At 48.2% G+C, this 72,089-nt stretch overlaps 2 pseudogenes; both read left to right on the top strand.

Annotated features, from left to right (window-relative positions):
• The first annotated feature begins 14,484 nt into the window (after positions 1 to 14,484).
• LOC115313947 lies at positions 14,485 to 17,170 on the top strand (annotated as a pseudogene).
• Positions 17,171 to 53,932: 36,762 nt separating this feature from the next.
• Positions 53,933 to 63,662, top strand: LOC121046152 (annotated as a pseudogene).
• Positions 63,663 to 72,089: the final 8,427 nt, after the last annotated feature.

The raw sequence follows: 72,089 nt of genomic DNA, 5'->3' as shown, positions 1-72,089 counted from the left end.
GGTTTGCCTGCAGGCTTCGGTCGATCGGGTGTTTGAGAGGGCGTTTGCCGCCCTCGGCCCGATCCACAGGGAGGAGTGGAGGAGAAGCTGGGCAAATTGTCCTGCTCCATCGGTTCCACTCCATTAGAGCCAGGGGCGGTGCGAGAGTCGCGCCGCTCCCTAGAAGAAAAGCACCTCCCAAGCGAGTTGGAGCGAGGGCTTCGCTCCTTCTCCCTCAGGGAGGGTCCGGGAGGGACAGTGGGCACGGCTGCCGCCGTCCCACTCTGTGAGAGGGCAGCTTGCGTGCTCCCTCGAGGTGTCTGAGGGGGCAGCTGCCTGCGTTCAGGAGTTGGGGCCTTGAGGGCCACTGCCAGCATCTCTGGCGAGACCTGGGTGGCCCTCGACTCCGAGCGTGGTGCAGGGCCCCTGCGCACCACCTCGGCATTGCCTCGCTTTGAGAGGAACGACAACCTTTTCTTAGCCTCTGGGTATGTGATATTTTCCTTGGCTTTTAGTGAAAGAATTTCTTTTTCTTGTTTCCACAGAGGACAGGTGCGGGAGTAGGCTGGGTGTGGTCCACTGCAGTTACTGCAGCGGGCCACTGCGTCGCAGATGTCAGCGACGTGGTCCTGCCCTTCGCACAAGTCTCTTTTCCTCTGCAACTCCGTGAACTGTGGCCAAATCGTTGGCAGCGGAAACATCGTTGCGGGTTGGGGATGTAGGGACGAATGCGGCAGTTCAGGTAGTTTGCTTTGATTGTTGCGGGAAGAGCATGTTCCTTGAAGGTCAGGATGACGTGTCTTGATGGGGTTTCTCTGCCATCTTTTCGGAACATTATTCGTTTTACAGCGATAACACCGGCGCCTTTAAGTCATTCAAGGAGTTCTTCTTCACTTGTTTCCAGAAGGTCGTCCTCGGAAAGAACTCCACGGATGGTGTTGAGTGTGCGGTGAGGACTCACCGACACTTTCACATCTACAATGTTAGTGAGCTTACATAATGCTTCGCTATGAAGTTTTGTATCCACCTCAACAAGGAGGTCTCCAGAGTGCAGTTTCTTGGCCTTATACAAGAACCCGATAAGGTGTTCCAGAACCTTCGACACAATAAAAGGAGATATCTTTGCAACGGGTTTTTGTTCATCTAAAAAAATGAACAACAAAGAACTTCGTAAAGTTTTCCACAGGAGGGTCTTTTTCGATGGTTTTGTGCTCAAGGCAGCGCCTTTTCCAGGGCTGTCGTGAGCTGGGTTTAGGAGGAAGGGCAGCCATAAGAGGCGGAAAGTGTTCAGAACCTGTGGTGTGCCGCCCACCACGGAGCCCAACAAGGGAATAGTTAACGGACCATAACAAAAAGGGTTTTGCTGGAGCCGTTACACTATTAGCACTGCCCAGGTACTAAACCAAGTGTGGTTTTGGACAAGGGGTCTGTCGCCACCCAAGATTAGCCCTTGCCGCCAAAGGGGTTGAAAAAGGAAAGAAGAGAAATGAGGAGAGTGAAAAGTATGAGAAGGGCGAAAGAAAGGAGGGGATAGTAGAAGTGGCGACTGACTGAATCATCCTGGTCGGGCCAAGCCAGGACTCCCGTCTACGGGAAGCGGGGGCCGAAGTGGTGTACTGCCTCGCCCGGGGGGCCCCAAAAGGTCCGAATCTACCCCAAACTCGGCTCAACCACCAGGATGCCCTTTTCCCCGGACACGGGAAAGCCACGCACAGCCAGACGTGGGCGGGCGAACCCGCACGGCTCGGGGTCCATGGAAACGCCACTCTCCAAACACCTGCTTTCACAGGTGCCCCCTGCGGGGGCTATTTGGGAATGCTCCAAAAATGATTCAAATTGTCTTTAATATCTAGTTAATGCTTCTATGTATATACCCGACACGAGGTGTCAGCCGTACAAACAGCCTGGCATGATGCCTTTTTTTGCCTATCACTGTGAGCAAAGCCTAATGTGGCATTGCATGACTACTGGAAATAGTATATATTTGAAAGGTCTATAGGAAATAGTATGTATTTGTCAGTGGTTCTCAGCCATTGATGTTTCGCGGACCCCTTGTGGATTGGCAGAGATGATGGAGGACCCCATTCGTGGTGAAGGAAAGAGAGGTTACTTATGATAGTGATTTAATGAATGGATATAACTAAGTGCTAGTGTGAAATAGACTTCTCTTATTGACATACACGAGAAAACTCACCCAAAAATTGGAACCTTTCTTCAACATCTAAGAAAAAACAACTTTTATTGCCGGGTTTGACTGATGAGGCCGTTGGCTTCACGGACCCCTAAAATGAATTTGCGGACTCCAAAAGGTCCGCGGACCCCCGTTGAGAACCACTGGTCTATGTGATCGTGCCAAATTGAGGTCATTTGTTTTGATTATAGCCCTGCACATAGCTATAACACTAGATTATCTCTTTCTGTATAATGAAATTTATTAACTTGTGATGAATTTGCTTTTTCAAGTTACAATATACTTAGACATTTAGCTCAATATACTTATTAATGCTGTGTTTTCATGTTTCACACGAAGTTTATGGTACATCGGCTTCGTCAATGCACCAGCAAGGGCCCCTGAAGGTGCTTGAGAGACATGGCAATGGGCCTGGGTTCCTCCACACTCCCAATCAGGCCTCACTCACATCGACCTTGTGTGGGGGTTTAACGGTCGACTACATGCATGCTGTGCTGCTAGGCGTTGCTCGGCAGATAACAGAACGACTCCTTTTGTCCTCAAACTCGCAAGAGAGATACTACATCTATCAGAAGCGACGTGGACCCTTTGCCGGTTGGCTCGAGAGCCAACCGGCAAAGGGTCCACGTCGCTTCTGATAGACCCCCCTACTCCGTGCGCACGAACCGTCAGTACATGCCACCGAAGACCCCAGCGCCCGGTTCCCGGCTCTCGGACAACGACGACGACGACTTACCAGCATTGATTAACGATGCAATCGCTGGCCACACCCGTAGCCTCCGCGAAGCTATGCAGAGCGATCGTTCTGCAATGCTTGAAGCTCTGCGCCAGGACCGGGCCGCCATGCAAGAGTCCCTTATTGTATCGCTACAGCAGCTGTTTCCCAGAACAGCCACGTCCATCTCCACCCACCCGGACACCACCCAGGCGATCCACCACTCCAGCCAGAGTGGAACGCAGTCCCACCAGCCGAACCCCTCCACAAGTACCTACCCCGGAACGACTCAGCCGAGCAGCGGCTACACGCTTCAGTCCTCCCTTGGAGGTTACGAGGCGAACCCCGCAGCCCAGGCGGCGGCTTTCGGCCAGCCCGCCCCCCACCAGACGTTCCAGCCCCCCCTTGGGCCCCCGCATCCCTTTCCTCCAGCCACGCCCGTCGAGCTCCCAGTCTACGGCGGACAACCAACCCCCAAGCAACGTGTATTCACCGTGCACGATCTTCCGACCAGAAGAGACCTCGGGGAGGCCTTCATCCACGTTCAAAACGCAAACAGAAGCACTCAACTTCTGTCAAAAAGGGACATTATCGAGCTGCAGCTCCTGGAATCGTTCCTCGAAGTGTGGGACTCCTACCCACCCCTCGCCCCCCAAAGCCGACTCCGCGTCTTCGACCGAGTACGCTTATTGTACCACGTCGCCACAAGTGGCTGGAATACAGCGCTCGACGGGTATGCTGACCCCAGTGCAAGCTACCTCTTGGGCCCCCCAGCCAGAAGAACAGAGCAGCCTCAGCGAGGATCGAGCCCGACCAGGACCCGCAGAAACCCAGGCCGCCAGAGCCGCAAAGATAATCCAAGAAAGAACCCCCAGAAGGAGGACAAGTGAGTTGACCCAACTCTTCTCCTCCCCGCGCCGTGTTCAGGGACCCGGCCCCCCCGAAGACCTCTTCAGCAGGCTTCCCCTCGACTTACGAGAAACGTACAGAGCTCTCCCTGAGAGCCCCCTGGGTTCTGTAGCGCCCCCAGAGCGCCAACAAGTAACTCTGCCAGCCCTGGCAACGACTGGCGATTTACGAGGCTCCCTGAGCCCCCCCCCGCCCTCGCAAGGGCCACCTTTTCCGGTGCCCCAGCCGCCCCTCAGACTGTCTCCAGTGGCAGCCCTTTTGCCCCCTTCACTGACACCGCCGGACAGCGGTGTACAACAACTAAGAGACTATCTCCACGCATCAGACGGCATCCCCCTTCACCTTAATCTGGTGCTCTCCGACCCCAGACCGCAGTGGGTTGTCATCGACAACCACCCAACTTTGGTGATTGTGCAGGATGTTGTGGCACAAAACGACATTTTGGCTCAGGCACTTAATGCCGCTGGCATTATCCCGCAGCTCGAGCTCCAGCCCCAACCCCAGCAGCTCCAGCCGGACGCAGAGGACGAGGTCGACACCCATCAAATTGGGGCCGACCGTATCTTACAGTACCTCGAGAGCCACCAGCCCCCCGTCCCCCCTCAAGCGGGCCAGCCTGGAGCCGCCGATGACAACCAGCAAGAAAACGAGGACATCTCCGAGGAAGACTCCCGGAGACAACCAGCCAGGCAGGCAGGACCCCCCCACCCTCCGGTCCGCCCATCCAAGCCCCCACCCCAAGTCAACTGGCCAAGGGTGAGCGAAGTTTTTGGGTACTACCCACCTTGCGACCCTGCCGCGCTCCAATTTAAGTGCTCCAGAAGCACCGTTGTGAACAGCCGTCCCCCTCCAGCTACCCAAGTCCCCGTTTTAAGGCAGGCAGTACACTCCATGTTGCAATCAGGCGTCCTCAAAAAGACCGTTCGCGGCAGATACCTCAGTCCGATCCAGCTCGCACCGAAAAGCGCGACGGAAAGCCGCTTCATCCTTAACGCTGCCGCCCTGACGCCTCACATGCAAGCACCGAAATTTCATTTAAAACCCTTGCCTGTGGCAATCTTGGAGAATCCCCTGCCCAAGAAACCGTTTTTTACCAAGGTCGACCTCTCCGAGGCTTACTACCATTTTTCTTTGAGTGAACAAACACAAAAGCTCACCACGTTTAGACTCGATAACGAGTACTACTGCTTTACCCGCCTCCCCTTTGGGTTGAGGCCGGGTCCTTTTGTTATGCAACAACTCGCAACGGCGTTGACCCGCCATTTACGCGCGGTCGGGGTGTGGGCCTGGAGCCACTTGGACAATTTTTTGTTGGCCCACCCCGACCCCGCTTTCCTCGCCCGTGTAACCCGCAACTTTCTTCGTGACCTACAAGCCTGCGGGATCTCCGTGAACCCTAAGGACACAAAGGATCAGCCCGTCCGCAACATTACTTTTCTTGGCTTCCTCCTCGAAGGAGACGATGAGATGATTGGGCACACCGACCCCCGGAAGCAGGACCTGGCAAAGATCCTCAGACAGCTCCAGAATCCGCTGCCCTTAAAAACCGTGGAACGCTATGTGGGCCACCTTGTTTTTTACTTTTCGGTCTACAGGGGCCACTACCATATGTTAGGCCCACTTTTTCGTCTTTTGAACTCTCCAAGAGACCTCCCAGAAGGATACATCGAGACCCTTCACCAAGTGTGGTTAACTCTGCCCCACCGTACCCCCTGGAAGATCCGTTCTCCGACTACCGCAATCGCAGCGGATGCCAGCCCCACAGGGCTGGGACTGGCAACTACCCAAGGCAACGTGGCTATCATAACAAGACCACCCGCCGACATCTACCTGCGAGAGGCAAAGGCCCTGGCCCTGGCGGCCCTCGTCTGCCCCAACCACTCAATCATCCTCTGCGATAATCAAGCGGTGGTCCACGCCATCACAAGAGGCCACGGGAGGTCTTTGCCGTGGCAGTTAGCCACGGCAATTTCTGTATTATTTGTCAATAAAAGCCTATGGGCTCGATGGGTCCCGACTCTCGCTAACCCTGCCGACGCCCCCTCACGACTCACACGCACATGGTCCCAAAACCGACCAATGAGGGGGCGCCGCCAGGGGGCACTCCCAGCGTGCCTATAAAAGCACTGGGAGTTTGAGAGCGGGGATCAGTCGAGAGCCAACCGGCAAAGGGTATTTTGATACCCTTTGCCGGTTGGCTCTCGACTGATCCCCGCTCTCAAACTCCCAGTGCTTTTATAGGCACGCTGGGAGTGCCCCCTGGCGGCGCCCCCTCATTGGTCGGTTTTGGGACCATGTGCGTGTGAGTCGTGAGGGGGCGTCGGCAGGGTTAGCGAGAGTCGGGACCCATCGAGCCCATAGGCTTTTATTGACAAATAATACAGAAATTGCCGTGGCTAACTGCCACGGCAAAGACCTCCCGTGGCCTCTTGTGATGGCGTGGACCACCGCTTGATTATCGCAGAGGATGATTGAGTGGTTGGGGCAGACGAGGGCCGCCAGGGCCAGGGCCTTTGCCTCTCGCAGGTAGATGTCGGCGGGTGGTCTTGTTATGATAGCCACGTTGCCTTGGGTAGTTGCCAGTCCCAGCCCTGTGGGGCTGGCATCCGCTGCGATTGCGGTAGTCGGAGAACGGATCTTCCAGGGGGTACGGTGGGGCAGAGTTAACCACACTTGGTGAAGGGTCTCGATGTATCCTTCTGGGAGGTCTCTTGGAGAGTTCAAAAGACGAAAAAGTGGGCCTAACATATGGTAGTGGCCCCTGTAGACCGAAAAGTAAAAAACAAGGTGGCCCACATAGCGTTCCACGGTTTTTAAGGGCAGCGGATTCTGGAGCTGTCTGAGGATCTTTGCCAGGTCCTGCTTCCGGGGGTCGGTGTGCCCAATCATCTCATCGTCTCCTTCGAGGAGGAAGCCAAGAAAAGTAATGTTGCGGACGGGCTGATCCTTTGTGTCCTTAGGGTTCACGGAGATCCCGCAGGCTTGTAGGTCACGAAGAAAGTTGCGGGTTACACGGGCGAGGAAAGCGGGGTCGGGGTGGGCCAACAAAAAATTGTCCAAGTGGCTCCAGGCCCACACCCCGACCGCGCGTAAATGGCGGGTCAACGCCGTTGCGAGTTGTTGCATAACAAAAGGACCCGGCCTCAACCCAAAGGGGAGGCGGGTAAAGCAGTAGTACTCGTTATCGAGTCTAAACGTGGTGAGCTTTTGTGTTTGTTCACTCAAAGAAAAATGGTAGTAAGCCTCGGAGAGGTCGACCTTGGTAAAAAACGGTTTCTTGGGCAGGGGATTCTCCAAGATTGCCACAGGCAAGGGTTTTAAATGAAATTTCGGTGCTTGCATGTGAGGCGTCAGGGCGGCAGCGTTAAGGATGAAGCGGCTTTCTGTCGCGCTTTTCGGTGCGAGCTGGATCGGACTGAGGTATCTGCTGCGAACGGTCTTCTTGAGGACGCCTGATTGCAACATGGAGTGTACTGCCTGCCTTAAAACAAGGACTTGGGTAGCTGGAGGGGGACGGCTGTTCACAACGGTGCTTCTGGAGCACTTAAATTGGAGCGCGGCAGGGTCGCAAGGTGGGTAGTACCCAAAAACTTCGCTCACCCTTGGCCAGTTGACTTGGGGTGGGGGCTTGGATGGGCGGACCGGAGGGTGGGGGGGTCCTGCCTGCCTGGCTGGTTGTCTCCGGGAGTCTTCCTCGGAGATGTCCTCGTTTTCTTGCTGGTTGTCATCGGCGGCTCCAGGCTGGCCCGCTTGAGGGGGGACGGGGGGCTGGTGGCTCTCGAGGTACTGTAAGATACGGTCGGCCCCAATTTGATGGGTGTTGATGGGTGCCTGCCCTATTTAAAATGCTTGAAAATATTAATGCATCAAGGTACTCTAAACAATTTTTTATGGTACTGTAACATATAAAGCTTAACTATTTGCTTCAGCGTAATTTACTGTCTCGTTAAATTGCGAACAGCATAGGAAATTAAACAATTGCTTTCATCTGTTCTTCGACATTCAGGCGAGGTGTTATTCCAAACTGGCCCAAAATAAACTGGCCGTTTTTGAGAACGATTACTTCTTATGATACATACCAAGGAAATTATCTGGCTTAGATGAATGGGCAAAGAAATTGACAAGATGAACAAAGTGAATCTGTAAACCTTCTTTTAATAAACATTAAAAATGATTGACCAGTGAATGGACCATTTGCTGGATTTCTAAGTGCTAAGGAGCATGCTGGATGTGTAGTTTCATGCACTGTGCTTGTGCTGGCATTTATACCAGTCAATATTTAAAGCAAAAGTCTCAAGAAATAGTTTTTTACATGTGCATTCTTCATTCCCATATTTGAGATAATCGGAATCTTTCCAACAGAGAGGCGAGTGTGCTAAAGATTTCACATATGGTCTATTAAATATTGCACAGATTACTTTGGCACCTGGGTAGGCTATGTTGATTTTCACAAGTGTGTTTTTTTTTAGTTGTTCTCGCAGCAAGTGTCAAGCAGCGCTGATGCTGGCATGAATTGAGTTTCGTTGACTGAGAAAACCTCACATTTCCAAGAGTGTCTCTATTAGGACACTGTGGAGATCTGGCTGACCTACCCCGCGCCAACCCTTCGGGCCCCAAATCCCAGCAGAAGCTTAACGCGCCATGCCTCCGAGATGCATCATACCTCGGGGAAGCGGCGATGGCTTCGTGTACCACAAGGTCCGGGTACGGCGCTCCCCTAGGCCAACTGACATCACACGACTGGCTCTTCGGAACGAAGGACCCTAGGCTCGATAAGGGAATACAGGACAAAGAGGGCTCTCTCTCGGACGGCGGGACATGGTGACAAGGAGACGAGGACGCTGGCGCGGGATTTGGCGGGAGACGGACGATGGCGCGGGATTCGGCGGGAGACGGACGATGGCGCGGGGAAAGTGCGGGCAAGACGTTGAGTGGCGAACTCGACGAACGACCGGACGGCGACCCTGGACTACGACGTCCCCATGAAGCGGTGTGGACGACTACCGCTGAGACTTGGAGCAGCTGCAGTCGCAGCAGACTTTGCTCCGGCCACGCTGATGACCGTTTCCCGATCCCGAAACCCCCCAGGCAATAAGCGATTGAATAAACCCTTTTGCCGAGAGCGAAGTTTTGTTGTGTCATATTCATCCGGGAACAGGATCTGAGGGAATCGAAGCTAGAAGCCCGCAACACAAATTCCTGTTGTTTCTCTTTATGAGGCGAGTCATGACAGTGGAGCCTTTTTAGATAGACGTTTGCTGTGGCTTGGGTTGTATAAACAGAGCTGTGCAACATATGAGTCGCGCGTAGTAATGTTACAAACAACAGCGTTAATAGAAGTCACATATTGTAAACATGCAATAATTGAAAATGCCTTATCACAATTTTTCCAGAAATTTGTTGCAATGCTAATGCAATCTTACCCAACCTTCAAGCAGGTTCGTCATCTATAACAGGTTGGGCTCACTTCACACATCAAGCACAATAAAAAAATATGCCGTGCAGCTCTGAAAAAAGAAAAGGAAATCCGCTAAGTGAAGACCATGACAAAAAATCTGAAAAATCTTAGTGTAAAAATGACAGAGCTTAAATCCCAGCTCCGAGAATTGAAGCAGGTGGGCCTCCACGATTTCCTAGACATCAAGGAAGCTGCAGCTGAGAACGATACATCGGCAGTCATTATTCTGGACCAGGTTGCAAACTTTGTTAAGCAGAGGCCATCCTGGAAGGAAGCAACTATACGGCAATATATTATGGCCCGAAACATGTCGCCAGGCACCTATGAATAGTTGCGCTCTTCCAGGACCTTGAAGCTATCATGTAAAAAGACCCTTCAAAACTACACTGGGCCATGTGGGGGACAAATTGGGTTTTCAGATCTAGTAAAAACACGACTCAAGGTCGAAAAAGAAAACCTACCCTCACCGCAATCGAGAATGTGTTTTCTTGTCATCGACGGGGTGAAAATTCAACAGCAGTTCCACTACAACCAACAATGTGACAATTCCGTTGGTCAAGTCAAGTTGGCAAAGCACATCCTTAAAACAGACGAGTGGAAGTAAATCGAACAGAGCCACTGGCAAACTCTCTGCTTTGTTTCTTGCTTAACAAGCTGTCTGCAACTTACAAGATTCCTGTAGCATATTTCATTGTCAAGAATTGATCTGCAGAAGATCAGCTGAAGACCATACTTTGCACCATCAGAAAAGCGGAAAGCCAGGGTTTCAAACTGATTCGTCTAGTTAGATAACCACATCTGTCAAACCTGTCCGGAACCTGACCGAAAAGCACCTATATCCAAATAACTTGGAGAAAATTATTTGGGGCAGGGCTGTCCAAATGTTTGCACCACCTGCAGTGGAGTGCTTTGAAAAGGCCGGGTTCTTGTGTGACCAGATTTTTGGGCTTCTACATCCAACAGTAACTTTCGTGAAGCATATTTATGCATGCTTCCTAATGAGCGACAAGCCACTGCAAGCAGCACATCCATCAGCACCAGCCAGACTGCTAACACTTTGACAGCGTCGCCAACGGCCGTTTGAAATGGTTAACAGATGTGTTTCTTCCTTGCATGGTGTCACTCCAGAATGCATCAACGAAAAAACACTCACAGCAGAAACCTTTAGGCCCTGAACCTCAAAACACTCAATATGGTAGAATATGTGATGTACCTCCTTCACAGTTGTGAATTCAAGTTTGTTCTAACCAGAAAATTCGCAAGCGATGTAATCGAATCCTTGTATGGATTCATTCGAAAACTTGCGGGGAAGAATGACCAACTTGACGTGAAATCAACAATTTGTGGACTGGAGGAGATTCTTAAAAAAGATATAATAAGGAGTTCCAAAGGCTGCCACATCAACAGTGATGAGTCCTCCATGACAAGAAGGCCAATCTTTGAAGCATCTGCTGCTGAGGGGAGAAATAAGTTAAGCAAGGTACCCTGCTAGGTAACTCTTCTCGCTTCCAAAAATCAGCAACCAGTGGTACCTTCGGACCTTGCTGTCGCAGCGCTTGTTACGGGTTACCTTGTGCAAACTGTGCAAGAAGGAATGGACCGCTATGCCTGCCTTGCACAAATCAGGAAGCGGGGGTGACTGACAACACAGATAGGCCGATTGTGCACCAGGTCAGAGGTGGCCTCATTTACCCCTCCCCCTGCTCTTGAAAGCCGTACAAAACATGCATGTCTCTTTTGATGTGGTCCCTGTTAAAAAATGAACCATCCTCCTAAAGCTCTGGGAGATGCAGCAGCACCAACACTGGCATTGACGGAGCCATTTAGATGCCCCAATGGTCTGCTACTGGCAACAATTGTCACAAATAAGTTTTTCAAACCACTGCCATTGATGTTACGAACCTGTTAAAGTACAGGGCTTACAAGCCCCTAAAGTGTAAGCTGTTGAAGATGTAATATATGTGTAGCTCTGAAATGTAGAGCTTACGGGTAAAACAGCGCGAACAAGGACACAGGACAGAGAAGATGTACACAGACGGAGCGCTGCTTCTCTGTCCTGTGTCCTTGTTCGCGCTGTTTTACCCGTAGACATGCTTCACCAACTAGCCCACATTTCAACAATGTAGAGCTTGTTTTGTACAGACTGTAAATAAAAAAAACTATTATTACAATGAATAGGTAACAGCACTATGAAGCTTGTGTACATTTTCGTTTTTAAAAGCGGGAAAATGAAACAAGAAAAAAGAATGTGCACCACTACAAGGACATTGCCAATAGGGACACCCTGCTTTATGGGAGAAGTGAAACAATGTCACAGTACATTTGGAATAGAGTTCAGTGTTTTCGGTGTTTATTTTTGGTGAAATTCGGCAAAAGATTTTGTGGTATTGACCAAAAATATAAAACTAATTATGGGCAAACCAAAATATTCGCTAACCTTCACATTATTTTAACTGTATGAGTCACAAAAACACACTTTCCTAGAGGTTTCAACTTATGGTTAGAGCGGGTTGATAAAGTCATTTTCATAAAAGGACAAGATCGGTTTGTCTATGCTGGGGAAAGCGATGGAGAAACTCCATCGTGACGTCGGCGGTGGGAGGAGCCTAATCTCAATCGCCGCCGAGTCAACTGGCAGGGAACTCTATCGCGGCTCGCTGATGACATCGACGAAGAGTGGCGATTGAGTTGAAACTTCATCGGGATTTGTACCCGAAAAATGTCCCTAGGGGGAAATGCGAAGCACCAGAGCGGAGGGTCTTATAAAAGCAACATTTTTAAGTTACCAAAATGTAAAATTCAGTACAATGTACATAAAATAACCGGTGTGAAGGTTAAGTTGCGTCAATGATGTAGTTTTACACAGGTAACACAATTTAAGTGATCACAACGCGTGAACTGCATAACCTGCATCGCGATCGCGATGAATTGTTATGGCCGGCGTTGTCGACTGAGTGAAGAATCAACAATCAACCTCGTGGAGCCAAGTGTAGCGTTTCATGTAGTGATGGCCGGACAAACAAAAAAGAGACGTACCCTCAGCCCTCAGCTCGTCAATTCGAGATCTTGTGGGACTATCTGTCGGCAAACCCAGCCCTTGTAAGGGCTGCCACAGATAGTCCCCTGACTCAGGACGAAAGAAAAGTTCTTTGGGACGTCGTAGTGAGCGACTTGAACGCCCAAGGCCCGGCCGTCAAAACCCGGGCCGAGTGGAAGGACTATTGGAACTCCAGAGTTTATGCGGCAAGGGGAAAGGACCGCTACGCTACGACTTCCGGGCGACAGACCTGTGGGGGTGCCAGCCAAGTGCCGCCGCTCAGCGCCGAAGAAGAAAAAATCCTGACCCTCGTGGGAACAGATTCCTCACGAAGGTGCGGTGGAAGGCGCGTGGGTTGCAACGTACCCGCACCTCGTTCCGCGCCCACCGCGCCTTCGGATATCTCGGCTGCAGCAGCGGTGAGTACCCGCGCACGCAATGTTAGCTCATCCAGCATGCGGCATTTAGCTCATTGTGCAAAAAGGTATGAAACGGAACTAGTGCGATTGCGCTGCTGTATGCTTTAAACGTGCCCCTTATCATAGTGCAGCTGTTGTAGATCACACATAAACCACTGCTGATACCTGAATTGTAAAGAAACCAAGAGATGTATTAGGTACTTAAACTGCCATATTGCAGCAGCCTCGGCTGCAGCAATAAGTCATTATCCAGAAAGGTGGCTGTGCTTCTGTATGTGTGAACTCTGCTTTCGTTGACTTGTACAGGCCCCCTCACCGGCTGTGCCAGATGCCGGCCCAGATTCACCACCAGCGGCCGCACGGGTGGCTTTTCCGCCACCACCATCTGGTAAGTGTGGGACAAATAAAAGAATTTCAATAACAGAGCAAGGCTCAGTATGCTGGCATCAGGTATATCATTAACGATGTGCTTCATGGTGTTATCAGGTACTCTGCCACCCCGGAATGTTAAGCCCCGATCCGGCACAGGGGGCACAGCCCGGGACCTCCTGGCAGCACAGCAGGAGCAGCTGGCAGTCCAGAAAGAACTGCTGGCCACGCAGCAGGGTCTGCTGAGGACCCAGGAGCAGCAGCTGGCCATCCAGCAACGTCTGCTGGCGTCTCACGACGAGATGCTGGTGCTGCAGAGAGGCGCTGCCGAAGCACTACGTGGGCTAACATCAGCATGTATTGCGTTTTGAAAGCTGTGAAAACAAAAGTGTTGTATTATCTGGTATTAACTAATGCTCTTAAGCCAAGGTTGTTCATCCTTGCTTGTTCTTAGGTAATGAGATTTGACAACTTTATACGGCAAAACAAAAATTACGTGCCATATTCTGTCAACAGATGCCTGAATCAAGATTCGAAAAAGTCCAGTTCTATGTCATAGTATTGTGGTTTCGTTCATGTTTTAACTAACTTACTCGAGCGCTTGCATTCCTTCAGGTGAAAAACAAAACTGTGAGCAGGATCTGCTATCTCTAAAAATAGGTCTAGGTTTTAAGCATGCATGCAAGCCCACGAAGCACTTCGGAAACACACAACTTGGTACGAAAAGCTCTTGCCTATTTACTGCAAAGTGATATGATGTAGCTAGATGCCGAAAGTCAGTCATGTCTCATGGGTTGTGTGCAGTATTTGAAAATCCATAGCACAAACATGGCTGGCTTGAGCACTGCCTGGATTGTACCAATAATCACATAAACTGCAGATGTTTTCTGGCTACATGTCCTCGTTATTCCCAATGCAGCAGTGCAAAAGCCTTTTTCCGATAGAAAGCCTTGTATTGTGCAAAATGTACTCCGCCTGGCTTGACTCGTCACTCCAGGCCAGGCAACACTGCATTGTTTGGCCGGTGTGTAAGAATTTGGTGCTTGTATGGAAGCTCCCCAGTTAACAGGCTTAGTAGAGTGCAACAACATGATGCTGTAATTTGCTTCAAGCAAAGTACAACTTATTGAAATTAACTAGGAGTGCTACCCAAAGAAAGAAAGTGTTCCAAGCTCTTCACAACACTGGAACATCCCAGCCAAAGCTTTAATTCCCCGAACTGAAAACAATTGCTGTTCAGGAATGTATATTTTGCTACAATATACTTTTTTTCGTGCTTTCTCTGCAGGCCGTGCAAGCATCAGCAGCCTCCAGTGTCCAGCAGGCGTCCTCATTTACCACGCATGGGTGTACGTAACCTACAGCCACAGCAGCAATAAAAACAAATATCAGGCAGTTTTTGCTTTTTTCAATAATTTATTTATTCTGCTGTGAAGGTGTCCGACAGACCCTTTACACCTTACCAGTTATAAACCACGACAAACACATAATTGTTGCTAATAAAAAATGAGGAAAATAAACGCTTAAGGGGTGATGTGTGTCGAAAAACGGCGATCTTTTAAAAAAAAAGTGATTTTGCGCTTTTTAGTGCTCTGTCAACTTTGAACCTTCGTCTTTCGCATATAAAAAAATCAAGACCGGATATCATTCCAAAATTAATCAGATATGTGTTTGAAGCCTTTCTCGCGATGGAAAACAGCACAAATATGAGCCATTTTCAAGCGCATGTATCTTTGCATCGTGGCGTCGCCCGCCATCACGTTTAATCCCGGCGCGTAGGCCTAGCCGTTTTCACTCCGAAACTCTCGTCGATAGTTTCGTATTGAGGCTGCAAATAATAAAAATTAAATGTTTTCTTTCTCGCTGTCAACGCGCGAAGCGCCTCGCCGCTAATCACGTGATGCGATTGTGGGTCCGCCATTGGCCGAGAGCAATGTGCTGCGCGGTGAAGCTTGCTTGCTGTTTTAGCGTCGCGCTTCTTCTGAAACAAGAACCAACTACTTCTTCGATCATTCTGATTTCTTCATGATGGACGTCGACCGAAAACGCGACTTCCGAGCTCGAAAGTTTCGGACGACACACAAGTTCAGAGGAAGTCGCCAAAAAGGCAAGCGGAAAGCTTCGAAGAAAAAAAGTGCATCCACATTAGCTAACCCTAACCTTGGTCGGGGCGACGCTTTCGAGTCCGATCGCTCGAGTTTCATCAGCAGCGCTGACAAGTTCGTAAGTGCATCGGAAAAGAAGATTGGGATGTTTCAAAACGAAGAGAGAACTGGAGATGAGCGGGCAAGTACTGTGATCTGCGAGATCGGCGCGATGAAAGCTCTCGTCAGTGGCGCGGCATGCTCGACTTGCGGAAAGTGCGAACTTGCTGTCGAGGAATCGGTCGCTAAGCGAAAGGGACTAGCATTTTTTTCTGGAGCTGTGCTGCCAGAATGACGCGTGCCCTACGTCCGTGCTTTCGTCAACCTATTTTTCGAGGCGTGCCTCTGCGGCTGAGAACGTCAGTGGGGATCCGTGTGGCGAGACCAGAAACGGCAGCTCCCGAGGCAGTTACGCCGTGAACGTCAAGGCAGTTGTTGCTGCACGCGCAATCAGAGTTGGACACGAACAACTTTCACGGTTTTGTGTACTCCTTGGTCTGCCAAAGCCCATGCACCACAAAACCTTCGCTGGGATCACAAAAAAAGTGCACCTTGCAGCAACAAAAGCTGCCGCTGTGAACCTGGAATTGTCCAGGAGGATGACAGCAGAAGAGGTGGAAACTACTCAGGTAGCTGTTATGTTTGACGGTACGTAGCAAAAGAGAGGAAACAAGAGCCATAATGGCATTGGCACAGCAATATCTGTTGACACAGGGCTCTGCTTGGACACGGAAGTTCTCTCGAACTACTGTCTGAGCTGCAGCAGGCGCAAGGCTTTCGGGGATGAAGGAGAGGAGGAGGTCTGGCAAGCCTTCCACAAGTTGGTGTGTGAGAAAAACACTGCTGGCTCATCCCATACCATGGAAACAGAAGCTGCAATGAGGATCTGGTAGAGGACCTCGTCATATGCGACGCCTCTCCAATTCACGACATTCCTCAGTGACGGAGACAGCAAGGCGTATGCTGCTGTGTCTGAGGCAAACTTCTAAGGGGATGCCCCATTGTGAAAGAAGACTGCACGAACTATGTGGCAAAGCGAATGGGCACTGGACTCCGGAAGCTCAAGACGCCACTACCACGGGGACAATAGCTCAAGGATGAAACTATCCAGAAACTGCAGAGCTACTTTCAGATCGCCATCACTAGTAACAGAGGAAGTGTCCGGGGAATGTACTGTGCTATTTGGAAATCTTACTTTCATTCCTGCTCCACTGATCTTGCCAGCAGCCACAAGTTCTGTCCAGACGGGGAATCTTCCTGGTGCAAGCACAAGAGAGCACAAGCCCTGGGTGAACCAGCACCGCCACACACCCCGATTCTCACAACTGCTCAGGCCAAGGCCATACTGCCCATCTACAAGAGGCTGACGGAAGAAAAGCTGCTCTCCCGCTGCGTACAAGGAAAGACGCAGAATGCTGCTGAGTCACTAAACAGCAAAATCTGGATGCCGTGCCCCAAGACGAGGTTTGCCTTGCGCACTGTCGTGGAGATGGCCACTGCCATTGCAACCTTATGGTTCAATAAGGGACACACTGGCTTCGAGCAGGTGCTGCAGGAGCTTGGCATTCACGCTCAGCAATCAGTGCGACAAGAAACGCATTGCCAGCATGACCACCAAAGGGACTGCGGAAGCAAAGTCCAATCGTTGCCAAATGGTGAAGTGGGCTCGTGTTGAGAACACTGCTCGCATGGACTGTGAAGGAGCCACATATGGCGCAGGACAATTCTAAACTTGTGTCGTCTCGCAAAGCCCTGGCATGCATTGTGGCCAAATTTCATGTCAATTAGTCTGCTCTTTCGCATTTGCACACCCATAATAACATAAAACATGTTTTTCTCTTTTTGTTGTTTTGAGTAATCTCCAAAGTTTGTGCGCAAAAATTTTCCTACTTCACATAGTCTGATCCCGATCAAATTTTGCATGCTTATGCTCTGAGGTGTGTAGAATGCAATTGTCAAGGTTCTGTTACAATGTGTATAACTATAGTCACACAATATGCAGAAAATATTTGTCTGCCCTCTAAACATGGCATTTTCGTGATCTCCAATTTTATTTTGAATAAAGGAGATGTCACATGCATTATTCTTCTTGTTACTTGCAATCAGTGATTCCCAGGGAACAAATTGGCCTATTTTACAATGCTCTTTCATACTTTTTGCAATGCCCCACAAGTGCACAAGGATGCCGTTTCTTTCATATATGTACAGCATACAGAACATCGCCAAAAGCAGCTATGTGGAAACTACCGTATTTACACGAATGTAGGTCGACCCTTTTAATTTTTCGAAATCAGAAGTGGGGGGGTCGACTGATAATCGAACCGAAGCATTCCACCGCCGGCAAAACCGAAACAATCGCGATATCATGGATACCTCGGCTTGTTACGAGTTCAGTCGGCTGTACCCCTAGCATTACACTGTTTTGTGCGCTCTTTTTACAAATTAATTATTTTTTAATAGCGCAAACGAGTATTATTGGTAGCGATTCGCAAATTAACCCGAATGCACGGCGGTCAACAGAGCACGGAGCGCCCGACTCCCAGGGGGTGTCGGCACTTCTCGTAAGAGCCACTCCAGAGGCCGCTGGAACAGCCTCACTTCTCGCTTGGCTAAAGCCCCTCTACTTGGCTCGCTCAACCCACGGCGCCGCGGCCTCTCTTCGCAGTTTTTCGCACGATTCGCGGTCGCACTTCGTTTGATAGAGTACGAGATCATGCTGGTACGCTAACTACTGTATGTTCATTTGTATTGAAACGAGTGATCCGGACAATTTAGGTTTTCGGTGCTCGTTAAAGGCCGCCGTACAGTTCGCGCTTTCCACTTTTTCTGTGTTTCCTCCTCTCCTGCCCTCCTTTCCTTCCTTCACCGCCCTCTCCAACCTGTTTACCGCCCTCCCCCGAGGGGACAACACGGAGAATGGATTAGGAGACGCCTCCGTTAATCCGGCCTAACCCGCCGAAGAGGGGGCCTGCTGCTTGACTAAAAATTATTTCACTGCTCAAGGAAAAAAAAAAAAAAAAAAACGCTGTGGGCAGCAGATGAATGCGCTTTGCCGGATGCGCCACGCTCCGTCCGCCTTGAACAGCTTGTATACATTGCACTAACATTTTTCGAAGCGCGGCAGGTTTAGTGTAGGTCCTATCATATGGTCCTGCAAGACTTCCCTGTCCGCCACAAGCTAGCCAATAATTCAAGAACATAACGACGGCAGCGTATTCAAACAGTGTAAAATAAAATGTATATAATATTTATAAGAACACCGTTGTCTTCACTGCTTGGCTTTCAAATTTTTAGCGTTGCCAATAATCGTAATCAAACTATTTTTATGATTGAAGACCTCTCGTCGTGCATCGACCCCAAGATTACGCTTACGTGAAACATGATTCGGCGCGGGAGCGGCTCGAATCAACGTAAATTTTTTTTTTTTTTTTTTCAACGTGAATTTTGCTTTTTAATTTAGCTGAGGTACCACTGGCAGAACACGAATCGCATACTTGGAAGGTATATACCATCTGAAAACTCATATAGCTGGTTGAGTGAATGCAATACTATCGCATTCGTTGAAGCTTGATTTGTTGATTCGAACTTCAACAAATCACAAGCACCCATTCTCCCTATTCCTGTTTACCCAGTCATAGTCGTTCCCTCACGATGCAATACGAGTACAAGTAACTGCAGTTTATGCATTGTTGACGTTGCACAGGCGTGATCGCACGGTTTTTAGAAGCGCTACAGAACGAGCACAAGCGTCGAATTTCGGTACACTGATTTCTGTCTCACCGCCGTGACGCCAAACGAGAAAAGCGATTTCGTTCTGTCTGTGAAATTAGGAACACAGAAATCAAGCTATAATCCCGGTAATAAAACAAAGAAAAATGGATCTCTGCAGCCAATACCCAATCGTTTGCGAGGTGACTAGGCGAAAGCATATATTACCTCCGTGCCTTTACCCTCTGCACACCGTTAGAGAGGGTCATACAAACTCCTTGGAGCTATTGTCAACACGATTGCGTTTGCAAGCCGGTAGTTTGACTCGGCTGGGATTCGTCCCTTTCATCGCTCTCTATGAAACCAGAAAGGTTGATACTTTTCTACATTGGGTGGGTTTGCCCGGGGCCTCCAGTTATTTACGGCCAAAATCACACTGGAGGCGCTTCAGCAATGTTCACTCTGGTCGACACACGTGCACTCTAAAAATGCCAGTCGTCTGCCTTCCTAAGAGATACTTGAAGAGCCAATCATAGAGACCGACGGATAACGAGGCCGAAAATTTTGCTTATACCTTAAAAAAATTCTAACACAAATTTGGCCTCGTCATTCCCAAACTGGTTGCCGGACAAAATTCTCTATGCGTATTGCAAGCCAGGATTGGTAATAGTAACATAAGATACGCACGGCAGAAGTCCCTGCCATAAATAAAATGATTTGGCTAACGCCAAAGTAACGCGAAATAGGTGCAAAGAGTTTTGCTAAAGAAAGCGTAAACCGAAAAAAAAGGAAAAAAAAAAGACAGAAGGAGAAATAAGGAAAAGAATCTCTGGTGACGTGGCCAAAAAAAATTATGTTCATGAGATTTTTATTGTCACGTGACCGAACAAAAAAAAAATAAACGAAATAAAAAAGAACACGAGAAAAAAACCATCCCCTGCCCGGTTTCAAAGCTAGGCCCTCTTGATCACGAAACTAGCGCGCTATTCGTTGCGCTTAAAGGGGCACTGACACCCCAAAGGTCGTATTTATTTTTATTGTCTAAAACGATGCAAGTTGTAGTCATAGACACGCAAAAAAAAACGCATCGCGAAAAAAAATTTTCCCGCGCGCGCGCGCGCCTTTTTATTTTTGGCGTTTGATTTTCCCGCCTCTCGCCTCCTCGCTTCTTTTGATCGGTGACGTCAAAAATCAGGAAATTTAGAAGCTTTGTAGGCGACATCTCTATAACATTTAATTACGGCAATCCTAAAACATGTTTTTTAACGCAATTGCGAACGCACTACGGCCCTTCTTTTTGAAATACCAAAAATCGGGAGTTCGTTGTGGTGCCGTCTCCTGGATTTGTATCCTCCAACGGAAAACAGGCGACACCGCTCAAAACCGGTCCGCCGCAACGCCGGCGCTAGCCGGCGCTCGCTCCTATCCTCCTCGCTTTGGGTCGCCATGGCAACAGCAGGGAGTGGTGACAGGAAAGTGGACTCTCAGGTCTCCTCAATTTTTGACGTCAAGGCACCGGCGCCGATCGCGCGGGAACTTCGAATTCGGCATTTTAAAATTGTTTTTTTACTTCACGAATACTGAATTCCCAAATCTCAAATTTTGAGGGTAATGTCCCGGCATCGTTTTCAATCGTTTCGGATAATAAAAAAAAATATGATTTTGATGTGTCAGTGCCCCTTTAATCGGCCAACATAACTTTTTTTTTTCTTTCTTTATTGCAAGTTGCGCCAACATAACTCTGCCTGTAATGCTCACGCAATCTCACATCATAGGAGAAAGCTTAGATGCCTTCGTAGTTTTTCATGTATGTGTTATTTTTATCTGTGGCAAGAGTTCACGTTCCAGAATGCTTTTAGAGTTTTGGAGAAAAAACGAGTTTTCTTCATCTGAGTCACCTTCTAGAGCCAGTAGACCGCACTGGGTCGTCCGGCTAATCAAGCAGCTATTTTCAAATTCTCTGACGTGCCCGTCCTCGCATCCGAGGTCGCCGTTTGACAAGCTTATCTTCCACCTGGTAGCCGGAATCCCCACGGCAGCTATGTTCCGTCCCCACTCCCTCTCGAGAGGATGGCGCGCCCCGAGGCTAATCCCATTCTCTAGACGCCCTTTCCACCCAACGCTGACCCTTTCCAACTGCCCTTTCCCTCCCCGTCTCCAGCTTCGGGAGAGAAGGTTCTTCCCTGCAGAACGTCCCGTTTGTACAGCGGCCTTTAATGGCGATTCTTCACTCAGAAGCAACCAACAACTGCGCTGTTGGAGTCTGAGCTGGCGCGGAATCTTGACGGCAAACAAAGAAGCTTCTGCAGGCCGAAGTCTAGATAGGTGGGGATGCCTTCCGGAGTTGGAGGTCAGGCTTGCAACGGTACGCCGCAAATGTACGCAATCTGTCCCTACTCGTGGTGTCCAACGCGATCACCAAGCAAGCGCGGAAGATGCGGTTGATGCTGTCATTTGCAAAGTGCGAGATTTCATTGGACGACGCCGACGACGTGCTTCGAGAACATAGCAGTGATGACGACGGGACTGACATCACCAGTGTGGACGAGTAATAGTCTAGTCGCGAACGGAGTGAGAACGACAGTGCTTCAGTTGTCCCGCCTCCAGCGTGAACTTCCTAGTTCCGATAACGCCTGGCCATCTCATGCACCTTGCACACGCATTCGCAGCCAAAGCACGCCAGAAGGCATCGATCCCGTGTTGGAGGCTCAGCTTTCTTAACAGATACTTTGCCGTTCTCACATATTCGCAATAAAATGCGCGTCGGAAAAAAAAAAATTTTTTTTTTTTTGTGATGTGCGATGTGGGGGGGTTGACTTACAATCGAGTCGACCTACAATCGTGTAATACGGTAACACAAGATATAGAAAGAGGAGATCAAGCCCTATAAACAGTGAAATTTTCATTAAGCTACTCCAAATATTAAAAAAAGAAAGTTTTTTCCCTGGAGCATGTCCCCTTAATGGGGCAAACTTGTGCCCACAACAAAAGAACAGCAGTATGCTGCAGCCGTCAAATCTTGGCGCAACAGCGGGTTTGAGTGCTGGCGATACACTGCCCGCTTATGGCAATAAAGAGCCCCTTTTATAGGCCCTTGCTTTTCCGGAACATCCAGACTAAAAGATTCTGTTCTGGAATTAATACGCAACAACATTCTTCAAATAATTCCCTAGAATGAGGGATTTTACAGGTTAATAAAATGTATCCGGTTCCAGGATTGGAACCCGGGACCTCTGCATTGCAACTGGGTGCGGTGCCCACTCTGCCACCGCCACACACAGCAATCTCTATTCTAGTAGAATTCCGGTATCGCTTAGGTACTAAAAGCATTAAAAGGTTTAAATGCATCTGGCACGCAACAAAAAAAAATCATGTGGCTTTCATTTGTGAGATTCTATAGACATCATGATTGCAGTTCAGGAGCGGAAACACTTGAGATGCAGGAAACAGAAAAATTGACAAAAAAAAGTATGAAAGGTGGCCGGGAGGCTTGTTTTAACAAAGTATGACTATCTCAAAAGCAAGAGTCTCAATTTACACCGCGAGCAAAAAAACAACCTCAGTGAGTGGGGCGACCTCGGTGAGCAGGGCGACTTCGGTGAGTGGGGCGACCTCAGTGAGCGGGGCGACCTCGGTGAGCGGGACGACCGGTGGGACATGGTTGGCGACTGGAATGAGACAGCCAACGATCAGCGGAGCAGCAGGCAGGTCTTGTCGGAGACGGCGGTCCGGCGCCGACCTCAACGGCTGATGGCAAGTGCAAGTCGGCACCTACTGGCCACAAAGAGGTTTCCGATGCCTTTTCCCCTGTGGCAACATCACTGGCCGAGGACGGCACAGCCTCCCTTTCTGCTGGTTACACAGCAGAGAAGGCGCCCTCAGGCCTCATTCACACAGCAGTTTTTTTCCCTCGTCCCGGCAATAGTGCCGGGCAGCCTTCCCACCAATGGTGTTTTAAAATCACTTTCCCCCAGTAGGTGCTTAGCTGTTTTCTGTTTCAGTTTTGCCTAGTCACACTGAAGTAACTTGTTCATCATAACTGTACCAAATTCAATTTAACCTAAAGCTAATGAGTGGTTAATTTCCAAAGGTTTCACTTTCTTTCTTTAACAGATACCCCCCGAGGATTTCAATGGGCATCACTGCGGCCGCCGTATCTGGCCCTTCATGAAACAGCATGGCTGATCAAAGAGCAACCCCAACAAGCAGCACAGCTGATCCAAAAGCAACCCCAAAAAAGACAAGTTGGGAGACCCTGGAAACCACACACACCCCACACAAGGAGCACCTTGGCAAACTTGAGAAAAACAAGAGACTGATTGCGCAGAAGCCTTTTCAAAGCATCGCAGAAAACTGATTTTGCTGATTTGACAAGACCTCATGTCTTTAAGGGGGTACAGAAACGAAAATTGAAATATTAAAATTTCATTTGGAAATGAGTCAAGCATGACGGATAATAACCGTAAATGATAATCACGTTTGTATTCTGAACGAGTGGTTATATTTTTTGTTCCAAACGGTGCACTCAAGCAAGCACTCGAAGAGAAGCGAACGGAAACTGCGATGAGTCATGGGATATCCGGCGCAAACAAAAACATAAAAAAAAAAAAGATTCCTCCGCATTCATGATGTAGCAAAGCTGGCATGGTTATGAGCTTTGCCGTCGGTGACGTCAGCGTTGTGGTGGTGTCAATAGCGTCACCCCGTTACAACCGAGCCGTTCGAAGTACCCGCGGGGTGACGAGCATGTGGCTGGCCCAAGGAGCACGTAACTTCCACAGCACTGTCAGCTTAGGGGTGAACGGGACAAAAAAAAAAGCAACTTTTGTCTAAATTTTGAACAACGGGCTAATCTTCTAGGGGGAGAATGGCTGTGTCCAGGTACACAAACGAGGGTCCGAGCAAGAGGGGAGCCCCTGCTGTCCTTGAACTGTTTGGTACAATGTGCAATTTTTTTAGTTGGAGAAAAGCCATGAAGGAAAATGCTGAATTCCAAAGAGTGGTGCTGTTCTGATGGAACTTGCTACATCATGACTACATATCAAGTTCCCCAATGGTGCTAGATTACCTCTTAAATGGGATCCACCACATGCATCCACCAGGCGCACATTGAAAGATTGTTTAATTAGGTTTAAAACTAGTTTTCTTGTGCCTTTCAACAAAAAACTAGTATTTTTGAGGTTATGCTGCAACATGTAACACATTAAAGCTATAAAATTAGCGCTGGGATTTCGTTTCCGTACCGCTTTAAGGGTGAATTAAAATTTGCTTCCAAAGGAGCAATTGATCTCTTCGAAATTCAGCTGCATTTGCAGCCTATGGACAAGTTTGGAAGAAAGTGGCCTGATGAATTTAAGCTTTTTGCCCTAAACCTCTACTTCCGGAGCCGCAGGGCTTACAAGTATGTTGCCAAATACCCGAGCTTGCCATCGGTTAGGTCGCGGAAGAACTGGCTGTCTCGCATCGCTATGTATCCTGGAGTTGTTCCCAGTCTCCTCACTTCTGTTGTAAACAAATTACACGATTGCACAGTTAAAGATCGAGAATGCACTCTGAAGTTTGACGAAATTTCCCTCAAAGAAAATCTCTTCTACGACTAAATCAGATACTGTGCATGGCTTTGCAGACAACGGTAAGGAGTGAACTGCTGATGTGGCTAATTCAGGTTTGGTTGTTATGCTGGCAGGTATCTCTAAGTCCTGGCTTTAACCATTGGCTTTCACTCTATCAAAGTCTGATTTATCAAGGGATCTTTGTGAAGTGTGTTGTATGTGACCAGGGAGCCAGTAATTGCACCCTTGCATGAATGCTGGATGTCACACCAGGCCATTCATCCTTGTTGATGAAAACCAGGTCTACTTCCTCTTTGATACCCCTCACCTCCCCAACTGTTCACGTAACAACCTGCACAAGCATGACCTCAGCATTGGCAACACATTATTATTATGGAAATATATTGTTGACTTCTACAAACACAAGCATCCTCTGTGGCTGCAATTGGCAAAAAAAAAATTATTGACAGGGACATCTATGAGACACCATTTGGGAACATGAAGGTGAAATTTGCTGTGCAGGTTCTCAGTGACACCCTTTCTGGTGCACCTGCAAGCTTCATTTCCTTCAATCAGCTGCCCCCTGAGGCTAAGGCCATATGCGACTTTCTTGAAGAATTGGACCAAATTTTTTATTCGCTAAACAGCCAACATCTTCAATGTGACCAAGGAAGCTCAAGTACATCGCAGTGGCAGTTTCATTCTCCCAGACAACCTCACACAGTAAAAGGACGGAAAATCACCCTCAATGCCATCCTCTTACTGTGGGAAGATTTCAGGCAGAACTTTAACTCTGAGCACCTCCTAACTAGACGGCTCAACCAGGACCCACTAGAGAACATGTATGGCATGGTACGGCAGCAGCATGGCTGCAATGAGACGCCCAATCCCTACCACTTAGTGGCAGGTCTAAAACCCATTTTCAAGCTTAGAAAGATGTTTCAGCTTTCTAGTGGAGGAAACTGTGAGGTAGACAATGCCACATTGCTGGTGGAATCGAGGCCTCTCCCAGTGTCGGCTGCAGCCAGCCACCAGCATGAGCCACTGCCATCAATTGATGCTGATGACCTTACATTACCTGATGATCTAAATCAAGACATTGTCCAGGAAAACATACTCTATCACTTCATTTGGTACCTGGTTGAGTCATTTCTTAAGAAGGCATCTTGCCAACTTTGCCCAAACTTGTTGAAAGCTGCAAGTGCTGAGCTAACGTCCAAAGTCCAATTCCATGCCCTGCTTCAAGCGGACGCACCTGGCTCAATTTTTGGTTTGTTTTGTGCTCCATCAGAGTCTTTCTTTCTTTGTATCGAGGTGCTTGAGCACCTCTTCCTTGAGCAAGTTGAGCAGCAGCATATTCACAAGCCCAAAGTTGCTGAGCCCATTGTGCATGCCCTGGTGCCCCATTCCGGAATTGCTGACCCGATGCTCCCGCATGGTGACGCAAAATGTGAATGAGTCGTTTGATGCTCTAATTTGGAAGCGGTGTCCCAACAGAGAGTGGGCCTCCCTGCCAACTGTCGAGACAACTGTCGCTCTAGCCGTGCTGGAGTTCAACCCTGGACAGAGAGGTCTTGAAAAAGCACTGCAACAGATGGAGATCACTCCAGGAAGTCACCAGGAGAAGCATGTTCACAAGACAACTCAGGAGAAAATGCGCCAGGGAGCAACGCAACCTTGAGGTTGAAGGCGCCACCTATGCTCCAGGCAGATTCTCAGACACAACCTCCAAGCAGTTGTTAGGGAGCAGTACAGACTTGACGTTGAATGTGCCAGTCACGATTCAAATGAATTTAAAGTTCCTAAAATCATTAAAAAAAAAAAAAAAAACGAAAGTTGAACTTTAAGAACATTTTTCTCAGTTTCACTTTTTGGCAGGAATTCTTGTATGAGGAAAAGTATCATTTGACAGTCTGCATACATAGGCGCTTCATTCAAGGTACTCTGGGACTGGAATTTTATGGGGAACAAGTTAAAGTAGTTATCATTTAAAAAAACAAAACACTCCTTCATATTTAAAAAAAAAATTTAAAAAATTTTTTTTATTTATTTTGGGTTGCTCTCTTTTTATTAGAATTGCATCTTTTGCAATTGATTTTTACCTTAGGTTGCACTATGGGTATTGTTCATCACATTAAAGCAAGCATTCTGTCCATTGCTATAATAACTTTTCAATAATATATTTCTTAGTGAAGTCCCTTTATTTTAAATGTAAGAAGCATAGCATGTTGTAAAGTTAACTTATAATGCTGAAAATTTGCACATCATCCTTCCTCATAAAGGTTAATTAACCATGCAAATTTGAATCAAATTGGTTAAAGGGTTCAAAAGTTGACCTTCCCAGGCCATATCCCGCTTAAATTACTTGGTAAGATAACATCTAAACTTTCCTCACGCTTCGTTTTGGTTCGTCTTTGCCTTACGGCAATCCCAACTCCACCAGGCTTTTGGGTGCCCGGGGAGGCGCGTGGATGTTATAGTATGTTCTGCATGGCCGCGGCAAGAATATGTTGTGAGAGATTAGTTGAAATCGTCAATTGAGAACTGATCAAGCGATGTGCAAGCTAGGAGTGAGGACTGGGTAAAATCTTCCCAATCAGCTTTTTAAAACTTCCATCGCAGTGCCCTTAGTGAGTGTCGGAGGCAGGAGCCAATGCTCAGGAACAACTGGAATGGAAGTGATCGCTTCCATACAGATTCTGTATAACCCACCATGTAAAGAGAGGAAATATGCTAGGATTAGCTATCACAAAATCAATACATGTAAATGTGTTTGACGAAAAGCTGTAGTGGGTGGGTTATTCTATTCATCAAGCATAAATCTGATGAGAGCAGGAATCGTTTTATTACGACTCCCTGCATGTCCCGTCTGCTACTTCCCCACAAGGGTTTGTGGGCATTTAGGTCACCAAGGATAGGAAACGGTTGTGGAAGTTATCTAACAAGGGCTTCAAGTTCTTCATATTTCAATGAGTAACTAGGAGGTATATATAATGAGCGTAAAGCTATTGCACGATCAGTTAAAATTTTTGCAGCAACTGTTTCCAGTTTGGTGTCCAGGCACACCTCAGAACAAGGAGTTGATCTTTGAACTATTATGGTAATGCCACCAGCAGCGCGGGAACCATGTGGCCTATACTTCAGGAATAGCTGGAAGCGTTTTAGTAAGTTTGATTGGCTTTCACTCCGGTAAGTTTTCTGAAGGCAAAGAGCTATGGGGCTGTGTTCCTCCAACAAATTGTGGACATCATCGTAGTTAAGAGTGGTCCTCGAGAATTCCACTGCAGGATGCTCATAGCATTAGTTAAGCTAAGAATGACCCTTGACTACCGTATTTACGCGATTCTAAGCACCCCTCGATTCTAAGCACCCTCCCCCAATTCTCCAGTCAGAACGGTAAAAAAAAGTTTGCACGCGAATGTAAACACCCCCATTTTTGCGTCCGAGCGCTGGCACGCGGCGAGACTTGCGGATTGCCGTATGCTCCGTTTCAGCACCGGTGGATAGATGGCGGCACATATTCCACGACTGTCGCACCATATCGCAGCCGCCACGCGCGTCCGCCATCGTGATTAGATTACGCCATTGCGCCACTGCCCGTGGCCAGCCGTCGCCCGTTTTGCTAGTGTGCTGTCTTGTTAAGAAGTGGTTCGAGTTTGATCAGCATGAGTGCGAAGCGGAGCTCCTACACGCTAAAATTCAAGAGAATGGCGATCTTGCTTGCGGAGGAGAACGGCAACCATAACGCGGCTGAGTGATTCGGTGTTGACCGCGCTTGCGTGATCCGGTGGCGGAAAGCACGGGAACAGATCTTCAAGGGTGCTGCCACACTCAAGAAGCTTACTGGACCATGCCGAGGCCGTCACCCCGAACTAGAAAAAGAACTGTGCGAGTTTGTCCGCAGCGAAAGGTGCAGCGGCTTCGCTGTCACCGCTGACGCAATGCAAACAAAAGCCCTGGGGATCGCGACAAGGATGAATATTCCCCGTGCCGTGTTCCGCGCCAGCCGAGACTGGGTTGAACGCATGATGAAAAGGAACGGCTTTTCTCTAAGACGTCGCACAACAATATGCCAGAAGCTCCCCCTCGACTATGAAGATAAGCTGGTGAAATTTCAGCAATACGTAATGGAGCTCCAAAGGAAGTCCCGCTATGCCTTTGGTCAGATCGGCAACGCCGATGAGACTCCGGTCTACATCGACATGCCAAGGATGTGTACGGGGAATGAAGTCGGCGCTCGGGAAGTTCGAGTCCGAACAACCGGCTATGAGAAACGTGTCACAGTGATGCTGTGCGTTACAGCTGACGGCCGGAAGCTGCCTCCATATATCATTCTAAAGCGAAAGAACATGCCCAAGAATGAAACTTTTCCTTCGGACGATGTTGTAAGAGTGCAGGAGAAGGGCTGGATGACCAGTAACCTAATGCTCGACTGGATTGAAGTTGTCTGGAAGCAACGGCCAGGAGCATCGCTCGGCGCACCCGAGGGAACGAAGTCGATGCTTGTGCTCGACGCGTTCCGCGGCCACCTTACCCCGGAGGTGAAAGAAGAGCTCGGAGGCTGCAACTGCGATCTCGTAGTTGTGCCAGGCGGGATGACGCCAGTGCTGCAACCGCTTGACGTCTCGATAAACAAGCCATTTAAGGGGAGACGCGGGTCTTAAAATGGTAAAAAAAACGCGAAATTTCACGTTTTTCAAAATTCACCTATTTGGATTAATTGTAGTCTAAGGTAAGCCTGCAAAGTTTCAATGTCGAATTCAATGTCTAAGCATGAAAGAAATGATATTTACGATGTCCCCGCAGAGCCCTGACACAGCAAGTTCAATGAAAACAAGTGAAACTTCGCACCCCGCGCGTTTCGCAATTGCTCGTCGGATCGCGGCCATCTTGGTCTTGTTGGAAAGCCGCTTATTTTCCCCACGTCCCCATGCCATTCGTTATCGCGACAACATCGGGGAACGTCCGCATTCCGCGGGTTTCGAAGGCCCCAATTGCGATCACTCATTGGCCGGCTAGCAAGGTGCCCGTACATCAGAGCACGCGCGGCGCCTAGCGCCCCTGCTATTGGCCTAAACGCGCCCCTCCGCTCTTTTTCTCCTTTCCTCCTTTCCGTTCCCGCGCTGGCGAGAGGTGCGTCGTCTGCTCCAGGGCCCGTCTCTGCCCGTCTCCTTAGGCCTGTCTGCTTTGTTTCCTCAGTGGTCGAGCGCACGTTTTAGTTCCCGTTTGCGCGCTTGCGTTGAATATTGTTGGTTCGTTTTCCTACGAAGTCGCGCGTTTTGTTTCGCTTCGAGTTCTCGAGATGCCGGACGCGGCAAGCGTTCGGAAGGAAGAGGAAGCGACCGTGGAACAAGAAGCTGAAGCTGTCTGCTGCAAGTGTGCCACCGCGATCGGCACCGCCGGATGCCTTGGATCTTCCGGAAACATCAGCCGGAGGCATCGCGACTCCATGCAGCAGCGGCAGTTTGTTGAACTTTGCGAGCGCAGTTCGTGTCGACACCGCATACTACCAATACTACTCCACGGCCGAGCAGGCGCAACGAGTCGCACGATCGGACGAATGCAAGCGTGCGCTATCGGAAAAGTCGGCGACCCAGCGCAAATTCGACCTCGGCGTCACCACAGGAGGCCAGACGCGCGACGCTGGGACACAGTTCATTGTAGTGGACATGAAAGCTCTCAAAGCATGGAGAAGGACAATCTGCGTTTGCGTAAGGCCAACGCTGCCCACCAGAGCAGCAGCAATCCAAAGCAGAGGTTCTCCAGGCAACACCAAACTGGAACAGCTGGGGACTACAGTCCTGGACAGCTGTGAGGGGCTCCCCTTTCAAGTGCTACACGAACAAAGGCCCTTTTCAGGGCCAAACAAAATCTGCTTTCGGAACGTGCAACCCTTGGTGCCTCCTCCCGTTGTCCCTTATAGTCTACTCATTCTTTTATAACTTTATTTTACATTGCAGACATTATTTCTCAGTTTTATATTATTTTTTAAAGGTTCTTGTGAACGGATTGCAGAATTTTTCATCTCAATTTGTTCAGATAGAACTATGCTTCATATTGCTGAACATTATTGCATGTGATCCCTTACTCAATTTTATGCAATAAGTGTCAAAACTTCAACTGCAATTTTCTCAGCTTCGCATTTTTCGTCTACATGCCTAGCCTTACGGTTGTTTCATGAGATTATTCTTTAGGGATTTCTATAAACTTTATACCGTTGAATTCAGAAAGAAGTGAACTGCAGGGTGATGCTATTTTTGTATGACAGTATGGGCCCGAAATTTTGTTATTAGTGATAATGTGACCTCGTTAGGCTTTGTAAATAGTGTACTTGACCTAATTAGACTAGTTTTATACAATGATCTATCTTTACAAAAATATAAATAGCATCATCTTGCATGACAGGTCTTTATCTACAAATCCATATCACTTATGCAAAAAAATTTGTATTAGAAAGTTCCTTAATGAGTCGTAAGAAATGACCTAATTAGGCTTCATTATTTTCTTCGTAACTCAAAAAGTAATTGAGATATTGCAGAACTAATGGAATATTTGAAAAGAGGAAGCCAAAACACACATACACACTGATTTTCATTATAATCCATTAATAAACAAAAAAGTCGATTTTAGAACCAGTGTCTTGCCTTAAGGAAAACTTGCGGCAGGAATACGAAGACTGGATTCGCAATCCCGACCGGAAGAAGACGCCAACTGGAAGGCTGCAGAAAGCCTTCGCGTCAACCGTCGCGATGTGGATATCGGACGCATGGAAAAGGGTCCGACCCGAAGTCGTCGTGAAATCTTTCAAGAAATGCTGCATCACTAACTGCATGGACGGGCCTGAGGACGATGTCCTGTGGGACACCGAGAGCAACGCCAGCGGCAGCTCGAGCAGTGGCACTGACGACTCGCCGTCGAGCGCGCCGAGTGACAGCGAGTGAGCGTGGTGGATATCTAGTAGACTGCAATTCTCTTCCATGCTTGTTGGAATTCCTGTGTATAATCTACTTTTGCATTGCCGTAACATAAACTTGTATTTCTACTGTAAAATTGGTGAGATTCTGGCATTGTTCAAATCTAAGCACCCCCCCCTACTTGTGCATCACAGGCACAAAAAAAAAAGGGGTACTTAGAATCCCGTAAATATGGTATATCTGCTGTATAGGTAAGTCACACATAAATTGTTTTTGTGGTTGTGTAGGAGTGTGGAAAGCCTTTATTCCTATAGCTTTTATCAGGGTGGAGTTACCGGCCTTTTTAGGTTTTTGCTTTGGAGACTGAACCTCCATCTACTCTAGGTGAGTGTTGGGGGCAGAAGGTTTAAGACTATATGCCGCTGCTTCTGCATTCAGAGTCTTCTTGTCAGCAAGCCTGTCCGTGTTTTGGGGGGCAGACTCCAGCCCTCGCCTAGCTGTTTTTAGGGAGAGTGGTTGACGTGCCAGGCCGAACCACTGATCCGTCCATCTGGTTGGGTTCTGCAAATGCTAAAAGGAGCTGCACGTGGAACATGCTGTTTCCTTGGTAAGGAAGTCCTCCTCTGAGAGGAGGAGCGAGGGGCTCGCTCCTCTTGGGAGGTTGACCTGCAAGGAGCGGGCGACGGCGTTACCTCCATCGCCTCTGTTGCACCCGAGTCAAACATAACTGAGAAGCTCAGCTGCCTTCGGAACCGAGAAGGAATGCCCAGGAAGAAAGCTTCAACCTGGGCATGGAGGACTGTAGTGGCTTCCCGGGGTTCCCCAGGGACACCTGGGTCGCCACAAATACCTTGGGCGGTGCAGGTCCCCTGTAGGACACTGCCTCGCCATAAGAGCATCTGCGAGGCTTTGCATCATGATAGGATATGTTTTCTTTCACCTTGAGTGTGAGAATTTCTTTTTCGTTTTTAAATTTATCACATGATCTGAAGTAGGCTGGGTGGTTGCCATTGCAATTTGCACAATTGTAATCCGCTTTGCAGTCATCAGCAGTGTGGTCGGTGTCGCTACACCTGGAGCCTGTCTCGCAGCCATAGCAAGTGTGCGAACCATGTCCTTACCACTGGCAACAAAAGCAGCGAAGCGGATTTGGGACATAGGGCCACACTTTACAGTTGATGTAACCGGCTTTAACAGAAAGTGGCAAATGTTCCTTTCGAAGGTCAAAACAACGTGCCTGATGGGTTGTTCCTAGCCGTCTCTTCGGATACTAATGCATTCTGCAGCCACGACCCCTTGGGATTGAAGGCCCTTCACAATTTTATTCTCAGGACTGTCCATCAGGTCATCCTCCGAGATCACACTGCGTACAGTGTTTAGTGTATGAAGGGTGCACACGGTGACCTTGAGATCTTGGATGGCTTAGAGGTTGAGTAAGGCAATAGCCTGGTATTTTTCATTCACCTGTACAAGAAGATTGACTGAAAAGAGCTTTCTTGCTTCGAATTTAGCTCCCAGATGCCTTGAAACACCTTAGTAATGAAGAAAGCTTAGAGTGGTTTTGAGTTTTCTTCAGAGTGTAAGACGAAGAATTTTTGTGAAATGTTCACTTGAGTCATTTGTACTAAGAAAATCGGACAGAGCTTTGGTGCTAGCTGACCCTCTTCAGGGACTGACGAGAGGTTTCGTTTTGCTTAGAACCCATAAAGGTGGGAAGGAAACTCAGTGCTCGAGTGCACCGCCCACCACGGAGCAACAAGGGGGTAGGTGATGTGCCATAACAAGAAGGGCCTGGCTGACACAATTACTCTGCCAGTGCTGCCCGGGCACTATAAACAAGTGTGGTTGCAGGGACAGAGACCTGTTTCCACTCAAGATTGGCCCTTGCCGCCTCAGAAAGTGAAAAAGGAAAAAAGAGAGTGTAGAAGTAAAGAGAAAGAGGAAGAAGGAAAAGTGGAAGAAGGAAGAAGAGGGTGAAAGAGGCGACTGACTGAATTATCCTGGTCGGGCAAAGCCAGGGCACCTATCTACAAGAGGCAGGGGTCGAAGCAGTATACTGCCTCGCCCGGGGGGCCCCGAAGAATCCAAACGTACACCGGGCTCAGCTCAACCACCAGGATCCCCTTTTCCCCTGACACAGGTTAAGTTATGCACGGCTGGGGTTCGTGGTAACGTTACTCACCATGTACCTAACACCTAAAGTGCAGGCGCACCCTGCGGTGCTCGGGGTCCGTGGAGACGCCACTCTCCGAACACCTGCTTTCACAGGTGCCTTCTGCGGAGCTTGCAACACTATAAGCATCTTACAGAAACACTACAAGTCCAAAAATTTTTATATTTGAATATCTGATATGCTCAAGCACAAAACATATGATTGCGAACATGCAGTTGTCACCGCTCTGTAGAGGCAGTGCCGTAAAGTAGTGGTCCTGGTGTCTTCCACGTGATAAGGCTCGCGAGCAGCCAGAGCTGCCACTTCATGGCACTGCCAGTGTGAAGAGGGAATCAATGGAGTGTTCACAATTCACTGTATCGCAATTGTGCTCTCATGAGACTACTCACGAAATTGCTAAGGAGTGCATGATTGTGTGTTCTGCCCTCAGTATTTGGAGCAAGTTTGAAGTAAATTGTGTTTGACTTCATAAGTCTAATTCTCTATGATGCTAACATTTCAACTTCATTAATGATTCCCAGCCTTCTGCATGTCATGGCAATTTTCAAAAATTGGTTTCCTTGTGCACAAGAGGTGAGCTATGTCAATATTACCACAGGAACGCAGTATCGTAATCAACTGTGCCAAATTGTCGGCATGAACAAGGTGCTCTAATTACATTTAATCCAGTGGTTTGATATATTCTGCATTGTTCCTAAACAGTTGCAAGTGAATTGGGAGAAGAAAAAAAAGTGTTATACCTGTCATACGGAGTTTTACTGTAGCACTGCTGTCACATCATTAGTGTTATTACCATGGCAGAATTGGCCCACATATTGCTAAGAACATTTAATTTCAAATGTTGAAAGCTTTGGTTAGTGTAGAGGGCGCAACCCTCGCGTACGTGATTGCCGCAGGCAACCCTGTGCCATTGCGGGGCGGCTTCGTGTGTTATTTTCGACGGAATAGAAGTCACTTGTGGTTCTGGCACGAAAGAGTTCGCACGAACCTTCTTCTGGCCCGGCATGGCCTCCACATGGTGTCAGAAGTGCCAAACGTTATGCCTAACGAAGTAGGCCTCGCCTCCGCATGAATCGTCTCCGGCGTAACTGCGTAGTTCGCTCGCCCGTCGCCCGGCTTTCGACCGCCGTGTTCCTGCTCGCTGCCATGCCTGACGACGAAGGAAACGGCGCCAAGCCTTCATGGCAAGGTCTTTCTCTGCATCAGCCCGACCGCTTCGACTTCGAGAACGCCGGTTCCTGGCCAACGTGGCTAAGCCTTTTCGAGGACTACACCTTCGCTTCCGGTCTTCAACAGGCGTCGGGAGAAGTTCAGGTCCGCACACTTCTTTACAGCATGGGGCCGGAAGCTTGTCCTCTTCTTGCGACGTTCGGCCTCGGCGACGCTCCTAGTGACTACAACGTGGTCGTGGAGAATTTTACGGCCCATTTCGTTCACCCCCTCAACGAGGTGTACGAGTCGGCGCAGTTTCACCGGCGAGTCCCGCAGCCGGGGGAAACGGTGGACAGCTACTATGCGGAACTCTGCAAGCTCTGCAAGGGATGCAACTACCCGTCACCTGAAGTCGTGGAATGCCTTGTCCGCATCCGCTTCATCGTAGGCTTACGCGACGCTCGCCTCACCGACCAATTCTGCCGCAACCCCAAGTTAACCCTCAAAGAAGCATGGGTGCAGGCGAGACAAGCAGAAGACGCCCAAAAGCAGAGAGACCAGCTCGCAGGCCACGACACACAGTCTCGATCGGTGAGCCTCGACGCAAAAGCAACCAGTCTTCTTTCGCCGGAAGGCTGAGTTTGTAGAAGGACTGCCCCCAAGCCAAATGAACTGGCATCCGCTGAGACGACTGTTGGGTACGCCGGATGATACTTCACCAAACAGCGGTCCGAGACGAGCATCAGCTTGAGCTCGGTGAATGCTGTTTCTTGTTCGTGGGACCAGTTCCACGCAGCATTCTTGCTGAGGAGTGCTCGGATAGGAGCTGCAACGTCCGAAACGTGCGGAAGGAAATGCCCGAGGTGGTTCACCATGCCAAGGAGGCGTCTTGCACCTGCAATGTCAGTTGGTGCACTCATCTCCTTGATCACTCGGAGCTTGCTTAGGTCAGGACGGATGCCCCTTGCAGATACCATCACCCCCAGGAAGGAAACCTCGCTCTGGCAGAAGCAGCACTTATTCTCGTTCAAAGTGATGCCTGCACGGGATAGTCACATCAGGACTTGCTTCAGGCGGGAGTCGTGTTCTTCGAGAGTGCGTCCGAAGATGAGTATGTTGTCTGTCATGCACACAGTGCCTTCCAGGCCTTCCAACATCCTAGACATCTGCTTCTTGAAAAATTCGGGCGCAGAGGTGATGCCGAAGGGCATCCGACTGAAGCAGTAGCGTCCAAAAGGTGTGATAAATGTGGCGAGTTCTTGCGATTCTTCCGCCAACTTCCCCTGGTAGAAGCCTGATTTAGCGTCCAACTTGGAGAACACTGCTGCGTCTCCCAGCAGGCCCAGGACCTGGTCGACCGTGGGAAGGATGTGGCGTTCTCGCAGGACCACCCAGTTTAACTTCGTAAGGTCCACGCACAGCCTGTGGCCCCCAGTGGCTTTGGGGACGACCACCAGTCCGGCGCACCATGGTGTTGGCGTGTCAACTCGGCGAATGACAGCTTCTTGTTCCATCTTCTGCAGTTCCTTGCAGACGACTTCCCGCAACGAAATGGGGATGCACCTTGCCCTGCTAAGAGAAAATGGAACAGCGTCTGGCTGGAGGCAGATCTTGTATTCTTCAGAGAGAGATCCAAGGCCATTAAACAGCTTGTCACAAGTCTGAGAAGAGACTTTGACGGTAGGAGGGTCCTTTTCTTTCGATGAGACGCCGTCGATGAATTTGACGACTTGAAGTGCCTGAATGGCTGGAAAGCCCAAAAGAGGCACGGAGAGGGATTTTACCACATATAGTCTTTGCTGGGTTGACTTGCCTCTCCACAGCAAAGTGGCCATAAAGGACCCAAGAACGTTGAGTGGCTGCTGCCCTGGCCCGAAGAGAGTGTCGTCCACCTTGTCGAGGGACGGCGGCAGGTTGGGGAAGGTGTTCGAGACGGCTGAAACTTCGGCTCCCGAGTCAACCTTGAATACTTCCGTGCAGTCGTTGACAGTTACTTCCACGAACTTGCCTTGGTCGGAGTTGCGAACGGCATACAAACCCAGCTCCGCCACCTGGGTCGACAGTTTTTTCCGGGAACGGCAGACGTCCGCGAAATGGCCTTTTTTCTTTAAGTGGTTGCACAACGAGTTGCGGGCGGAGCATTCCGAGCGAGCGTGTGAAGCGCGGCCGCAGTAGCCGCACGAGCTAGAGCTTGAGCCTGTGCCAAGATGGCAACTGGAAGGAAACTGCGCCACGGCTGCTCCCGACAATTTCGTATAACTGCAGTGATCCTCCCGTTTTCGTGTGTCATCGCGTTCTCCCTGAGCTCGTACCGCACCCCAGCTACCGGCCGCCGCTTCTCCGGTTATTCCGCCCAGTGCTCATTTACTCCAGGGCATCTTCACGTCCCGCGAGGCCTAAGCCTGACATCCAGCCTCCCAGCAACGGACTCTGCTCGCCGTCGCTTTACCAGCTCCGCCAGCACGGCCGCTCTGCTGCTGTCATCTCTCTCGTGCGGACATAGCGCGTCTCTACTCCTCAGCGGTGATGTTGCTCTCAACCCTGGCCCTTCAGCACCGGCCTGCGCACGCTGTGACAAACGTGTTAGCGACCATCAAGCGGCCCTGTGCTGTGATACTTGCGATCACTGGTGCCACCGAGGATGCGTTTACATGCCCCTTTGAGAGTATAGGCGCCTCAGTCGCTGTGACACGCCGTGGTCCTGCTTTCGGTGCACTCTCCCTCCATTATCCGACGACATTTTCGATAACGCGGACTCCCTTTCGGCCAGCGCTGGCAGCGGCTGCGTCCTCCGATCTCCCAACAATCCTACATACGGTGGTGTTCCGGGAGCTTCATCACCTACAGCGCAACGAGCAGGCATCAACAAGACAACCAGCTTCTGGTATAATAACTGCCGAAGCCTAAAAAACAAATTGCTGGACTTTCAAACTCTCTGTGCGTCATCTCCACAAAACATGACTTTCCTGCTCACAGAGACCTGGCTTGATCCCAGCGTAGCGGACGGCGAGCTTCTTAACCTCGACGACTTCACCATTATCAGGAGGGACCGACAGGGTATTGGAGGAGGCGTCTTGATGGCGATTCCGTCGCAGTTCTGTGTAAACCGCCGGACGGACCTCGAGCACCCGGACTTGGAGGGACCCTTTGTGGAGTACCATCTTCCCCGCGGACCCATACTTGTATGCTGCGTCTATTGTCCGCCGTCGTCGCGTGAGCAATCATACAGGCTGCTCGACAGATCGCTACAGAGCGCATCACAGAAGAACTACACCAACATTCTCGTGTTTGGAGACTTTAACTGCCACGTTGACTGGCTGACACACGATGACCCCATTCCCTGCGACTGCGCTGATGACACCCTACTTGACGCAGTGACGACTGCTGGCTTTGCCCAGGTATGTTCTGAGCCTACGTACACGACGCAGAGCGGTGCATCCAGCTACCTGGACCCTGTGTTTATGCCCGACCCAACACGGGTAATGTCGTGCGAGGTGTCCCACGGTTTACCGGGAAGTGACCACCGTGCTATTGAACTGGCCTATGCGGTGACTGTGCCTCGAAGGGGGTACTTTGCACGGAAATTATGGAGGTACGACCAAGCAGACCTGGGCCACTTGGCCATGCTTGCCCATATTGCACCCTGGTGCATGACATCTGGTGGCGGGGACAAACTTGCCAATTATGACCTCTGGTGCGATTTCGCCGCTGCAATTCAGCGGGACTCTGTACCGTGTGCCACCAAAAGTACAAAGCGGAAATGTTCTCCCTGGATAACTCGAGACATTCTCAAAGCCGCCAGACTTAAGAGGACCCTATTTAAAAAGGCTGCCCGCACCAAATGCCCAGCCACGCTTCAGCTTGCAAAGGACCAGCAACGTCGAGTAAAGACTTCCATCTATGTCGCTCACCAGAAATATGTGCAAGGCATTGCAAGAAAGGCCAAAGATGACCCCAAAGTGTTTTGGTCGTATATCAGCCGAGTGAGAACAACATCTCAACGGCCTTGTTTTGCCCACCAGAACCACGTCACAGACAAACCGCTGGAAATCGCCAAACTCTTTGCTGACCAGTTCTCTTCGGTCAACGCTAGGTTAACATCAGACTGCTTGAATGGCTCCGAGCTGGATGACCGCCCTCAACTGCACATGCACAGTGGTTCTCAGACGGGACTCTCCTCCATCGCCTTCTCATCTGAGTCACTACGGGAGGCCATCAGTAAAATCAGGCCCACCCAAGGTGAGGGACCAGATGGAATATCACCTGCTTTTTTCAAGATGGTCTCACTTCACGCTCTATCGTCCCTGGCAATGGTTTTCCAGGGCCTTCTGGATGAAGGCATTGTGCCAGAGTCCTGGCGGCGGGCCCTTGTTACCCCTGTTCACAAAGGACATGGGAAACCCCCCAACGACCCCCGAAACTATCGCCCTGTGTCAATTACATCAATTGTGTGTCGAACTTTTGAGAGTTGTCAACTCATGCCTCCTGGACTTCCTCGAAAACACTTCACAGATATCGCCATTGCAACATGGGTTTCGACGAAACAGGAGTTGCGAAACTGCTCTCGCTACTCTGTCCCACTACATCAGCAACAACATCGACAACCGAGTGGCAACAGACCTGGTGCAGTTGGACTTGACGAATGCTTTCGACACCCTCAACCTAATCATCCTGAAGCGGAAATTAGGAGGGGCAGGCATAGGGGGCCCTTTGCTGGTGTGACTGTGTGGTTTTGTTGCAGACCGCAGCCAGCAGGTAGTATATAGGGGCACTCGCTCTGATGAGTGGAAGGTTGAGTCGGGTGTACCGCAAGGCTCGGTTCTTGGACCGACCTTGTTTCTTATATACGTAAATGACATGCCGCAGAGCGAGAGGCTTCTAGTGGTCCAGTACGCTGACGATACTTCCATCCTGTCGCCCGCCTCTGACCCCAGCAGCTGTCAGCACCTCCAGGACTACCTTGAGGAAGTGGAGCATTGGGCCCTCGCCAACCACCTCCACCTGAGCCCCAACAAGAGTTGCGTGATGCGTTTCAGTGCCAGCAGGAAAACTGATCCACCCGCTTACAGACTTATGGGCGCCAACCTGGTGCCTTGCAAGACGCTCACCATCCTTGGAGTGGTGTTCTCTCCAACGCTGGATTTTTCAGCCCACATCGCTGGTGTTGTCGCCAGGGCCCGGCGTATGCTGGGCTTTGTCGCACGTGTAACCAAATCCTGTGAGCCAGGTGCGCTACGCACTCTGTACACGGCAATGGTGCTCCCAACTCTCGAGTACTGTTGTTCCGTGTGGTCCCCATCTCAGCAGCACCTGGTCGACCGCATCGAGAGCATCCAGCGAAAGGCATCTCACACTATTTGCTATAGGGTGGGCGGCAATGCCTTCGGGCCGGACACAACGTACAGCGACCGGCTAAAGACGCTTGGGTGGCGTCCTCTTCGACACCGGCGGCAAGTGTCCCGCGTGAGCCTGGCTTGTCGGGTCCTGGACGGTTCTTTGACCGGCTCGTACCTCACCTCAGTTGTGCGAGTTGGGAGGAGGACCGGACAACCCGAAGAGCTGCGGGGGAGAACGATGCGCCACATTTCTTCGACGCTCCCAGCAGCCATCAGAGAGTTTTTGAGACTCCCCCCTAATGTGCGGAACCCTTTGCCGACCAACAGAACTGATTCAAAGGAACTGTCGAAGGTGTATGGGGCCACATTGGCATCCTCATGATCAATACTACCTCTCTCTCTTCTCCCCCCCCCCCCTCCCTTCCTTTCTGCAGTGGTCAGATTTAGTTATTATTCAGTCTTTTAAGTTATTGTTTTTTTTTCCCGCAGGTGGTGGTGGGCTGACAGGCGCTCCGCGTAAGGGTTCTCACCTATCTGTTCAGCCCAGCACACCACCACCTGCGCCCTTGGAAGAGCAAATAAAATTATTATTATTATTATTATTGATGCGTGCTGAACTGTACTTGACGCATCCCGCTTGCGGCTGCCGAGACTTGGCAACTACCGAGATACCCCTGGACCCTCAGGTTTCAGTCCGGCACAATTGTTGATGGGGCGCCGACTCCGCACCAGATTTCCCAAGGAGGGGAGACTGTTGGTGCCAAGTAGCAAGCCGCAGGAGGAGGTGGCCGCCAAGGCCGCGAAGCTCAAACGTCGGCAAGTCACAGACTTTGATCGCCGCCATCGGGCTAGAAGCCTCTCGCCGCTGGGAGACGGTACCCGCGTCTGGGTTCGTCCAGAACGGGTAAAGGGCACTGTCCTCAGTCCAGCGCAACGTCCCAGGTCGTACGCGGTGGAAACAAATGAGGGAGCAATCTTGCAACATAACCGGAGAAACTTGGTGCCTTTCAGGACAGGCAGTGAAGACCCAACTGCGAGAGAAGAGGCTCAAGGTCTGGCTCCTTTTTAAGAACCGGCGGCACCTGCAGCGCAGGAACGGGCTTCCCCTCGGCAACCACCTGCACCTGCATCTCAAGGACTGGCTCTTCCTCAAGGACTGGTTCCTCCTCGAGAGTTGGTGGCACCTGCAGCTCAAGGATCGGCTCAACCTCAGCAGCCACCTTCGCCTACGAGCCACAACCTCTGGCGCAACGAACCTGACTTGGATACCTCACCTGCACAAAGAACCAGGTGTGGCCAACGGGTGGTGCAGGAAGTTGAACCTTTAGTGTGATTCTGAGGGGGGAGATGTAGAGGGCGCAACCCTCGCGTACGTGATTGCCGCAGGCAACCCTGTGCCACCGCGGGGGCGGCTTCGTGTGTTATTTTCGACAGAATAAAAGGCACTTGTGGTTCTGGCACGAATGAGTTCGCACGAACCTTCTTCTGGCCCGGCATGGCCTCCACAGTTAGGAACTCACAATTAAATTAAAGAAATATGCTATTTTTTTTCGTTTGTCGAAACAATTCAGTTTACTGTCATCAGACAGTTTTAGTATAGCGTTGTAGGCGCCAGCGTACGCAATATGCAAAAGTATGGCGTGCACTATAAATAACCTGAACAGACCCCTTTTAGTGGTCCGCTCCACAAACGCTACCAAGTCGACTACTTTCTAAATATATTGCAGCACCTGCAGCTGCGATTTTGAGTGTTACTTAGCGCCACCTAGCACCTTAAAAAGACAACCTAACATTTACTAGTCTCATTGGCTCGGCCGCGGTCTGGCTTGGGTGGCTTGGCTTGGTCGGCGCCCACCGGACCGGATTCAGCGGAACTATCCGACGGCGGCTACAGGATGCAGCTGCCCCAACTCCCGCATGGAAGGCAGCTGGAGACGACGGCATTTCTGCGTGGTAACCTGCGCGGGAGGCCATACCGGACCCAGGACTTCACCGAGGCACTGGAGGAGTCCATGGGATGAAGCACGTGCTGGGGCTGGGAACCTTCCAGTAGAATCACATGCTGATTGACAGCGCCGAGGCGAAGGAGCGCCTCACTGCATTCAAGGAGCTCACCGTGAAGAAAAGAAGGTGCGTTATAATCGACCCCAACCAGACGGAGGTGACGTTGCGAGTCCACTGGCTGCCTACCTTCGTGACGGAGAGCGAGGTCAAAAGCGCTCTTGCCTCTCTCGGCAGGTTGAAGCATTCTACGCAGGAGAAATGGCGGCATATGAAGTCCACAGCACAACGAACATTCAGGTCCCATGTCAACTCTTGACGACGTCAAGGTTTTCCTGAAGCACGTGGACAAAGTCACGCTTTGCAGTGGTGGACCAAGCACTAGGGAGTATCCAGTAGCTGTGCCGGAAAGTGCATTTGTTGACATAAATGACAAGTGGCGTCACAAAAGGTGTTCGTTGATCCTTAATGTGGACGCGTCGGTTTGTCAGAAATGCCTCAGCCTGTCAGACACTTTGCGAATCCACCAAAAAAGTGCAACAGAGAGAAAACGCAAGTCGAAGACAGCTGGTGTTCGCCTTCAGTATTCTCAGCGAAGTGCTGAAACTGTTGCAGCAGTACGGCGGGCGAACTATGCTCTGAAGAGGTCAAAGAATCGGCTCCTTAACCGGTTTAAACAGCTTTCGGGAGAACTTAAGAAAACTCATGAAAAACTGCACGAGATTTCTGAAGAAGACCTTGCAAGCAAACTTGACAAGCTTCACCTCCCAGGTGCACAGCTAACAGCAGTCAGTGAGTGCATAACAGCAGACGAACAAGAAAAGCCGGCGCTACACTGAAGACTGGCTTTTGACGTGCCTTCTACCTATACACAGCCCCTCAGCATACTGTTTCCTTTCGGACAGTGATGTGCTTCCCCTCCCCTGTGTTACAACAGTTGAAAACGAGCGTGTTGGTTAATAGATACAAACTTGAAAGTATAAAACAGGGAGGACGAAGACGGGAACAGTTCCCGTCTTCGTCCTGTTCCCGTCTTCGTCCTCTCTGTTTTATACTTTCAAGTTTGTATCTGTGTTACAACAGTGCGAAAGTACTTAAGGGGGGACACGGCCGTGAAAATCGAATTTTTTTTTAGAAAAGTCAATTTTGAAAAATCCATTTTGAGGCTCACAAACTTCTGCAGACTATCTCCACGAAGTTTCATTTGTGTCCGCTGCATAGTTATTTTGCTACGTGATATTCTAGACGCGCCGATAATGCGGGAGGATGCGAAGCGGCGCCCCGCGCACGGAGCGCTGCAATGTTTACGTTTTTCACCACGGAGGTGCTTCGCGCACACTAGGCCTTACGAGAAGATCGTACCTTCGTTGGAAAGCTTATCTCTTCTATTTTCTGCACCGATAGTAATCGTCGTTCAAAAGTAAATAAGCGCCCTGGGAGACGTCCGTGAACCCCGTCGGAATTTACGTGTTTTCGCGCTAAAAGACGCTATGCGAACTCTTATTGGCCGAACTAATGAAACGTTGGCTCCTATTGGTCTCTGTACATCACATGCTCTCTAGCTTGGCTAGCTCGCTCATTGTCTGCTAGTTCTCGTTTAGAAGCCTATTCTATCACTTCGTCGGTCTCTACTTCGTGAACTTTTCAGCGAGTTATCTTCGATTTCCTTTCGGCGATAGTTTTGACAAGATGCCGCTGATGAAGCCGCAAACGCGGCAAAGCTTCAATCGCTGCTCGCGATTAAAAAAACCGCGAGGACGCAATGCCGCAACGCGCGCACCCACCGCTGATGACAACGATCTCGTGTCTTCAAGATCATCGCCCGTTCAATCCGAGGCCGCAGCGGCAGTGGCGGCGGCAGTACCCGAAAGTGCTACGCTCTGTGAGTCAAACTTGCTCACCGCTTTTGAGCGGAAGATAAGATTCCTGGAGGAGGCAAGCCAAAGCGATGGGAGCACCGAAGATGCCGAGAGTTCCGGAGAGCCTTGCGGGGATGATGCGGCCAGCTACCGTTTGGTGGATGTGGCTTGTCTGCGAAGCTTGGTGAAAGTTCTGCTGTGCCCGACTTGCCATGGTGGTGATTTAGAACTTCAAGAACATGCCACCGGAACTCACCTGACGTTCGTCGTCGAGTGCCCCACTTCTAAAGCAATCGTTTCAGCGCCGCTCTCGTCGACCATTGACAGCACTAGAAAAACTGAACTTCCTGCGCGCCTCGTAATTGCTGCGCGCAATTGCGGGATCGGTTTCACAAAGCTTACCGAATTTTTTACGGAACTGAATGCCCCTCCGCCAATGCACCTCAAATCGTACCAAAAGATTGCGACGAAGGTGCATGACGCAGCCACGCGAGCGTCAGCTAACGCGATGGCAGAGGCTGCGGAGACGGTGCGGAAGGTGTTGGGAACGTCGGATGACGAGGAGCAGGTGCAAGATGTCTGCGTCAGTTATGACGGGACGTGGCACAAGCGAGGCCATACGTCTCATTTTGGCGTTGGTGCTGTTATTGAACTTGACACCGGTCTAGTTCTAGACTACGCGGTGGTCAGCAACTACTGCCACGGTTGCAGCCTTGGACCGAAGGAGGGCTCCGAAGGGTACAAAGAGTGGCTACAAGAACATGAGTCCAAATGCCAGAAGAATTTCAACGGATCTGCCAATGCCATGGAGGCACACGCAGCGGAGTTGATCTTCAGCCGGTCGGTGGAACTACACAAGCTGCAGTATGTGACCGTGCTTTGTGACGGCAACTCCAAAGCCTTCAACCGTGTTTCTGCACTGCACCTCTATGACAAGGATATGAGCAAAGAAGATTGCATCAACCATATCGCAAAGAGGCTCTACGCGGGAATGGAGAAACTGAAGAAAGGACTGGGAGGACGGGGCAAGCTGACGAACGTTATAATGAAAAAAATGACAAATTACTATGCAAGTGCCCTCAAGAAGAATGCCCCAGATGTGACAGCAATGCAGCGGGGGTCTTTGTAACCCTGCTGCATATGTATTCCACCAATGAAGAGCCCAGACACATGGCGTGCCCCAAAGGGGAAGAGTCGTGGTGCCACCACAACCGTCACCTCGCACTCCAGGCAGCTGGAAAGCCGTCAGTTGCCAAACCTCACCGGCCGGCCTTCTCCAAAGGAGTGGCCAAGGAACTTGTGCCGGTGTACAATCGCTTGGCACAGAAGGACTTGTTGGCCAGATGCTCACGCATGAAGATACAGAATGCCAACGAGTCCTTCAACGCTCTCATCTGGAAGAGGTGTCCGAAGACGGAGTTTGCTTCTCTCCAGACAGTAGAGACTGCAGTAGCCCTTGCAGTCCTAGAGTATAATCTAGGACCAAAGGGCTTTGAAAGGGCCCTGCTTGAAATGAAGATGGAGGCCGGAAGTCACCACAAGTCCCAGGCAGGCAAGGCAACTCTGCACCGACTTGCCAGGTCCCGAGCAAGCGCGCTGGAGTCGTCGAAAGTTGCCCACAAGCGACGCAAGATGGAAGCGGTAGCCTCCGAGAGGAGGGTCCTACCTACGCTGCTGGACAGTTTTAGTGATTTCTCAGAGCCGCTAAAGAAACAACAGTGGTGTGGAAACTTCAAACGCTTTTTTCTCCGTCCCCTTTTTTCTGTATAAATTCTGTTTTAGTCAGCCTATCATTTCGTAATAGGACAAAAGGGAAAGCTCGTTCTTCGCTTTTCTTGACTGAAATTCAATAAGGAATGCGGCCATTAAATGTTTTTTTTACTTTTGAAAATATTTTAAAAAATATTTTAATGTTTTGTCGAAGACATGGGAGGCCAGAAATTAAATTGATTTTTCAGAAGATAATTTTTATAAAAATAAATTACTTTTTGCAAAAAAAAAATTTTATGGCCGCACTCCACAGGCGTTTGACTACATATATTGCGAAAACAAATGTTGGAGATTGCATTAGTTATCCAACGATAGGAAAACTAAACAATGATGGGATGCTGCTGATATAAACCACTGTAACTTGCTTCACAATTCAACTACAGAGCTGAAACTTTGCATAGCATCCTTTATTCTGACCAGTAGTGTACCCTGTAAATTTTATTCATTTCAAGCAAAGGGTTCAAAAGTTTACTATTCTGGGTAGTGTCTCCCCTTAAAGGGGCACTGACACCCCAAAGGTCGTATTTTTTTACTGTCTAAAACGATGCAAGTTGCAGTCATAGACAAGCAAAAAAAACCGCATCATAAAAAAAAATTTTCACGTGCGCGCGCGCCTTTTTATTTTTGGCGTTTGATTCTCCCGCCTCTCGCCTCCTCGCTTCTTTTGATTCATAACGTCAAGAATCATGAAATTTAGAAGCTTTGTAGGTGACATCTCTATAACATTTAATAACGGCAATCCTAAAACATGTCTTTTTAACACAACTGCGAACGCACTACGGCCCTTCCTTTTGAAATACCAAAAATCGGAGTCCGTTGTGGTGCCGTCTCCTGGATTTGTATCCTCCAACGGAAAACAGGCGACAGCGCTCAAAACCGGTCCGCCGGCGCTACCGGCGCTTGCTCCTTTCCTCCTCGCTTTGGGTCGCCATGGCAACAGCAGGGGGTCGTGAAAGAAAGTGGACTCTCAGGACTCCGCAATATTTGACGTCAACGCACCGGCGCGGAGAGCGCGGGAACTTCGAATTCGGTATTTGGAAATTGTTTTTTTACTTCACAAATACTGAATTCCCAAGTTTTGAATTTTGAGGGTAATGTCCTGGCATCGTTTTCAATTGATTCAGATAATAAAAAAAAAATATGATTTTGATGTGTCAGTGCCCCTTTAAGCATGGTGAGAGTTAAATGTGGGTTTGACAAAAGATTTTTTTCAGCGTTCAAAAAGATGGCCACTGTAGTAGTTCAATTTTTTCATTTAGTTTCGCTCGCCACACTAACCAGGTGGCGCCACGAACTGTCACTGCATATCGCTGTAGCCAGGCGGCGCTACACTTCATCCATTGGGCCGTGCGCCCAGGTGGATCTCCCCCGGGGCGGTTGGCCCCCGGGTTGTTTCCCTCTAAATAAACGAGTGCGCGTTCTGACCTCGGCCGATGTAGACGTCCCTTCCTTCCGGGTCGTTCCCGCCTCGGACCCGCCGGTGTTCGCCGCCCCACCTCGGCATGTGAGCCAACATCTTTCAGCAGGCCGCCTCGGCGCTGCTTCTTTTCCTTTCTTTTTTTATTTATTGGGCTCTCCGAATCACAACAGCCACCAAGGACGAATTTCAGCGCTGCGGAATACAGGTTTTTGATGAGATGCAAGTGAGGAAGGAAATGCGGGTTCACTCAAAGTCAATGACCTACAGTGGCTTCACTGATTTCGGGATGATGTGGAGGCCAGTGATGACCTGGCAGACCATGGACTGGTTTTTACCTTCCGCACGTTTGGTGACCATTACTCCCAGCCTATTGCTGTGTTTGCAAGCAAAGACCCCATAAAAGGCAAAGTAATTGCACAGCTTGTTTTGAAGGCAATTTTTCTTCTTGAAGAAGCTGGTGCATTAGTCGATGGTCTGGTGTGTGATGGGGCAGCGACAAACCGTTTAATGTGGAAAGAGTTCGGAGTGACTGGAGCCCTGCATAACACTAAGCACTTTTTCATGCACCCTGTTGATGACAAGCGTAAAGTTTTTGTTTTTTCTGATGCTCCACATCTCATGAAATGTGTGCGCAACCGCTTGTATGCCGAAAATGTTTTGTATTCTAATGGTGAGCGCGTTCGTTGAGCACACTATGATAAGCTTTTTGAGGAGGACGTGAAGCAGCCTGCATATTTACGTGTCTGCCCCAAGATCACACATGCACATATCAATCCCTCAAACACTGAAAAAATGCATGTAAAGCTGGCCAAGCAATTGTTTAGCCGAAGTGTAGCCAAAGGGCTAGAGTACTACTCTAGCAAAGGTGTAGAGGGGCTTGAGAATGTCAATGGTACAGTTGAATTTTCTTTGAAGTTCAATAACCTCTTTGACGTCCTCAATCGCAGTCACCCAAAGAAGGCGTCAAAGTAGGGAGCAAGGACTTGAGAGTTCTCGCTTCTTCATTGCATTGGCTTAATAAGTGGGAGATGGAGGTGGTGTCTGGAAAGATATCTCGTGCAACTTTCCTGACTGAGCAGACTGCACAGGGTCTTCGTGTGACAATTTTGTCTGCTTTGGAACTTCCACGATTTCTGCTTAAGGACTGCGAATTTAGCTTTCTTTTGACGGGAAAGTTCAATCAAGATGTGTTAAGAGCGTTTTCTTGGGACCATCAGGCAAGCAGGTGGTCAGGACGATCATCCCTCTATGCCCACTTTCCTACAGCTGTTTAACATGCTGTCAGTCTACAGTATGATCAAGCCACCAAAATTTGGAAACTGAAGTGAGCAGCTCTCAGAATAGGCGTGTGCTAACCTTAACTGATATGAAAGAAGTGTTCCAAGATAGCAGCAAGCAACAGACGCAACTTCAAAACCTTAAACAAAAAATAGATGGCTTAGTTGCTACCGAAGTAGAATGTACACCTCACCAGAAACAGTTCACTGCATCATTTACTATCTGGCTGGATTTATGTGCCAAAAGCTCCTCAAGTGTACGACCTGCCCAACATGCCGAGGAAGTTTAAGTCAGGAGACAGCACTTCACGCTCAACCGGAAAGCATCCTTGTCCAGTGTAAGACTCGAGGCAGGCTTTTGCACCCAAATCGTATAGTCTTCTGGTTACTGAAAGCAGCAGAAATAGAATTTGAAAAGCATGCCACTTGCAGGAATGCCTATGAACTGACTATTGAAAATCTCTTGGAAAACTACAGATTCGCATTTCCATGTGTTGACCACAAAGAGGACATCATGGCCCAGTTGCTGCATCACTACATCGCCATGAGGATGCGGCAGCTTTGTAAACAAAAAAAAATCTGAAATGAAGAACAAAACGCAGCAGCTGCGGAAGATTGCAAAGCCGTGTAAAGTCCAAGCTGTTTTTTGTGATACTTGCTTCCTATGATAAATTCGCTTGTGAAATAAATTGTCAAAAACACTATTTTGTTGTCGTTGCTCAAGAAAAAAAATATGAATCAACATCTCTGGACAGGCAATACTCCTATCAGTACTCCCACAAAAGAACTCACAAAACTTGAGAAGGAAAAAAATGTTCACTGACTGACTGCAATGTTTGGGTTCTAGCTCACATACTAAACAAATGTCCACTAGCTGGCTCTAACAGTGGAGGGGTATACTGTGCATAGATTTAGTGCGCTACGAAGTTTGAGACAAAATACTCTAACTGTTTTCGCAGCACGAGAGTCTGCAGTGCGGTTCTACTGCCGTGAACCCTCTACTTCACTGGGCTTAAATTTTGTGCATGTGACATGTGAAACATAGTATTGCACAGGACTGATTTCAATGCACTCGCCTGTGCTAGACTTTTGTTTTAATAATAACTTTTATTCTTTTTTAACAATACAGAAAGTCGGGTCCGTCAAAGCTTGTACGAAGTGGCCCAGCAGCCGCGAATAGTTATCTACACCAACGCTGCCATTTCCGTTAAAAAACAAAACAACAACAATACATCAATGACAAGTTCACTCACTTAGAAAATACACATAAAAATAAAGCAAGAAAGAGAAAAAGGATACTTCGTTTTCTCATTACCAGAACCAAACGGTTGACATACAAAATATCACGCCCACCGAAAAAACGGGAACGTTCTCTTTCTATCAGAACCAAAAATAAAACAACTTTTAATCGTAAGCATTTAAAACAAAACAATTTTGCCTGTCAATACAACAGATAAAAATTACACACATCGACGCGAATCATTCATTCAGAAGCTGTGTTTTATCGAACAACAATAATAATACATACTTTAATCGTACCCTGGATGGGCTGACCCCAGCACCGTGAACCCAGGCCCAGGCGCAATGCCCAGGCGTACATTCCGCAAAGAGACAGTCATGCCCATGTCGCAGTGGCTAAAAAAAGCCTCAAATCTCCTTCAGCAAAAAAAAAAAAAAAGATATAGGTCGTTTACATACGTGGCGCAATATTTATCGCCGTCGTTGCCACCGCAATGACCGCGGCAACAATGGTCCTAAACGGCCACCTCGGACACCAGCATGCCACCTGCCGGGAGTTTCACAAAGCCCGAGCAAAAATTTTCCGCCTCGGCGCGCGTCGTTCAGACACCTTTCTCTGCTTCAACCGTGTGCCCCGTACCGGAGTCACCCTGCTTTGCTCTTTAGAAAGCACAAAATATTAACTATGCAAAATGTTGTAAATAAGAAGTTATCTTTATTGATCTATAATCAGGTGAAATTAGAACCAACTGCCTTTTTCAGTATGTATCGTCGGAAAAATCATCCATACAATTTTCGGCACACAAGCTACAGAAAGCAAAAAATATGCACAAACTATGACATGCAAAAATTAGATGATCAAATACCTGTACTTCTAAATGAACACCCTGATCTCGTGACCATTATTCAAAGAGCTGTGTCTATACAAGCTTTAAAGAAAAATATAAATGTTCATTTATTGTCCTTTCAAAAGTAACATGTGTTTTTTTTTTTTTTTTGTATTTTTTGTGTAGTGATTCTTTGTAGGTTTATAGAAATTCTTTTGTAGAGATGGCTGCCTGGCTGTACTATGTTGTGTGGCCCCTTTGCTTACCGTGTTTGTGCAAACATAAAAATTGATGTGCATCACTTTTTTTATTGTAAGGGACAATCTGATTTTAGTTCCTTGGTTCTTTTTGTCTTTGTATAGGGCATAGGCGTAGACTATGGGAAAGCATCGGGGCTCGTGCCCCCCCGGGCCATGATCCTTATTGAGACGCTGTTTATGTACCATGTAACGAGCTTGCTCTCCAAGTAGACTTAGATCTTGTGGCGAACGACGTAATCAAACAAACACCTGTCAGAAAAATCGCATTTCATGCTGCAGGATAACCTGTGTAATTGCCGCATCTGTAAAACTCCCTTAATACATACCTGTTTGACCAAAGTGTTTGCTTGGTTGAGCCTCTATTCGTTTGAACAGCGCTTTGTGCGTTGTCTTGTTAATGAGCATTCAACCTGATATTCTGCAGCCGCAGGCTTTATTTCCATGTAATAAAAAAAAAAGACCCGAGCCGAGTGGATTACTGCTTCACAAGCACAGGGTAGTGTGGGTTCTACCCCTTGCAACTTCGCAGCTGGCACAAGCATTTTGTTTTCCAGCTTTGTGCTCGCCGGCGCATGCGCCATGGTACCGGCGATGAACACACGGCTACGCTTGCACGGTGATTGACAATAGGAGTTTTCGTAGACTGCGTTTTCCCCTCCGCTAAGCCCTCCGCAACGAGAAAGCCACTACAGCGCCTGCATGCCGACGGCCTCAGCTGTAGAGTTCCGGGTATCGTAACGGGTTGAGGAAGGCATTGCGTGACGGCGAAAACTATCTACAAAAACTCACTATTGACACAGAGCGACGGACACATGGCGATATATGTACGCTGTAAAATGTACCCCCTAAAATAAACTACTGATAATTGCCGGTGTAAAAAAAAGCTGCGCCAGCCGCCCCGCCCCCCCTTCCCTCCCCGGGAAAATAGAAAGTCTACGCCGCTGGCATAGAGTGTTTCTTTGCTGTTTATTGGGTTTTATGTTTGATCTGTCATGATCAAGTAGTTTTCATCCCCTGTGAGACTTTTATTTTGTCTGGTATGCTGGATGGTCTGGCCGGGGAGGGGGGGCTGTCGCCTTGTCAGGCATGCCGATGCCTTTTTTGGCGGCCCCCCAGAACACTGTATTCCGCACGGTTGTCTGAATAAACTTTGATTTGATTTGAAGTGGCCAAGCCAAGCCGCGCCCGCAGTCACCACGAGAGAAACAGAAGCAAGACGAGCAGCGAGAACCTCACAATGCCCCCGTCTAGCGTCTTGTTGAACAGCCATGTTTTAGGTGGTCTTTCATGAAAAGAAATCTATGATCTTGTGACGTGCCATGCCGAGCGATGCCTTGCGAGAAATCAATTATCGCTCGATGATCAAGAAGATCAAATGCGTCACGCAACTGAAAAATTGCTCTTCAGGTGTCGTTCGCGTCATGGACTGCTTGATATAGCAAACCTGAGCAGTGGAGTTTTCAAACAAGTTTCGGTTCGAGGAAGGAGATCTTGATGATCTCGTGCACAATCTCCTGATGCCGGAGTTCGTGACCAGCAGTCAGGACGTAGTCGTGCCGGCCGCGAAGCACTGTGCTTGACACTTCGGAGGATCGTCTACCCAAACTGATGGTACGACCCTGAGCGAGTCTTCGGAAGATATGCATCAGCAATGTCCAGCGTGACTTCCCAACTGCTGCGGCGCATCTCTCAAACTTTTGGCCACCTTCTGATCAAATGTAACAACCACGAGTGGCTCACGCCTGCCAGGATGGTGCAGTTTTCAAATATAGGTCGGCTTCCAATTCTTTTTCCGGTTGCAGTGTCAAAATATGAACTTTCAAGTACTGAGACCTCGATGGGCTTTTAAAGAACCCCAGCTGTGGTCTAAAGTAGGTAATTGGAAGTCTTCCAATCCGAATCGTGATATACTTTCCTGGCATCTGGGTATCGAAACATGCATGGAATTGTTGTTATACAGTTGGCTTTCTTCATTTTGCTGGCACTACACATGGAACAGACTGTCTTTTAAACAGTGCTCGATACCTAGTGCATGCAGTCCAGCTTTTATAGTTCTGGTAAACAGACAAATGCAATATTTTCACTGCCAGTGGCTCACTTACACCTGCCAGTTAGCTATCCCAATTTCAAGCATGAGTAATATGTACTAGCTATCCCAATTTCAAGCATGAGTAATGTGTACAGAAGAAAATACAAAAGATAACACCTAAAGGGAGAAAAATAAAACACATAGGCTTATACCCGTGTCACACAGCATTATAAAGGTCCTCTTCACTAAATGGGCTTTTCTATGAAGGATCTTCTATTAAAGGGGAAGTAGCTACACGACACGTAAAAGGCATGCTCGAGTGATGTTTATTGCTTTGGTGCTGACAACCAATAGACGAAACCGAAACTAACAAAAAATATTACAGCAATTTTTTTTTTTTTTTGCTTTTTAAGCCATTGTCAGTTGACTATATTAATAGTAGGAACAGGCTTAAAGTGAATGTAAAGGCAACCGAGATATTTTATACCAGTATTTTATGTGTGAGCACATTGGCAGAAATCTTTATGTCTGTCTGGCAACCATATTTCCGCCGCTCGTTGTTTTTCCTTATTCTTACTCTACTGATTTTCTTCCTCTTTTTGCCTCATTCCCTGTGCTTTTGCAAGAGTTTCAATTTATTCACGCATATATTGGACAAAAAAAAAACGCAAACAATCTAGGATGGATTTTCATTGCGCCGAGGCAATGCGCCTCATGCAGGCACGTTTCAGCCGGTACCCGGCACTAGAGATAGGTTTCACTCTTCGAGAAGCGAGAGAGAAGTTGAGAAGACGGCACCCTTTGCCAACTCTTTCACGATTGCCACTTTTGACGCGCAAAGCGTAAAGCGGATCGAACACAGGCTCTGGTCCAACCAGAGGGGCAAGAGCTGGTTTCAGACAACCTTGCTGCACCTTGGCATCCAGAACTTCAAAGCGTGCTTCCGGGTTATGCGACGCACCTTTCACTACCTGGTCGACGTGTGCCGCCCAACGATGGAAGGAACAACAACCAACATGCAGACCCCCATCAGTGTTGAGAGACGTGTGGCAATTGCCTTGTACAAACTATGCTCAACAACCGAGGACAAAGAAGATAGGCCATTTCATTAGCGTAGGTCGCTCAACCGTCAATATTGTGTACCGCAAGTTCTGCGGTAGGATCGTGGCCAAGCTGGAGAAGTCAACAGTGACGATGGTGCGGCAAAGCGAACTCCACAACCCCATTTTGGAGTTCGAGACGGTGTGTGGCTTCCCAAGCGCCACCGGAGCCTTGGACGGCTGCCACCTGGCAGTGTCACCGCCGAAATATCAGGATTGCGACTACCGGAGCTACAAGGGATGGTAAGTTGCCAGTCAGCCCATTTATTTATTCAACATTTTTTATGCCTAGGATGTGTACACGTTGATTCTATTCAACTCATCAAAACGAGAATGTTTAATGAGCAACTGCGAGAGTTGCTCATTAAACGTTTCTTTTTCTCTTTGAGGGGGAAAGCGGGCAGGTACAGTGAAGTTGACCCTGGAGTGTTTTGTTTTTTTCAAGGGCGCGGGGAACGCCAACAAAAGACTCGGCTCACTGGCCACCTCATTACCATGTGATGCAACTCATACTATTCCTATTCATTTTTTTTTTGCCCTCTCTCTGCATTTTTTTATGTGTATACCGTATTTACTCGCACAATGAACGCACTCACGTAATGAACGCACCCCCCAAGTCGGCTCTCAAAATTTTGACTTTTTTTTTTTTTTCACTCGCGTAATAAACGCATTTCCAGTTCCGATGTCAAAATTTTTACCCCCCCCCCACTTTCCTATCCTAGTGCAGGGAGGTCGCGAATGCATGGGCAGCGTGGGCGAACAAAATGCCTTGCAAAAGACGTTAAAATAATTCGCTAAAATCCAACAAAAGCAAAAAAAATTTTTTTTTTTTTTTTTTGCACAGCGCAGTCTGGATTTTGGGCTCGCGCGCCGCCGCGCGCCGCCGCGCGCAAGAATGTAAGAAAGAGAAGCGGAGAAGCGCTCTCAGCGAACAAAACAGCTTGCGAAAGGCGGCAAAAAGAAAAAAAAAACGAGGATCTGAGAAAAAAAGAAAAAGAGGTGCTTTCTCTTCTTTTTTGCACAGCGCAGTTTGGTTACGGGGGGGTCGCGCGCCGCGCGCAAGGAGATAAGAAAGATAAGCGGAGAGCCTGCCTCCTCTTTTACTACCTCTTTTCCGCCCCAGTCTCAGGTTTACAATCATGTTCAAAATAAGAAGTTACTTCGATTTTTTGGGAAAAAAGTGTGTTCATTCTGCGAGTAAATACGGTATAAAATACTCTTATTTATCTAATGGCTTTTTTTGCATTTCTTTTTTTTAATTTTACTTATAGTTTCGGTTTGAAGGTTAGAACACCCCATCGCTAGTGACACCAATAGGTGTTTGTTTTTCCTGGGAGATCATGTGTGTGATGCGAGTAGGAGGATGTGAAAATGGGACATTTTCATCAAGTTTGCCAACATCTTGTTTCAATCAATGCGTCCAAGAAAAGCCTGGGGAAACCGCAACATGCTGGGGTCGACCAGCAACACCGTTCCGTGGCAGCAGCGGTGAGCGGGATTTTGCTCTTTGTCCTTCAGACTCGTGAAGCAAGTTCTGAATATTTTCATGGCAACCTCGTTTGCTAGTGTTCTTATAGCCAACTTTGCTTGTTCTACCTACTTTTTTGTTTGGAAATGTTGCCGCCCGCCCGCGTTAGGGCAAAAGCTTGCCGTGCGGTGCACACATTGCATTATAAAACGCTTTCCTATTAACAAAGTGTTCAGTTACACACGGGAGGTGGAATGTCTGAACAAAGTTACATTTTGAGTTTAGACATGACTTTCGACACTCTGCTGGGTGATTTCAGATAAGATCGACCAAAGGGTAGCTGGTCGACAGTTTTAAATCAACCAATGTTTTTATATCCTATTTTCTAGTGTCTGGTATAAACAGATCCAAACTTAGTTTTGATCAGAAAAAAAAATATTTGGGGACAGGAAAAATCGTAACGCATGAAGGGTGGACAGTTGCATTAAACGCACTGATGGAGGGGGCACGTTTGAGGGTTAATAAGTACAGGGTGAAACAAGGAGACGGCAGGCTCTTTAAATCGACCGGAAAATTCGGTTTCTTAACCTATCGCGCTACGACTTTCTGCAGCGTTGCCCACAGATGGTGCTTTTTTTTTTTTTTTTTTTTTTTTGTAAAATTTGCGAAGAGCGAATTTACCTGAGGAAAAAGTAAAGAAAGAAAAAGGCTTAGCTCCTATGGAAACTCAGCGACGCACCCGGTCTTCAAACAACGCGGCGCCGCTTCGCACGCGAGACAAGAGATGGCGCAAGCGGTCGCGACGCCAACTGCCGCCAACGAACGAGCAGACGACGCCGAGAGCCGGCCCTTTTGCAGACAAGGGACTGCAGTTCCTTGCTGTTACCGCGCCTGTCTTTTTGGTTTCTGCGACTGTCGCCGCCTGCGGAACGCGCGCCGCTTTTGAGTCGAAAAGATCGTCTGCTTTGGCTCTCTGCGCCGTATGTTCGTTCGTTGCGCCACACTGATCTCTATGTCTATTTGCTGGATCGCGTTTGACCAGCTCCTCCTATGAACCGGAATGCGGTCACTGGCGGCCATCTTTAGGTAGAGTTATATCATCTCTAGCCATCATAGTAATATGGCGGACAGCGCAATGGCGGCAGGCTGCCATAAAATAGCCGTAGATCTAGTACACTGTACCGTGGGTGACATTTCGTGCTTGATTGAAGTTGTTCGACGAAGCAGATACTTGAAACTCGGTGTGAACGGTAGCCTCATCTTTGAGGACCCGGCAAAAGTTCTACGAAAGCGCAACACCGGGGGAAAGCAGCGCAGCTCGCATCAAAAGCAGACTCCGTACCGTCGTCTGCTTTCGATGCTTCTTTCGATGCGACTTTTGATACGTGATGTGCTCCTTTTCTCCCGGTGCTGCGATTTTGTGAAACTTTTACCCAGTCCTCAAAAACCGGACTACTGTTCACGCCGGGTTTTAAAAACATGTTTCGTCAAATAATTTTAATTAAGCACGCAATATCACCCACGCTATTTTGACCGCAGCCTGCCAACCTACCTGCCAAAACGCTATCTGCCATGGATGGATGATAGCGGCTGCAGCAGCTTACACTGGCTAGAGGTGATATAACTCTACCTAAAGATGGCCGCCAGTGACCGCATTCGCGGAGCGGGCAGACGCGATCCAGCAATTGTCATAGAGATCAGTGTTGCGCCATCTCTAGTGTCCCGTGCGAAACGGCGCCGTGTTGTTTGAAGACCGGTGGCGTCGCTGCGTTTCCATAGGAGCTAAGCCTTTTTCTTTTTTTACTTTTTCCTCAGGTAAGTTCGCTCTTTGCAAATTTTACCAAAAAAATGGACCATCTGTGGGCAACGCTGCACAAAGTCGTAGATTTTCCGGTCGATTTAAAGAGCCTGCCGTCTCCTTGTTTCACCCTGTACAACGGTAACATTAGGAGAATTCTAATACTTTTTAAACGCAAACTATGGGTACAGCTTGCTTGTAATATAAAAAAAAATATTTATTTAAATTTTATTTATTTTTCTACAAATTGCCAAACATGCCCGCTCAAACAACAAATGGCAAAATTTGGAGGCTTTTGTATTAATGAAATAATTTAAACATTATCATATAATTTGCAGATAATATTCTACTTATATATGGCTATTATTTAAAAAATAAGTAAGGTATCTAAGTGATACGATAGTCGTGATATATTTTTGCAAACATGGGAAAAAAATCAAACAACGAAAACTTCCAATGCCAATAAAAACAAAACACCACCTTAGATTTTTTTTTTTTTTTTGAGTACCTTGTACTTTATTTTGGCATTTATTTTTAATGAAAACATGTTGCATTATTTTATTGAGAAAGAAGAAACAACTTCCTAAAGTAGGGTCCTTTTTCAAAGCCTACACTTAGCAGTGCCCTATACAAGAAGTAACTCTGAGTTCCAGTTTCATGAAACTAACGCACATCTTTTATATATTTTTATTCAGATGAGGCCATTGATAACTATAGAAATCGTTCACAAACTAAAATTGAGGAGAAACTACTGTGTACAAAGAGCTATCATATTACGAACTAGTGATCCGAGAAAAGATCCTGCAGCCATAGGCCACTGGGAACTTTGTTTAATTTATTTTCCTACGGCACCATATGCTCCTCTCTCTTACCCTCCAGAGCCGTAAATGTAGAGAGTTTGGCCATTCGTTGGGAAATATAGGAGACAAATGAGGAGGCGCCATTGGCCGAAAGCGGGCTGGGCGTGTTCCAGGGCGTCTTCAGAAAGTTGAATGTGACCAACCAGAAGCCGGAAATAATACCCTGGCGGTGGTCGCGAGAAACAAACCTGATAACTGCATTGGAGTAACTCTCAATGGCTGAAAATATGGTACACGTGACGTTTCAATCACGTTAATCCAAAATGATGGTGGAAGAGTGAGACTAGCGGAACAATCGACATGATTCGTAGGCCAAGCGCCCAGGGCCGGGAATCTGCTGTCCGAACGGTCACACTCTGTCTGCGCAAAACAGATTTGCGTGGCGCCTTCGTTTCTTACATCTTTCTGCATGATCATGATCAAAACAACACGTGTACCCTATTTTCAACCACAAAGAGTTACTACACTTCACTCTTACGCGCTTATTAAGACCATATACGAACATAGACTTTTGAGCAGAACTGTTTGCCGCTACCACCGCTAGGGGATTCTTTTCGGCTTCTGGTTGGTCAAGAGAGCATGCCAAGCCCTCTTTCTGACTCTGCCGCACGCCCCGACTCTGCCTGCACCTCCCATTGACCAAACACTCTACATATATGGCCCTGTTACCCTCTAACTACATCTATCTCTCTTATATATATCCCCGACTTACATCTAGAATAAAAACATATTCAAGCATTCCCTTCCTGCGTGATTGTGTTCTGTGGCTAGCAACAGTCATTTCCTCGCAAAGGTCACGATTATGGCGCAATAGTTGACGGAAGTAGCAGGCGACGCTCGTCGCTAGTTCTGGCAAAATGGCCGATACAGTCTTTTTCACATTTCCCCGCTCGCTGTCAAGGATGAGGGGGTTCGCTTCAACCAGCAAAATATGGCTGCCAATGCCTGTTTACTGAGCAGTCGTGCCTGTCGCCACCCCACTCACTGGCTTTGCGGGCGATAATATCAGGCAGAAAGCAGAACCTCCAAATACTCGAGCTCCGCCTAAATACAATAGAGCGTAAACACTGTCGCCATGTTAACCTAAGAAAGGTTAACATGGCGACAGTGTTTGTGTTTTAGATAAGGAAAAGCATGGCATGTGGTATGAGCTGGATCCTTACACGAGGTGCAAGGCGAGCCCTGAGAAACTGTCTGCTGCCCTAGAGTATGTTACGAAAGACGAGTTGCAATGTTCGCACCAAGGTCCCAACCAGAAGACGTAATCTCTGTCATGCTCGACGGGGAGAAAACGTTTGTGCCAAAGCGCTTCCTGACACGCTAAATTCGAGAGGCCTTCCGTGTATAAAAAGACAAGCATCCCAATTCCGGCGTTGGGCAAACCAAATTTTATTCCTTGTGGCCTAGATGGGTCAAATGTATTCCACACCAAGAAGTGTGCATTTGTGTGCACTGCGCCAATTATTACCTTTGAATTGCTGCTGTACAAAATGTTACAGTCAACACTAGTGAAATGAACTCAGCATTTCTGTGCGATCCACTCACAAGTCTGTGTCTTTAAGGGGACTGTGATTACTGCCCAATAGGCCAGTCTCTTACACTCGAGGAACTTCATACCCCAGAGGATGAAGAGATTGCGCTTACAACATGGGAGTCCGGCAACCTTGTGAAACAAAAAAAAAAAAGAAGAAACATTGGATTTTGAGACTTTCTTAAAAGTCGTTCAAGTAACAGTTGAAAGTTGGATATTTCACGACCATATCCGACACACACAAGATAAAGCGATCTACGATGAAAAGCAGCTGCATGCAATGCGAGAGCATTGTCTTTCATTTTGACTTTGCTGAAAACTGGACCATTGTGCTTCCTGACAAAGTTAAAGCTTACCACTGAAGAAACAAAAGCTACGACAATTACATGTGCAGTGTCAAGAAAATCTACAAACGGCGTTGCTATCATCAGTGAGGGCCTGCGTGACGACATCGCTCTCACGTGCTTGGCTCTAGAAAACGTTAGAGTGGGTTGAAGACAATGTTGCGACATACTCGCACGTGACGTACGTAAGTGAGGGAGCCGCCAGTCATTTTAAGAAATGCTACCAGCTTCACCAGTTTGCACAGAATGATTGCCCACAAGCCCAGTGGTTCTTTTCTGCATCTGGACATAAGAAAATGCATGCGACGGAGTTGGCGGACTGGTCAAGTGGTAGTGGTCTCGCAATGTTTGTGCCGTATACTGTCGCTGCATGATATCACACCCAAAGTATATAATACATTCTGTATTAAAACGTAGTTGGGTGCCGTAGATGGCCCTCCCAGATTTCCCTTCAGATATAGTTTAAGTTAATAATTGCTACTCATTGTGTTTAAAAATTTAAAGTTTTGACAAACATCTTTTTGTTTCAGGTGTACTGCATCAGCTCTGTAGCAGACGATCCTGCAAGGGCTGCAATGCAGAACGTCATTCAATTTAACGGGTATTTCGGCTGCTCATGGTGCCTTCACCCTGGAGTCAACATCAATGGTAAAATAACAAAACCTTAAAGTTGTATTAGTAAATGACTAATGACTTTATTCGCCCGTTCTTACAGGGTGCGTTAAGTATACCATAAGCGGAGAGTAAGGCAAGACCGCAGCGAGCGTGGGATGATTCAGGACATGTCGACAGCAGCAGCAACGCAGCGCATCGTCAGTGGGATGAAAGGGCCCTCGCCACTGCTCAATGTGCCAGGGTTTGACATCATTGGGAGTTTTAACCCCGACTATATACACCAACTCATGTTTACAAACAAACCGGAGCGTCCGGAGCGCCCCTAGCGGAGGCCACCGGCGCCGCGCATGCGCGATGGGGGTGTGGGCAAAAAGCTCGCCGTCGCCCATAAACAAACCATTGAAATGCGATGTTGTCGGCGCCGGTGCGAGTCCCCGCGCTCTTTTTCGCGTTGGAACTGTTGATTCCACGTCCTCCTAACGATGTCTGACTACTTGAGCAGCGTCAGCGAAATTAACGAGGCTCGTTACACCGCAAAACTTCGCGTGAATCATCTGACATGCGGCGATTCATTCCGCGTGGACCCCGCAGAACGTACGCTAAAGCCTGATTCGCATGATGAGATTTCGCTCGCAATTTTCAGTAGCGACGTCGCTCGAACTGCAAAAGCGTGAACCGTAGCTGAGATGGTCGACGTCGATACTGAAAATCGCAAGCAGAATCTAACCAAGTGAATCAGGCATAACAAGTCGGTGATGGCCACTGGTAACAATGATCAATATCTCCTTGTATCTACTGTTTACGTCGAGCCTGCTTACCAACCTTCAAACTTAAGTATTTTAAGGCCTGCACTTAATTCTTATCGCTTGCAAGTACCGGGCTCGCGTTTGGTCCACGGGCCGGTGTCCTCTAAAAGAGCAGACGACAAGCAGGAACGTTTGAAAGAGCAGACGACAGTTCGAACGATTAGGCGACCGTTTGAACTTGAAGACGCACTGAACGTAGTCCGCAGGTGGTCCATACAACTTGACGGTTTTCCGGAGTTCATTTTGGAACAAAACAAATAAATCTGATGACCAGTATCCGTGAATTCAACCCAAAGTGCTTCCCGCCCAAGCAATCGTGGTCCAACGGCGTCTGGTTTTCCCTTTTCACTGGACATATCCGCGTTCTCGGACGAACCGAGCGCATGAAAACTGACCTTCAAACCTTTCTCGACACTTTTGGTTCGGCCCCAGACCCGGCGTTTTGACGAGAGGCAGGTTTTTGTCTGGTTCCTTTCAAAACAACGCAGGAATACACGTCTGGCATGGGGACTTCTGCCCACAGCCCCAGACCGGAAGTGCGACCGACGCGCCACCACCGCGCCGTGACGTAACAGAGATGAGTTCGTGTATACATTGTGCGTTACTCGGGGTTGCTCGCCAATTTGCCAAACTCTGGTTCGCAGGAGTAAAGGAAGAGTATTACATTGGCGATCAGACGAATCAACAAGCGGCTATGTGGCCTCAAACCACCACAGTGCATCAACAGACCTCCATGAGCACTGAAGCTTAGGAGATACTGGAAAGCCGCCAAATGGCAGTGTTGGGTTTTTTACTACTGCTTGCCATGTTTAAAACACGCACTGCACGAGACATACTACCAGCATTTCGAGCTGTCTGTCACGGCCCTGTACCTCTTATGCAAGACTGAGGTAATGTTGGACGATGTGAAGATCGGCACGACAAAAATGATAGAGTTCGTGGTCATGATGGAATACCTCTATGGTGAGCCACGGATGACGTCAAATGTCCACACACTCCTGCACCTCCCGAAAGCTATTTTACTACACAGTCCGCTCTGGGCATTGTCGTGTTTTCGCCTCGAATCCAACATGGGTCACATTTTGAAGCTTGTGTCGTCTTTCAACGGCGTACCACTCCAGATCCTTTCGCGATGTCTCCTTCGGAACAACTTCTTCCGGCTGAGGAACATGTCCTCTGACCAAGTTCAAGATTACCTACAAGTGAAGAAAGACATGTGAAACAGATTGCAACTGCTTGGCAAACCTAGGCAGGTGACCGAGTATGTGTGTCAGCTCGTGAGAGATTCCACATCTCACTGGGTCCACCAAGTTGTCGAGCATGACCGGGTGTGGGTCGACGGTCATGATATTCACAGCTTGGAATATAGGGCACCCTCTAAACGAGACTCGGCTGCTTTCAAGCTGGGGGGTGTGTACGTAAGGGCAGAGCAGATTCTGTCCGCTACAGGTGTGGACGGCCGCCACGTCTACATCATGTCGCGTATGTACGACGTGACCGACTTTGGAAATGCCAGTCAATTGAAAGTGGCCAACAAGCAACCTGAAAAGAGGCTGCATAAGCTTTGCCAGTCTCTGCATCCTTGTATGTACTTAGATGTTAATAATACAATATTTTTGTCGAGCTTCGCAACAACTATGAGTGGTCATAGTTATACATATTTTTGGCAAAGTCGAACTCTTGACCTGCTTCTTCTCCCACCGTTTTCAGTCTAGAGAGTGTTCATTCTTCGCAGTTGACCTGTAAATCATTTTACTTGTATATTTACATTCTTTGGGGCTTGTTAGGTATTTGACTGCAAGTATCGCTACATAGCCTTTGGTCCCGATTCTTTTTGGCATTTTGCTTTTGCATTTGTTGCCTTTTTTGTGCCTTGGTCTAAAGCTCAAGATGTTATCTGTGCATAAATGTTAATTTCACAGCCATGTATTGTCAATAGCAATTTGTACGAAGAAGTAGTCTCAAATGTTTTCAACTACAATTACCTTTGTGACATGAGTTTTTCATTCTTTTGTTCAACAGAAGCTTGGTGCTTAAAACTCAAAGCTCTTTCAAACTTTGCACTTCTAGCCTCAAGGCATTTCAAAATAGAAAAAACTTTGGCTGCACAACTTTCCTGGAGAAGACCAGATATCTCTTCTAAACTTCTTCAAGTAACAAGGAAAATGGTATCACCTGTACTGCCATTATATTCAAAGCCTCGAATCTTTCATTATTCATTAAAACATATCTTTGAAGCCGGCCCATTGTTAAATCCTTCTTCTAGGCCAATATCTATCACCAGTGTGTCATGTAAACTCATGAAACACATCATATGCACGCAGATCCTTCTGTGCCCCCTAACCAACACGGTTTTAGAAAAAATCACTCATGCATTATGTAACTATTCGAATTCATTACTGATCTTCATGCCAACACTAACGACGGTCACTAAAACGTCAACTTCATAGATTTTGCCAAAGCTTTCGATTGTGTTCCTCACAGTCGACTTTTCTAAAAAGTATCAAGTATCCGTATTGAGCTGTGCGTTCTTGACTGGATGACTTCTTTTCTTTCCAGTGGAACTAAATCAGTAAAAATAAATAAACCCTTTTTTTATCAATATCCAGCAACATCTAAGGACTTTGCACTTTCCACTGTCTCCGTTTCCTCCTTTCTCGTCCTCCTTTCCCCCCTTACAACCCTTTTGCCACCTCTCCGGTACAGGCCCCTCTCCCAAGCAGCCAACACAAGGAGTGAATTAGGCTCGGTTAATCTGCTTTATCCGCGATGACAGTGCCCATCACTTGGTTTACGCTTCTTGCCCCGCTCAACTAGAAAACGTCGCAGGTGCTTTGCTGTCATTGGGGCAGACATCCGTGGCCCGGGAGCCTGACAAAAGGAAACAAGCGTTGGGCGCTGGGGGAAACGAGCGAGCGCAGCTTCTACTGGGGGTGACACATAAGCTGGTACCCAAAGCACTTTGAAACTGTGCATGCACCTGAAAGACTAATACTGGTATTCGGTTGACGTTACCTCGATTACTCTCGAAGTGCAGCAGGTTGAGTTCTGTGAACATCCTGGCATCCTACAAGCGTGCTAAACGGCTACTGCGAATATACGCCTAGCATTTCTTTACTAGAAATATAAGTTTATTGCAAAATGCTGTGAAAGAAAGAACTGTTCATCAGCCACACAAGGTACTTGTGGTATCTTGCAGTCATTACTCAACTCCGTTGTTTGCGTCCTATGTAGCTATGACTTGTTTTTTTGTGCATCTCACAGGCATTTTAATAGCAGATAAAACATTTTTGTAGCGATGCATAAAAGAGAAAGTTATGTCAGATCATATCACGCGAGTGCACTGATTGGGTAGCGGTTCCCATTGTTATAAAATCAATAAAAGGCGAGCGATCGGGCTGATCGCTCGAGGACAAGCTCAGACCACAACCAGAACGAACGTGTCTTTTGGCTTGCTCCTGCGGGATCTGATATCGTCGGAGGAATAGCCGCTCCGAAATGACCGGCCGTTTCCCGGAACCCACACCGCAGCCCGGTGAGTCGGACCTCACACATCCAGCGATGTCCCGGCGAACCTGCCTTTAGGTGAACGGCACCTCATCACCCCGAAGACTAGCTGGCCAGCGCGCGGTCTTATAATACTACAATTTTTCTTTTTTTTTTTATATATATATGCTCCGAAAAAGTAATACCGTCCTGTCTAGAACAATTCGCAAATAGGCACAGTTTACTCTCATCTTCCCAGTTTCGTTTCAGAAACAAGCAATCAACGAAATTAGCCCTCTTAGCCCAGAAAGAATATACATTACAACATTTTAAGAAAAAAAAAGAAGGGTCGTAGGAGTGTTCATTGATTTTATTAAAGCCTTCGACCTTCTGGGTCTTAACAATGCGCGCAAAAACAAAACACAAAAGCAGTAATAAAGAACAAGCGCAGCGATGGTGGTGGCGCCATCTCGTGGAAGTAGCGCAGTTTTCTCTTCTCCAACGCTCGTTTGCTTTCTCGCCGGAGCGCATCACTTCGCTGGAATGCACGGTATAACAGCGGGTTATGTACGAGCTGCACTGCCCCGAGTAAATGGCGAGTAATAGGAATTGAACACGACCAAATGGTTGGCAATATAATGTACAAAATTGTAAAATATTAGAGATGATCATTTTAAAACGAGTCTTGCATAAATATTATGCCAGTATCTTGAAAAATGTTTGTACTCATATTCACTGCCGAACATACTCATTCACTGCCGAATCACTGCGATTGCTCGAGCCTTTTGCGGACTCCTTCGGCGTCCGCTGGCTCGCGTGCTTCGTTCGTCGTATGTTTTGTCTTTGTGGTGACCTTCAAACACTCTAAGGACTGAAAACAAGCCCCAGTACGAATGGATTGCTTTCGTCTCGATGCAAAAAGGTGGTAAGTGCCAGTCTTGATATGACAGCTGTGTTAAGCAAGTCAGTTTGGCGGTTATGGACATATGAAAAAAAAAAAGGGACGTGGAGCTTGTGCATTGTACATTCAGATTTTTCTTCTCTAAATTCTTTTTTAGGGCAATGGCAAGACGGCTTCTATATGACACGGCAACAAGGTTTCTCGGTGCGTAAAGGTTTAACAACAAACCTCGAAGATGCGCCGGGTCGCCAGAAGCACTGATGTGTAAAGGGTATGACAGAAGGGGCAATATAATGATTTGGCCAATATCAATTGGCTCGTGGTTGTTCCTTGACATAATTCAGAACAAGGAAAATCTGAGCACGGGTGAGTATTGAGGTGCCCGACTGATTACCACTTGTATATCCGACGGCTGTCCACTGGAGATTCGCGGATCTTCGGTGAATGTCCACTCGATATCTGTGGTTGGTTGGATTTACAAATGGTTTATGACACTGGCGCCACTTACAAGTGGCACCATTTACAAGTGGTCCCGCTTTGAATTTTCACCTGGGCTGGGTTATTGCGACACAACGAAGATTCAATCAAGGATGGCGCTCCACACGGAACAATGAGCTTCCACCACGCCGACCACGTGAGCGATTACCACTGACACCATGTTTTGCAGCAGACAGCAGGAACCGCGAAAGAGCGCAGGCGCAGTCTTATCTTTCTTTTGCTTCATTTACCGCACGATAGGTGGTGCACAGTTCCGAACATTATAAAATTCAGCAATTTCCGTCACACCGCTAATTATTCAACAAAATGTGGATCAGAATATTCTTCAACAAAACTTTGAAGAAACATTCACCAGTTATTTATTGTTTACAATCACGGTGCTGGTGAGGTAGGCTCTTATCCAATAGGTGACGTGGATTTGGCCAACGTGCATTGGAACTGCGGATGCATCGCAGTGAAAAGGCAAAGAACTTTCGAAGGAAAGAAGGTATAAATTTTTTTGGCTCTCTAGTTTTGTGTTTTGGTTTTCGTCTCAAACCTTTATGACGTGTGGTGGATGAAATTCGATTTCACAGTCGTTTCATGGTCCCTTTAAGAACCGCTACTCGATTGTAGAAAAAGTTGTGCCTGGCGAAAGGTGTGCCGTCGATACGGAAGGCGTAAAGATGTGGGTAAGCGACAACTGGCCGGCAATCATGAAAAAATACAAGCCATGCAACATTTATAACACGGACAAGACTGCTTTATTTCGGCAGCTGCTTCTAGGCAGGACCTTGACACTCCGAAATGAGAACTGCCATGGCGGAAAGCTGAACAAGGCTCGCGTCACAATCCTTTTGACGACCAACATAGATGGATCATCTAAACTGCGGCCGCTGGTCATTGGCAAGTTCAAGTCGCCGATTTGTTTGCGAGGGTGCACACCCCTACCCGTGACAAACATATTTAACGGCAAGGCGTGGATGACCAGCGTATTGTTCAATAAGTGGCTCCGCGACTGGGACGATGAATAGACAACAAGCTGGCACAAGGTTTGCTTACTTCTCGATAACTGTTCAGCTCACCACTGCAGCGTATCGCTTAAGAACATCGAGCTGTGTTTCCTGCCACCCAAAGCAAATGGCGGTGCTCCAACCACTGGACCAGGGTATCATCCATGCTTCTAAACAGGGGTACCGAAAGCATTTAGAGGAGCAATTTCTCGTCAAGCCGCACGTCGGCGGAGAGTTGAAGATCGACTTGTTATCCGCAATCCAGATGCAGAGTCATGCCTGGAAAGATGTTAGAGAGATACCATTTGCAATTGCTTCCGACACGCTGGACTCGGCCTGGAAAGCGGTGAAGCAGCGAGCCTTGTACAAGAGGACAACAATATAGGAATACTCTGGCAGGAACTTGGTAGCCTCAATGGAGCATTGCCCGAGGGAGTTGAACTTTAACGGCCGTATTCATAAACGGGCCTCCACTCAAACCTTCACCTCGACTCAGTGGAGTGGAGGAAGGAAGCGCGCCTCCACTTGAGGAGCCATTGGGCTTCAGAGACGCGCCTCTGCATTTCCTCGAGTGAGAAGCTCCTTGAGAAACCCTCCTCCACTCGAGGCGACTCGAGGAGACACGACAAGCGTCTGGTTACGAGGTTGTAGTAAAAAGTTAAGTTAAAAACATTATTATGGTGTGAATTGCGAAGATATTAGTTCATTTTATTGGAAGCGACACACTTCACTAGCATTGTAGAGCGAGTTAGCAGGAGCGTTTCTTCGCAGCGCGAATGTTTTATGCGTTGTAGCCGGTAACAGCCACAAGCGTTCTCCAGTCTGGCAACAACGGCACCCGCGACTTCTGTTTTCCGCGCCTCGCCAGCCTCGCACAGCCTTCCGTCCTTGCTTCGCGCGCCTAAACAAAGGTTTGTATCTGTCTGACTGTCTTGCTTTTGACGTCTAACGATTATCTTCCACCCTTCTTCTTTCTTCAGAGCAACCACAGTTCCACAGTGCCTTTTCCAACGATGCCGAAGGAATCTGCTAACGAAGGAAGGATTGTGTACACAAGGGAGGAGCGCGATCTCCTCCGAGCACTTGTCAAAAAATATTGGAAAGTTATAGAAGACAAAAGAACTAACAACTCCTCGAAAGAGGCTAAACTTGAAGCATGAGAAAAACTGCACTGAGTATAACTGCTAGCCGCATGTCCGTCCGAGGGACGTTAAACAACTAAAAAAAGTGTTGGGATAACGCTAAATCCAGATGGAAAAAAGGTGACTTGGAGGAGAAGTGCGACATCCATGCAACAGGTATGTAGTTCATTTCTACTTTCGGGAAAATAATGCAGTGCGTTCAAAGAATAAAGACACAATGTGTCTACTTAATTAACTCTGCAGTGGAATTTTCTGTGGCCACCCGCGACGTCCGCAGGAGAGTACCTTGTCGCTCTATCTGGTGCTTGTGCTGACATCGACAACCTGCGTTTGTGTGTTGTGCAACATTTAAGCAACCATTACACAGTGAGCATTCCGGTTGAGCTACACCACCCTACCCTGATGAGTTTCGACTCTGTCTTGAGCTGATTTCGAGAAGCAATCTGAATGTGTAAATAGAAACCGGTGCACAAAACTGGCACTATAATACACATAGAAGCTACACCGAGCAGGGACTACCTGAATTAAGCCAAGCAACTAATCTTTTTAGGTGCTGTTATTTTTTTTTGTGAAAACTTGTTTTTTGTATGTTGCTGGTTTAATTGTATGTCATGTCTCATTTCTTAACTGTGACAATCTAGGAACAGCCTTTATAGGGAGTATTCACCTGCAGCTTGTGTGCAGGTTGCGTGGGGCGCGTTCTGGGGACATCGCCATCTTTGTACCCTTGACAGCAGACGGTCGCACCAGGACCAGCCGCACTATGCCACAAATCTTTCTCCAATTTCTGTGACACCGGAATTTGCAGCGCCAGTATGGTGTCGTGCGTGGTGGTCAGCTGCTGCACCAAGTTGCAGTTGAAGAAAAAAAAGAGGAAAGCAAGCTTGCAAATTCCCGTTACTTTAACATTCCGAGAGTCCGAACACATGAGTATAAGAAAGCACGGTCATTCAATGTGAATGGCTTGCGCGCATCGACCGGGTAGGCGTCGACAAGTACCGATGTGTTCAACGCACTTCGTCCCGGGTAAGTGTCGGCCCCATTTGCTGTAGTCAAACATCAGCAGCAAGAGGTCCACAAAACGTTGCCCGTCACTGCTGCTCATTGCGACGTGTGTCGCATGTAGTTTCGACGGGCCGAGCGACAGCGGATCTTGTCTTGAGCTTGGAAGGAATGAAAAAAAATAAAGATCCGTAGGGGTGTGCAGTGACAGTGTGACTCTTATTGCCTGAGCAATGGTAACTAGAGAGCGACAAAAATAAACTCGGGAGCGGAGATTTCTGTCAATGGCGGTTTTCTGACGCTTCTGTGATAAGCTCACATTCAAGTTTCTTAAGCATGTTTTTTTATCGTGATTGACTAGCAACTAGCTCTAAAGTATGAACCAGATATAAGTGATTCTTCCGTCGAAACAACAAGCAAGGGATGCACGTCGCAATGAGCAGCAGCAACGGGCGAAGCTTTGTGGAAATCTTACCGCTAATGTCCGACGAAAGCAAACGGTGCCAGTGCTTACCTGAGACGAAGTACCTTGAACACACTCGGCACTTGTCTTAGTCTAGGACATTCCGGTTGATTCACACAAGACATTTGCATTGCCTTCTCACGGAGAGTGACCGTGCTTTCTCGCACTCGTGTGTTCAGGCTCTCGGAATCTTGAAAAAACGGGAGTCCGCAAGCTCGCTCTCCTCTCTTTTGTTGTTCAACTGCCACTTTGTGCAGCAGCCGACCATCATGCAGGACACCATACTGGCACTGCAAATTCTGGTGTCACCGAAACCAGAGAAAGATTAGGGAAAGTGAAACTCTCTATGAAACTTTGAAATAGAGTGTAAGCATTTACTTGTAAACAGTGAGGTCAACCAGTGCTTTGTGCTGGCATGCTAAGCTGGGATCAATTTATTTGAAAACTTATGTATGTCGGTAGCATGGCTGTAGTTGATCACATTGAACCTCTAGCATTTTCTATACAGATTGTGAAACAGCACAATCATTACGTCATAACTTTTCATTCTTGCAGTTTAGCGTCAAACTACAAATTTTACTGACTTAGTTGTGGCATGATTCCTTGTCCTTTCTGTGTTGTGCCTTGTACATCTCAGCTCATGGATGCTGTCACACGATATACGCCACAGGAAGGGGCCCCCGTACCTGCCGGCCCATGAGCCCTTCCGTCCAGCTTGTGGGGGCACTGGCGTCCCACATGGCAACACGGCTGCGAAACCCACACCACAGCGACTGTGCCCATGCTGACCAGCCGGTGCTGTCACTGCCGCCAGCTGCCATGCTGGAAGCAATGGTCGACCAGCACACCAACTTTGACAGGATGCTGGGTAAAAGCTTTCCCTTCTGACTGCATTTGCCATGTACAATCACGCTGAAACTAAATAACTCTAAGCGAGCAAGCATTTGTTTTCTGATTTTCCTCCGTACTAGTGCTGACGTCAGGACTCGTCTATGTGAAGCAAACAGGGGGGGAGCCCTTCAACGCAAAGGAACTGCTGTTATTATCCGCGTCTTCTAAGCGTGGTCTTGTTGAAAAGGAAAAACGCCAGCTCGCTTGGAGCTATTTAGTTTCTGCATGACTGTACATATAGAAATTAGTTTAGAGGTTAGTTACTACCAGGTTGCATATTTCGTTGTGTATATTTCTGAGGAAACTATTGATGTTCTTCTATTTATCTGGTATTTCAATTTTGGTGAGCTGTCTTATACACCAACTCAACTCTCCTACGTCACGCCGTGGTGGTGGCGCGCCGGACGCACTTCCGGTCTGTGGCGGTGGGCAGAAGTCGCCGTGCCAGACATGCATTCCTGTGTTTCCTTGGAAGAAACGAGACAAAAAAAAAACTGCTTTCTCGTCAAAATGCTGCGAGGGGGTTGCACCAAGAGAGTCTGGAAAGGTTTGAAGATCAGTTTTCATGTGTTTTTGCCCCCTCCGTTCGTCCGAGTACGTGGATAGTAGCCGTGAAAAGGGCAAACCAGACGCCGTCGAACTACGATTGCGTGCGCGGGCAACACTTTGTGGTCGCCAGATGTATTTGCTTTGTTCCAACATAAACGAGAGAAAACCGCCAAGTTGTCCGAACCACCCACGGGTTCAGTGCGTCTTCAAATTCACACGGCCGCCTGATCGTTCGAACTTTCGTCTGCTCTTTTAAACGTCTGCTTTTTGTCGTCTGCTCGTTCAAACAAAAGCGGCCCGTAGACCAAACTTTGACCCGGTGATTGCAATAAGAAGTAATTGCAGACCTCAAAAGACTTAAGTAGGCTCGGTGTAAAAAGTAGATACAAGATGTTGATCATTGGTACCGGTGGTCATCACCGACTTGTTACGCTTGGTCTGTTCCCGCTTCCGATTTTCAGTATCGACGTCGATCATCGCCGCTACCTTCTACACTTTCGCAACGCGAGCGACGTCGCTACCGAAAATAGCTGGAAGAATCTCATCATGGTTTTGGCGTCCATTCTGCGGCGTTCATGCGAATGAATCGCCGCACGTCAAATTATTTACGGAGAGTTTAGCGGCGTAACGAGCCTTGATAATTTCGCTTAAGCGATTGAAGTGGTAAGACATTGCGATGAGGACGTAGAATCGACAATTCCAACGCGAAAAAGAGTAGGCAGACTCACACAGACGCCGACAACGTGACGTTCGAGTGATTTGTTGACGCGGGACGCGGTGCTTCTTGCCCGTACCCCATTACGCATGCGTTCGAACTGTCGTCTGCTCTTTCAAACTTGGCTGCTTTTTGTCGTCAGCTCGTTCAAACGACAGCGGCCCGGAAACCAAACGTTGACCCGGTAATT

This window comes from Ixodes scapularis, unplaced genomic scaffold (genome assembly GCF_016920785.2).
Source record: "Ixodes scapularis isolate PalLabHiFi unplaced genomic scaffold, ASM1692078v2 PGA_scaffold1__304_contigs__length_218370807, whole genome shotgun sequence".
Lineage (NCBI taxonomy): Eukaryota > Metazoa > Arthropoda > Arachnida > Ixodida > Ixodidae > Ixodes > Ixodes scapularis.
The sequence above is the reverse complement of the archived record's forward strand: the minus strand, read 5'-3'. Positions and strand labels throughout refer to the sequence as shown.